General features: G+C 35.4%; 1 protein-coding gene across 4 annotated transcripts; it reads left to right on the plus strand.

Moving 5' to 3' along the window:
* The first annotated feature begins 21,174 nt into the window (after nucleotides 1-21,174).
* Nucleotides 21,175-38,659, plus strand: NUDT12 (nudix hydrolase 12). Of its 4 annotated transcripts, XR_013167045.1 has the most exons (8): nucleotides 21,200-21,318; nucleotides 23,859-24,070; nucleotides 24,555-25,135; nucleotides 27,403-27,570; nucleotides 30,295-30,408; nucleotides 32,588-32,787; nucleotides 33,775-37,651; nucleotides 38,192-38,657. XR_013167045.1 is itself a non-coding variant. In XM_077139020.1 (7 exons), exons 2-7 carry the CDS (start codon nucleotides 23,865-23,867, stop codon nucleotides 33,883-33,885), a joined length of 1,380 nt encoding a protein of 459 aa, XP_076995135.1. In that variant the 5' UTR covers nucleotides 21,175-21,252; nucleotides 23,859-23,864; the 3' UTR covers nucleotides 33,886-38,659. The 4 variants fall into 4 exon arrangements, 3 of the variants coding, with proteins under 3 accessions (XP_076995135.1, XP_076995134.1, XP_076995132.1); XM_077139020.1 differs by having other exon boundaries at nucleotides 21,175-21,252; nucleotides 33,775-38,659; XM_077139019.1 differs by having other exon boundaries at nucleotides 23,863-24,070; nucleotides 33,775-38,659.
* Nucleotides 38,660-72,089: the final 33,430 nt, after the last annotated feature.

Below are 72,089 nucleotides of genomic sequence, written 5' to 3' on the forward strand. Positions count from 1 at the left end.
ATGCATATATCTGTAAATCAACCATTTGGTTTCAGAGCACAACTGCTGCTATTAAGCACACAAGAGCACTAACCAACAGTGCAAGGACCTCTATACCTTAATAACATTTCCGGGGATAGAAAATACAATTTCACCAAGCAGAAGCCTGCCATTATACAGAATAAATGTTCCAAATTTAAAACATTCTAATAATTCCCAAGTTACAAACAAAATTTTAAAATAAAATTTTAGGTGGCCTATCTGAAAACGTAATTATCCCTAACAGCAGATAATAGCCCTTAGTAAGATCAACTCGCTGAAGATACCAGTTCATAGGTTGCCAATATGTCATTCAATTCAGTCTATCAGATGTGATAACAAGTATATATTTCAGAACATTAAGGTTCTTGCCAGTTCCAAAAATGCTTTGTCTACAGTTATACTTTCAAAGAATGTAAAACCCTGCAAGTCATTTCTCTCATAATGCAACCATCTATTTTATCTAAATATCCCTGCTAATATTTCATAGCCACTGAAAATTTTGATGTTAGATTGCCAAGAGAACACTGAAGTACCTCTTTATCACAATAATGGAAACTGACTAGCAGAATCTATTCGAAAGTATGTGTATCATTTTAAAAAGTGAATACACTTTGTTAATGGCCATTGCAAATACTCATATTAAAATGTATCCTATCCAATGGAAGTCTGACATGCAAATATGATGAAATAGAACTTACAAAATTGCTACTTTTCAGTAACAATGTATATTCAAAATATGAAAATATTAAATACAGCAGCACCAACAACCATTTAGGAAAGGGTTGATTTAAAACAGCAGCCCAGAAATCCTAGACTACTTTGCATTTTGTTAATTTAAATTGTTAGCATAATTTTAATTTTTAATTAATTTAATATTCCAGGCCCTTGTAAATCAGTCATACAACATTCCTTTCCACTTCTTCAGTATTACACCTTTGCACAACTCAGTGATTACATGTTTAACTCCCTTATATCAAGAATAATTCCCTCCTTTCCCTTAGTATATCGCTATATATTGAGATTTATCACATGGTAATATAATCTTTTTTTTAACTAGGTTTCTTTTCCAATAAACCACTCTCTAAATTCCTTTAAGACAGAAACTTGGTTGATTCTTTTCTGGGTCCCCAGCATCTAACAAGCAGAAGGTGATGAAGCAACATGATTCTGGAATCCTACTGAATTGTGGTTTAAACCAAGACTCAATATCTTAAACTCCCACTTTCCTGAAAGATGCTTATAAAGTGACTAATCCAGTGCCTGAAACATAGAAGGCTCTAATACATGTGCTCAGAAAATGTTAAGTGAGTTGATCTATGCCCATAGCTCTTTCCCTTTATACATTAACTCAAATCTTTTCAGCATTCTCAAAATATAAATCACTATCTCACTATCTTTTCTTTTTTTTTATTCTTTCATATATTATAATCTAATCAGAAACACAGGAATAAAACTTTAAAAGTTACTATGTATTCAGGCAATTTAGACATTTGAGGTCAGTAAGTTCAATTTTTTTTCCAAAATTAAAATCATGTAAAATATCCTAAGAGATGGGGTGGGTCATGGTGGCTCAGCAGGCAGAGTTCTCGCCTGCCCTGTCAGAGACCCGGGTTCAATTCCCAGCGCCTGCCTGTATAAAAAAAATAATAATAAAATGTCCTAAGAAATGGGAAATAAGTTCAGGGTGCTCATCTTATTTTCTCTTCTATTTCTCACCAAAATGGGGGGAAAATATTTCCATATTTAAAAGACTAAGAATAATGAATGTGTATAATTTTGCCTTAACATACATTTTGCCTTTTAAAATCATTTCAAGCACAATAAAAGACCAAGAACATAGACTTAATTACACAGGAAAAAAAATGCTTTAACTGCAGTGCACATTCAATAGACAAAATCCGAAGAAAGCCATCCCGCCTGAAACATTTACAGATCAATTCATTATATTGATTTGGAATGAGTTGTGATGTAATTTAAAACATAGGTTACCTCAGGCCAAACTCGATAAAAGTTCTATTTTTAAGGCACTTTGACTTGCCTATACACTTGACCTGAGAATTCTCAAGAAACAGAAATTTGCCTATCTTTAAAAAAGATACTGTATATAAGTCATAGGCTTTATTTACTATGATTAACTTCCAAAGTCCTGAAGTATGTTTGCATTAACTAATAACTTCAATAAATCATTGATATCTTATTGAAAACAGGCAACACATGTCTATTTCGAAATGATTTATCCCATATACAATGTACGGAATGTGTCCATCTCATTTCCTGTTTCTAATGTAATTCTCTAAGAAAAAATTAAGATTTAGTCCTGTTTTGCTTTTCAAGGGAAAGCTTCTCTTTAGGAAATCAGTCATGACTGCTGAGGGCTCTTTTTGTCCTACTCAAATATACTGATGACTTGCTATTTTAGCTTAATACAACTAAAATGTTCTGTCAGTTTTTTCACTCATCAATCTTAAAATGTAGAGTCAGTAATGGTTGCATCCATATCGGGTATTTCTCAGAAAGCACTGAAACTGGGGGGTTTGGAAAGACTTAAGAAATGTAATTATATAACAAGCAAAGGGGGGCATGAAGTCAACTAGTCAGTTAACTAGAGAAGGGGCCAAAGCATGTGCTTTTTGGATAAGCTCGAGTATTTGATGTTCTTCATACTAAAATAGAGGACTTAGTGAAAATACCTCCCTGAAATGCAAGATCTCCCAGAATATAAATTCATAAAATAATAATTTGTAACTGAATCGTTCCTAAGTCTGCCCGAGAAGCACGACAGTATCACAAGCACCGTCCAGCCATTAATTAAACCTCCTTCAATGAATTCTTTCTGGACCCTCAGTTTTTTCATCTGAGTAACGAGCCCATCAAACAACAATCTCTCAACTCTTTTCTAATTTTAAGTGCTCCAAGTTCTTACTAAGAACTCAATAGACAATTGAGATTTAGACAATTAGATTAATAAAAATTAATTTTCAGATTGCAGATGTCTAGAAGATACATGGACAAATAATATATGAATATTTAAAGTAAGCAATATAGAGGTCATTCAAACACATATGAACAGCTACTAAGGTCCAAGAAACATTAAGCAGTTTCTGATATACCATCTTCAAAAGTCTCATCATTTCTAGTAAAATGATAAAAAAAAATTGTGAAAATTCAAATCGAATACCTCAATGTAAACAAAAATACTTTTTTCTCCCAGCTTCCTTTTTCTGTAAAATGATAGAAGATAAATGCAATAAAATTATAGTCTATGAAACAAGCCATAATTAAAGAATGTTTTAAAAATTATTTCCACAAATGTCAAGAGCACTTTAAGCTTTCTATACCTTGCTACCCTATTGAACCATAGTAGCTTTGCTTCCTATGAGCGTTCTTGAAATTTGGCACATAATTTCAAAATAACTACATTTTCATCAATAGAAATAAATGATGTTGCTGAGGCATTTTTCCTGCAAGTATTACTAGGATTCAAACTGCCTAATCTTTCTAATTGTAAGTATTCAGATTTTTTCAGGTTATAAAGCAAGCACAAAGCAAGGATAAAACTAGGTAGCTATTCTGTTACATGGTCCCACATTTAAAACAAAATTCAGTCTCTAATAATTTAAAGTACATTTATCTTAAAATTACAGCTGATTCCTAAAATAATTCTTGAAATAAAATGAATTGGAGATAAATGCAGATCTTTATTTAGAGATTCCTTATGAACTAATTTTGTTACTCAGGCAGATTTGAAAAATGTCATCCCTTTTCCAAGCTGATTGGAAAGTCACAACCTTTGCTAGCACTGCCACCTGCTGTTCATTCTAGCCCTTTTTTTTTTTTTTTTTTAGTATTTATAAATGAAAACAAAAATAAATTGGATAGTGAGAGGAATTTAGTCTGGAAAACCAGCATCAACACAGATTTTAAAGACAATCTGCATGCAAACTACTGATAAAATTTTTCATAGCAATAGGTAAAGTTATAGCTATACTGTAGATATATGTATGTAAAGGAGAAGCTTAGTAGATAACTTTAAAGGTCCCTGAAACTTTGGTTATTCATATTTGAATGAGGTATATATATATATTTTTAATTTTTTATTAATTAAAAAAAAATTACAAGAAACACAAACATTCCCAACACGTGCTCATTCCGCTCTACACATACAACTCAGTAATTCACAATATCATCACATAGTTGCATATTCATCATCGTGATCATTTCCCAGAACATTTGTATCAATTCAGAAAAAGAAATAAAAAGACAACAGAAAAATAAAACGAAAACAGAAAAAAAAAAATTTACATACCATACCCCTTACCCCTCCCTTTCATTGATCACTAGTATTTCAAACTAAATTTATTTTAACATTTGTTCCCCCTATTATTTATTTTTATTCCATATGTTCTACTCATCTGTTGACCAGGTAGATAAAAGAAGCATCAGACACAAGGTGTTCACAATCACAAAATCACATTGTGAAAGCTGTATCATTCTACAGTCATCATCAAGAAACATGGCTACTGGAACACAGCTCTACAGAATGAGGTATATATATTTTTAACAAGAAAAATTTTTGTATGATGACAAAGAGGAAGGATACTGTACCCAAAAGAGGAAATTAATAATGCTCTTCCAGGACGAATCAAGTGGTTTTCAATTGAATAAACCATATCTCAAACATGCAGGAAGTGGTAAGCACACATGTAGAGAGATAAAGCCTGTAGGAAAAACTGATAAATCCTACTGCAGAATATATAAGTAATCATTGCTCTGTCCTTTCCACCTTTCTTAGGTTTGCAAATTTTCTAAATTAAAAGCTAGAGGAAAAAAATATAGAACACATTGATATTTTAAATCCGCTTTAACAGTACAGCTAAATTTCACCGACTTGAAAAGAACATTACAATTATATTAGGCAGATTTAATAAATATTTAGCCTGAAAGAAAGAGATTTAAATTATTTCTCTGTTTTGTTTTGTTTTTTAAAGACTATTGAGGCAGGTTTTTCCCACATTCCAGAGAAACATGGTTTTCGGCAGCCCTGGCTCTCATGGGAAACGGTGCGTTGTGTAGTTAGAGCTGTGACCTAACCCCGTCTCTGGGGTAAGAAAAGAACAAAACGTATAAAAAGACGTGAGCATACGCAGTACTTTTTCTTTTACAATTTAACAGCTTCAAAACTGTTAGTTGACCTATTAGCTGACTTTTAAATCTTATCGGTGTGCTTCAATTTCCTTGTCTACCAAACAGTAAAACATCCTGAGAATTTAAAAATAGATTCCTGAGGAATTTTATCATTATTGCAAATAACAGCATTTAAAAGCTATTTATTTTTCAAAAAAGGAATTTTATATTTGCATGACAGACAATGTTCGGATTGTCTGTCTAATCCTCTTTCTCTGAATTTCCTTTTGTTCCTCCACCCATCCGCAGAGGTTTACATTACACATGCCTGGTTCTCTGGCCGCAGCCGGTTATCTGGTGCTTTTCTCTTCTGGCAGTTCAGAATTGAGATTCAGAAAGGGTAGTTGGCTCTGATGTTTTTGGAAGTAAGGACATATAAACTGAAACTAAGGGACTGCCACTGAGTACCGTATGCATGGAAAAGCAGGAGGAAATGCCCATAGGCAAAGAGCAAAGAAGGAAACAGATACACCGAATAAAGTGGAGGATAAAAAGGCCAGAAAGGGAGGTAAGGCGTGTTGGCCCTGCTTTCCGGTCCCTCGTGAGGCCCAGCAGGAATTCACGCCCATGGGCTCCATGACACTCCCTTCTGCCCATGTGACCCCTCCTCCCCATTGGAGACATACTAACTTGCCACAGGATTCCATTTCTTGAAGCCAACAGATTTCCTGCAGTTTCTTAATACATGAAATGTGAGAAAAATTTTGATACAACAACAACTAAAAATTAGAAGCCTGGTCGATATTTTTTTAAAAATTGAAAGATTCAAATATTGCCCATGAAATCAAATTTTATAGATGAGCACTTTCTACAGAAAACTGCAGTAACTACCTTGAGCTGAGTTCAAGTCTAGGAATCACGACATGCCTGCAGAAGATTGTATGCGTTGTTCAAAGTATTCATTCCCCCCTCCCTTTCCTTATAAGACCTCATTCTCTCTCTCTCTCTTTCTCTGTCTCTCTCTCTCTCTCTTTCTGTCTCTCTCTGTCTCTTTCTCATGATCATCCCTGTGAAAGGGAGATAATCCCCAACCCCACTAACCTTAAGCTTGGCCATATGAGCACCCCAAAGTCAGCCTAAGTGGCTGCTGCTATTACCTACCAGAATCTTTATACACTGTCTTGCATTTTCACTGCAGATTTCTTTTCTTTCTGCCCACACAAGAAACACGATGTGAGGATGTGGCCTACAGCCCTCCCAGACATGATACTGACATGTAACAGGACGAAGAAATAAATCTGTATTGTTGTAAGTCACTGAAATTTAGGAGGTGATTGATACCACAGTCCAAGGGGACAAAAGCTGACTAGACCATCTCTCAAATGGGTTTTCTTTATTGTAAATAAAGCTAATGGGTAAGAAAGTACATATTTTGTCTGATGTTCATTTACCTATTGCTAATAAGCTTATATTTTAAGTAAGCCCCTTTCATTTGCAAGCTATTGATAGATTTAAGGATCGTTACACATTAAACTTAGAAAAGTTTAGGTTGACTACTCTATTGCACCTAAAAATTGTCAGCAGAATTATCAAGAAGATATATTTCTTCTTAAAATAAATTTCAAATAGATTTTAATTTTAACATCGGCACTTTACTAAAAGTTGTGACTACAATGACTTGTAAAAACAATATATCAATTGAGGAAAAGTTATCAATTGATATATTACATTGAGAATTCTTTGTTCTCCTTACATTTTATGAAAACAGTCTGATACCAAAGATTCTAATTCTCCCAAATAGCACAAACCAATGCCAACAGTTAATGCTACTACTTTTTTCTTGGTCATTTTCTAGCAACAATACCCTTGAGTCCTTATATGCTCCAGATATTAGCTTTACTCTGTTTAAGTAACTTTGTCTTAAAATAATGTCATATTTAATAGAGTTTTGGTAATTGGAAAAAGTCATCATAAAAATATAAGATTAAATATGAGGCTAAATCTATATATTCTGCCACTATGATTAGCTGGAAAGTTTATTGACCTCTATAAACCAGTGAGCCGTCATCAGAAAAATGATGATAATAATCTATGCCAACTCCAGAGAGTAAGAACCAAATAACACAACATATGTTGTAATCTGTGAAAAAGTATCACAATTACTATTACTTACATGCAAATCAACCCTAGATACCTTGGGTTGATCAGAAGTATATACACTGTGGGTTTAAATACATTGCTACAATTCATTGCTATAACTGTTCCATACCCTCAAAAAAGTCTACATGATCAAAATAGAGAGAAGAGGTAGAAGAGATGCTTTCATACAGTTTGCGTAAAACTTAGCAGGAAGGTTAAATTGTTGAAGAATCAAGTAATTTTAGAGGTTACTTGCATTTCTTCCTGGAACCCCAACATTGGCCATAATAGACTGTGCTGGTGATAAAAATTATTCATGATTTTCTTTTTACATTCTAGGTGGTCATTTGATAAAGATTCTCCATTTCAAGAAAATATAAACAATTTAGTCTAATGTCCTCAACAATAAAGAATCTGAGAAATAATCTTAATGTTTTACAATTATGTTATAAAGATTTAAATGTTTACATGCATTTACTCATTCAATCTTTATAACAATTCTATCAGGAAGTTACTACTAATCATTCCATACTTCAGATAAGAAAATTGATTAAGTAACTGAACCAAAGTCACAACTTGTAAGTAGCAGAGCCAGGCAAGTAGTACTGAAATTTCATTTCAACCAAACATTATCATATGCATATGATTGAAACAAAAAGAATTTGAGGAAGAAATGAAATACAGTTGTGTCAAGAAAACAAGAAGCTATTAATTCTTTAGTGCACATCAAATATGTCTTTTAAATAATGTCATTCATTTGAACTATTGATGTTTCATTTTGGTAGAAATCGTATGAATACACCAACTAATATACATGTCATTCATTTAAATAATTATTTCCATTGCTATAGTTTAATTTTTTCATTGTTATTGACGAATCAACTTTGAAGAGTCAATTTTTGTTTTACTAATGGGGCCAAGAAATTTTCATCTGCGAGCTAGACTGTGTGTCCTTGGTAGTGAAAATGTGCTGTTGGAAAAGCTAAGATCAGCAACAAATAAATTTATGGTAATTGTAACAGTATAAATAACAGTTATAGCATCTAAAAAGATCGTTGACCCAGCACAGTACTATGCAAGAATGCACCCCGAATGGAATATATATATATATATATATCATGTATCTATTTTGTCTTTTTATAAGAATGAATATATAAAGATGACATTGTAAAATAAGGTCCTATGAAGTGACCTATGTACATGTACAATAACTCTGTACAAGGACCTAGTGAAAGAAAGGTGTCTTGCAATGAGAGTTGAATGATCTTGACAATTTATTGCAAGCTATAATTTTTATAAAGAAGGTAGGCCATTTAAACAAAGCAGTTATAACTCATGATTTCAGAAAATATTTTTCTGAATTTGAATTGTTTTTGAGAGCTTCAAGAATAAAACCACAAAATTCAGCTTTAATTTAAATTAAAAAAACCTCAGATCTTTTAAATTTAAAGAAATAAAAGATAAAATATGCTAGCTGCAATATCAGACAAAGGTGACAAAAAATCATTACATTTGGAAGAAGATAAATCCAACTTTCAAGGAGACCATTTGACTCCTAGGAAGAACTAATTTGCCTAAAACGAGCCAGGACTTTATGATTTGCCCATCATGAAAAGAAAGCAGATCTTAAGGATAAGAAGTCAATTTTTCAAATGAGAAAATTCAGACAAATTGAATACGAAAGCAGTGTCTGCAGATTTTTATATCTAAATTTGCTCAAAGACAATTTATTACTAGAACGGAAGTTTAATTGTATTAATAATGTCACAGAATAATGCTTTACTACAGTGAGTCAAATGGATAAATGTCAATTTCTGTAAAATTTCAAAACAACTTTTTTTGGTATAGTATACTATAAAAATAAAATAAAGCAACTATCGGGAAATGCCTGCATTTGAACTTTTCAGGGGCTTGGTGAGGATCATACAATTTTCTTTTCCAAAAGATAGCTGTTGCTTTTTTCACAATATCAAATGATCCCAAGGGAGCCTCTATATACATTTCCAAGTTTGGATAATAGCCAAAGTATTAAATAAGTAATCCAGTATAATGCACTATTCCAAAATAAAGTGCTTGGCCAATATACCTCTTCAGAGAGATATTGTAATTGCTTCACTCCACTTTCAATGAACGATCTATAATGAGAGTTGCTTTTTAGGCTTAACCTAGAGCTGTGCCCTGTGGGAAAAGATTGAGTCTTTGTAAAATGTGTTACAATTTACTAATAAGAATGCAGAAGAAGCACAACTGATGAACCAGCAAATCTGCTCTGACTTATTTGGTCTTTGCTGAATGAATTTGAATATCATCAAAATACATTATCCTTACCCATAACCTGGTTCCAACGATTCATTCTATCCTCACTCTCATTTCAAAAGGAACTTTAAGCACTTCAATATTTTCATACTTGTGCTGGTCCTATGGCATTATATGAAACAGAAAATAAAATTTTCTCTAAAAGACAAAAATGAAGCTTTCAATAGAAAATGGCTGCCAGGTAACTATTTAGGACCTGGAGAAAAATAGAGAATATTACATAACGATATTTATGTTTGGTACTATTATATAATAAAACAGAATTTCTCACCTAAGAATGATTTTTAAAAGTTACCTTCCTTGAATATTTACCAATTGACCAGTAGGGAACCCATATGATGAGGATTAAAAACCTTTTACCACATGATTGGCTGTTGTACTTTGCTACACCAGTTAAAAGTCTTCCTCCTTTCTTCTGCTTCTAATTTCTTGCCCCTTCATTTCTCCCACCTTCTCTCACTTTCATCTCCCCTCCACTCCTGATTCATGCATTTGTTCATTTATTTTCTATCGAGGGTAAAATATGTGCTGGGCATTATGGTTGCTGCTAGGGATAAAAAAGACGAATGTGTGTTACTTCCCAAAGGGCTTCCTAGTTTTTAGGTAAGATAAAAACTAAACATCTATACTCTAAAATATTATGAGATAGGTTAATTTAGAATGCTCTTGGAAAGGGATATAACTCTGTTTCCCAAAGCTGGTGATGTAAGAACTTAGTCATAAAAATCAAGTAGAAATTCATCAAGAAGAAACTGTATGAGAAGAAGTGGGGTGAGAGAGGTATTTCTGACAGATCATAGCCTGTGCAAATATTCAGCCATGGTTCTTGGATAGGAAGTCAATAGAAGAGTGATGGAGTTTTCCAAATTGGGGTCCACATACCCAAGGATGAACAAAATAAACTCACAAATACAGGAGGAAAATATTAGAACTTTTTGCATTTATTCCTACCACCTCTTTTTTAAAAATCCTGTTGTACATAATATATATGTGCATATTGTTTTAATATTATGAACATAGTCATTCATATGTGCAATTTAGAAATAAATAACCATGTATTGAGCATATGTCCTCAAAAGGTTTCAATTAATAGTATTTGCAATTAAAGAAAAAGGAAAGACCTCAAATTCTATGTTATCCTAAAAGGTGGTGTATGGGCACAAAGAATCTAAGCAAAGGAACAGCAATGGGGTTTTAAACGATCGCTCTAGCTGTATTCTGGGAGATAAATTAGAAGATGAGCCTTGAGACATGTAGAGCAGGTATGAAGCCACTGTAGTGATCCTGGTGGGAAGCCTTTAAATGATGATGGTGGCACAGTGGGAATGCCAAGCAGGAAGCAGAGGCTATTTGTAAGAAACGAAAATGCTTAAAAACTTTAAATCATGTTAACTCACATCATTCATCACATTTTGGTCCGATATAATTCCACAGAGATAATTTGTACATCCTTCCAAAACCAGACTTATAAACCAAGTTATCATATACTATCCACCCTATTTCAGATCATTAAAACTCAAAGATGATGTTATAGTGTGATTTCATGATTAGGACCATTATTTGAATAGTAATATTTGAAAATCACTGTCCTAGCTATATCATTGTAATTTTTTTCAGGTAAACTAAAATCTTGATGATGAAATGTGGGTGAAAGAGAAAGGGAGGAGAGGCAATGGTGAAAGTACTGGCTAATTTAACGCTAATCTCAGAATCCAATTATCCATGTCATCATATTGGTGATGAGACACAGATCTAGTACTATTTTTCTGTTTTCCCTCTCTGTTTCACCAGATTCCATATGCCAAATACTTTTAAATAAATCTGCATTGAGTTAGATCACAGGTTCTCTTTGCCAAGAAGTCAGACACCAAGCAAAAGAGATTGGTTAGATATAATTTGGGTAAACTGTTCTTTATTCACTGAAGTTTAAATAGCAGGATTTAACAAAATTGTATACATTTTGAATAACTGATCTCCGTTAATTTTAGACTCTGGAAAAGGAAAAGACTTGATAATAGAAATTGATTAAGTTGTGCTTTGAAGTACTATTCATTATCAACATTTTAAGAACTCAGAATCTATTTTTGAATGAAGGAATGAGTAGATGCATGGATGAAAGAGTCACTGTTCAATTTTATTTCAGACCAAAATGCCTGGTCCTCAATAAGAGACATCAGCTCAATAGTCTTTTTGCCAGAAAATCTCTGTGTGATTTAAATTGGAAATGTTTTCACCCATAGCAGATAACTTTTTAACTAGAACAAAATGGAATATTATATGAGATATCCCTAGTGGCATTTTGTAACATGTAATGGTTCCTTATCCGGGTTTTCCAAGTACTTCATATGGCCTTCAGTGACAGAACTCTCTTAAATTACTGCAGCCTTCCCACAATTCTATCAGTCAGATTTATACTGGAACTGGCTAAACAGTAGAGAGGCATTAAGTGGATTCTCAAGGAATTTCCCCAAGAACTGAAAATATATCAAGCATTTTAACATTAACATTAAAAATCAGTTTTAAAAAAAATTAAAAATGAATCAGTCCTTTTGGGATGACTATATTCCAAAAAAAGAACCGAAATATTCCTGTAATTTTTCAAAATTCTAGATATTTATTGGGCTCAGATGAACAGTTCAGAGAATAAAAACAAAATGCCATCCCACAGATTCAAGAGTTTATTAATCATTCTAAATTTCATTCCTCTTTTTAATGTATTCTGAAAATATTGTAGCAATCAGCATTATATTACTGTTGAAATGATAGTTTAGAAGGCAGTAGAAATCCTCTCTGGGATTCTGAAAATCAGACAAGTTGGGGCTGCTGACAGAGCACTGTCGGAGCACTTTGTTTAGAAATAACAGGAAAGGTGCCCTCTAATCACCGTAAAGCCATCCCAGTTTTTCATTTCAAAATTCCAGATTTACTCCTGAACTAACCCTATACGGGGCTCAAAAAAACAGAATATATTCCCCACTAACGGTAAATTAACTGACATGTGAGCACATAACATATGGCTTTAAATAAAGCACTAAATTACCCGTCCTTCATAAAGAAAGAATGGACTCTGATCCATAGAGCAGGTAACAAACCCAAAGCTCTCAATCACTGCTGAAGGAATTTACGTGCACTGCAGGCATTCACTCTCGGTAGAAGGTCATCGTTTCCCAGCCTGGGAAATAATCCCTGCCAGCGGACTTGCAAAGTGCCTGAGGCATCGCTCCTGAGAGGCATAACTCCTCTTCTTTCAGGCTAGAGGTCAGAGCCATGATCACAGCTCAGTCAAATTTAAAGGAGAAAGTATCTGAGGTCAAAAATATCCTAAGGAAAAAAAATAGGAGACTGAAACTGGAAAAAAAAACACATTGTGCTCCTCTGGGCTTAGCCTGGCAGTGGAAAAACCTGTTGCAGAATATTAAATTTGATTTTTTTTTTCATCTGAAAGCTTCAAAATAACTAAACTAAAACTGAATACAGACTCTGATGGATGTCAGGCTGCAATCAGTTTTGAGGACATTTCTAAATGCTACAAATCCATTTAAATGCTCATCAGCCCAGACATTCTAAAAAAGAAAAAAAAAATCAAGTTAAGTGACTTAAACATGAAATGTGAAGAGCGGCTCAATGACTAAATTACTGCATCAATTAACTTGAGTACACAGAAAGAATACTGCTCTTTCAAGCAATGTTAATTCTGCCTGTGATCAAACTCCTCACATCATAGTGGTTGCTTCATGAAACACAACTCATACAGCAAAGGAAAAAAAAAAACTGATTGCAAATAAGAATAAACTGCTATTTGGGACTTCTTTAGAAAACGCATAAACCAAATTGATGTTTGTGTGAAAAAAAAATGCAGTTATTTCCATATACTTCCAAGAGTGAAAAATTCTGAAAATTGTTTCTGAACATCGTAAGACAGATGAAATTACCATTAAACTCAACAAAAGTGGCTTGGTAAACATAAAAAAAATAATAATAATAAATGAGTGCATTTAGTGATTACAAGCATTTCTGGATGTATGTATGGCAAAGGGTAAAGTGTTTTTATATTGGTCATCTCTGCAAATTGCTTTTACATACTGTCATTTTCAGTAAGGAGAAATGTATTTGCAAAAGCAGAGTGAACACAACAGGCCTGAAATCAGACAAGTCGGGGACTGCTGACAGAGCACTGCCAGCACTCAGCCTACCAGGACCCTTGAATATCAGGATTTTATGGCATGTTTTTCTGACATATCTAGCAGTAGACTCTACTCCCTCCTTAGTCTTTGGAGTATGAACCTACTTTTATCTCCAAGCTTGTTCCTTTCCTTTTTAAGGGGCCAGGTTCTACCTGGCAAGAAGGAAAGGAAGAGCCCCTGACAAACAGATTTCACTTTGTTATTGTTTTTGGCCCTTCAAAACTCAGTTCAGAGGCCCTTCAAAACTCAGTTCAGTGGAACACCTTCTCACTGTGTTCCAATTTACTCAGAATAGACCAGGGTATGATGACATAACAGCTTAACTCCAAAATCTCAGTGGCTTGATGACAAAGGTGTATTTCTCACTCATACAAAGCTCCTTGCAGAACTGGCAGCTCTTCAGGGCAGCTTCCTCCTAAAGGTGACTGCCAGGCCTATCTGCTTATAAGTCCCTCATTATAAGATATGCTTCCATATTGCATAACAGGGAAATAATGATCTGCAGGGTGATGGATTGCTTTTTAAATGATCTGTCCACAGTGCATTAGCCAGAACAAGTCACATGGCCATACGTAGCTGCAAGGGGACTGGTCGTGTCATCTTTCCAGAAGTTCTGGAAGGAGAGAAGAATCAGACATGGGTGAGCACTTTAAGTTTCCATTACATCTTTCCTGAGCTAGCCTCAAAAATATAGTTCAGTAACCAACTTTGTCCTCTTCACTTTACCTTCACTGTATCCTAGTACATATAATTGTTTACCATTTATTTTACTTCATTAGGTAATGAGCCCCTTGAGGGCAGCAACCAGATCCTATTTTTCTGCATAAATTCCATAAACAAGCAAATAAACATAGCCACAGAAAATCAGAAGCATTCCTGCTTAATGTTGAGAAATAAGTTGAGACAGCAGCATTAACAATATATTTGACTCTAGAATTTAATGAAAATGACCATTCATCCACCGTTCAACAAATATTGACTGAAGACTTCCCATATGTCAAGCAGAATTTCACGTCCTGGGAAGGCAGCAGTGAACAAGATGGATGAGGACCTTTCATGTAGTTTGCAATCTAATGGTGAAACACAATGAATAAACATCACGAACCAAAAATATCAAATACAAGAACACTAGAAATAAGAGGATTTCAGTAGAAGAGCTACTGTTAGTTGGTGATCAGGGAAGCTCTCTAAGGAGGTAGCATTGGAGCTGAGGCATGAATGGCAAAAAGGATCCCACCATTTGAAAATCTAGCACAAGAGTATTTCAAGAGGAGGAAATAATTAATGCAAAGGTCCTAAGTCCAGAACAAACTGAGTGTATTCCAGAATGTAGACTATGTGTATTATGTTCATAAATCAGAAACTCCTTATCTGTAATTACATGTGAAACTATCTTATATCAAGGACCTTGTGTGGAGTTCAAGTAACCCTCACATTTGCTGAACTCTCCTCTAAGTTGTATAGAGTTAAAGTGTAGTTCTCGCATATCTCATTGCTGTCAACCAGACTTTTATTAACTGCCTTATATGTGAAAGAAAAACATCTATTTCTGTAAAGACTATTTTTTTTTCAGATTTTCTGCACTAAAAGAAATTACAGCCTATTAGAGAAAAAAAGTAAAAACATACAAAGTGTCAATTAACACAAATATTAAAAAGCACTACAGGGTGGTGCAATGGTGGCTCAGAGGCAGAATTCTCACCTGCCATGCTAGAGACCCCAGCTTTGATTCCCGGAGCCCATCCATGCAAAAGGGGGAAAAAAAAAAGCAATATATGTTAAAAATAGGACATATCTCCAGATAGTATAAGGTTAATTACAAAATTAAATTATTTACATAAACTTTTGTGTATATTCTGCCCATAAAATCAAGTTTCTTTCTGGTTGAAGGAAAAAGACTGGATGGATTTTCACTAAATTTGCAGGATTTGGTTGGCATATTTTGTCTTAAGAAATAGGCTACATGTTATACACAACACTCATTTGCAGGGCACACACAAAAAAGCAAGGAGCCCCTTTCCAGAGCAGCTAGAACTAAATACAAAAACGGTCCCTGTGGTGTTAGAAGGTTGCCAATAATGAGAAACAAGCCATTTTGTAAAAATATCCCATGGGCAGAGAAAATAAACAGTGGTTTCAAATTTGAACTCCAAATTATTTGTCTCAAGGGCAATCAATCCAAATTTCATGCACTGATTTGCAATGACACTGAGCTCATACAGGCAACAGAAAACAGTATGTTCCAGAAGGAAAGGGAACAAGAATTTATTTATGTAATGATGTTGAATGATTCTCCCAAGCAAGGCAGGGGAAACTAACTAGTACGTAATAGAGGCTTTGGGTTGAGTGGAGGAAAAGATCCTTCTCTTAGTCTAGGGTTACCCAGAAGTAGACCCTAGACCAGAATTTGAATGCAAATGGTTATCTAGAAGGAAACAATGGTAAGAGTGTGGGAAAGTGAGAGAAGGAAGGGAAGGCAACCAATAACGTTGGCTATCAAGCAAGTTTCCATTATAGATAAAGAAAAGCTATCCCCTCTGGGGAAATCTGAAAGCCAATGTAGAACATTTGCCTCTGAGTTAACTCACATATTGGTCATGAGCTGAGGATTGCTTGCAGTCCATATTAATTTTACAGCATTGCTGGTCTGCTGAACAGCAGTGAGCTCTGGTAATCAGAAAAAGCACTCAGACAAATAAGGACAGATGCTGGCAGTTGTTTGAAGAGCCGCTAAGATCATTTGTGCACCTCAGAAAAGGCCATGTTATTTTAATCCATTCCTGTGGGCCAGACCTATTGTAGGTGGGACCTTTTGATTAGGTTGTTTCATTTGAGAAGTGACCCGCCTCATTTGAGGTAGGCTTTAATTACCTTACTGTGGTTCCTTATAAGAGATGAAATAAAGAGAACTCATAGAGAAAAGCCCTGGAGAAGCTGAGAGACGACCTACAGAAGCTCAGAGAGAAAGCCACGAAAGCCAGAAGCTGAAAGTAACAAAAACCAGGAGCAAAGGACTAGCAGAAGCCAGTCACGTACATTCCTATGTGACAGAGGTGTCCCAGATGCCAGTGGCCTGTTTTCAGAGTCCAGCATTGTCTTGTTGATGCTGTAAGTTGGACATTTTCATGGTCTAAGAGCTGTAAATTGTAAATCTGATAAATTTCCATTGTAAAAGCCAACCCATTTCTGGTAATTGCATTCTGGCAGCTTTAGCAAATAAAAACAGCCAGCATGCACTGATATGGTAAGAGCAAGAGGTTATGGTGGCAAACTGTTAATCCTGTGGGCAGGAATAATCTAGAAGAACCAATAGAAGAGGAACTTGAACTGGGAAAAAATTAGTAGGATTTGGATAAGGAAAAGCATTTAAGTCAAGAAAAGCCACATGATTAAAAGCAGTGAGAAATAAATAAATAAATAAATAAATAAATAAAAGTAATGAGGTAGAAAAGCATAAGAGATTCCCCAGGCTGGCAGATAAGACAGTGTGGCAAAATCAGAAAAACTATGTAGGAAATTTGGGGGGAAATATGGCTAAAATCATACAGTGGGTCCTAATTTTTTCTTGTAGGAATTGAGGAGCATTTAGTTTTATAATAAGAAAGTAATAAAAATGAAAAACAGCATTTTATGCCATTAGTATATCTATGCTGGCTCCATTGTTGTTCTTGGAATGCAATTATTGTAAAAATTCTAGTTCTGTTCAACTTCTCTAGGAGATAATCACATGCAAAGAAGTATTCAGTCATCCATTAGCAATGCCTATATTGAGTATGAAAATCGTGGTATCTAAATACCATTTCTCACCAAAAGGAAGCAAAGCTTGTTGGAGAAATGGCTGATTTCAGGTTTGGAGCAAAATGTTTACAAGATGAGCTTTAAAAATTTTGTTGTACCAGAAAGAAACGAAGCTATCAAACATATAGGAGCCCACTCTGAGAGAGTCCACATCAAAATAATAAATATTATAAAATATTTTAAAGTAAGATCCATAATGAAAAAAAAACCACATAAAATGTTAGCATTCATGAGTACATGAATACACTTAAAACCTTGGAGGATTTGAGGGAACTAATTCATTATTCTGAAAAATAAGAAATAAAGAAGAAAATCATGCATTTATCCTAGACTTCCTATACAAACTGTGCAGACAGTTAGTGAGGTAAAGTTTTTATTACCACAGCATTTTGGTTAGTAAATATAGAATGAATGAACAAATTGGAATTTTGTTCATTCAAAATTCAATTTTGAGTGAAATGCAATTTTTACTCAAAATTGCAGAATCACCATTTTGCAATTACTAATGAAATAGTGAGTCTAGATAATAATCATTAATGGTTGCTAGAAGATGAAAAGTTGATGGGAGGATTTATGATATTTATCATAAATTTTATGAAATTGACTGTATCTGACTAAAACTGATCAATTATAACATGACAATAAGAGAGGCAACCAGACATAGCATAACCCTCTTTTTAAGTGTATGTGTGTGAATTGGTTTTTAATTGAGGTGTGGGGGATGGATTGGGGCGTAGCCCCCAGGGAATATCCATTCTGATCTTCCTGGGAGAGTTTTTGCATTTTTTTTTTTCTTTTTCTTGGAGCTGGTCTTAGTGCTGACGGCGTCAGGTCCACTGCTGATGGGCTCCTCCTTGGAGAGTTTCTTCTTTTTCTTGGAACTCCTGCTGTCGGCTGCCCCTTTAGGATCGCTTACTGGTTCCTCTTTGGTGAAAGGCTTCTTCCTCTTGGGAAAACTTGTACTGACAAATTGTGCTGTCTCTTCAAGAGCACTACTAATTAACTCCTCCTTGGATTTTTTCTTCTTAGGTTTGGAGTAAGAGCCAGCCTTCCATTCCATTCTTCTGAGGCATCTCCTGGAGCTTTTGCTTTTTCTTTTTTTTTTGGTCCCTCACTTTGTCTCCTCACACTCTTCCAGAGTACTACTGTTGTTTTCTTAAGACATGACAGCAATTGAAAGAAAAGTTGCTTCTTTTCTTTCTTCAAGCATTTCTTCTCTTGTTTGTCCAGCTTCCTGGCAATCTCCACAGCAGCTTCCTCTGGCTGAATGATCACCTTCTTCATGACATCCAAAATCTTGCATGGAATTTCTCTTGTCTCATAGAAAGACAGTTACTCCTCGACCTATTCTCAGTTTTTCCTTACATACTAGTGGGCACCTCAGAGAAGCAATCAATTCCTGAGGCAAATGTTGCATTTGTTTGCCAGGTATTGCGAGATGCAGCCTTTATTCTTGGCAACTGCTCGACCAAAGAAAGTGGAGTGGAAAATGAGTCCATATTTGGGGGTATGTCCTCTTTTCTTCAGGGCTCTAGAAGCTTGGTCCCTTTTGGCCTAGGAATCTCTCAGACAATTGTGTAAAACTCTTGACAGAATATAATAGAACATAAGTTATAACACCTATTGAGCTTTCTTGCAAAAAAAAAAAATCAAATCTGAATCTGAATAACCCTTTAGATTTAACTACCAGTTTACAAGAAATACAGGTAAAAAGGACACCACAGGGATTCAATCAGCAAATTTAGAATATGGAAAATTCTACGGGACAAATTATCTCTATTGTATGAGAAATAACTGCAAGGAAAAAATAACAATAGTATGAACCTATAGATTTAAGGACATCAAAGGTAATGGGGAAAGCTTGGTTAGGTCCTAATCTGAACAAATCAATTCTAAAATACATAAAACAAAATTTATGGTACAATTTAGGAAATTTGAATATTGAAGGTCTCTTTTGAATTTAAAGAATTATTGTTAAAATTGTAGTTGCATTAATATTTTAGTTATATTCTTTTAAAAGCCCTTATCCTAAATAAATAAAATTTATTCTTACTATTTATGAATGTAATAAATAATATGGTCTCTGGAATTTGCTTCAAAAGAATCCAAAGGGGGCCATATATTGGTAAAATTGTTGATGCTGGATGTCCACTATACATGAGTGTAGTGGATTGAATAGTGTCCCCCCCTCAAAAAAAATTATTTTCCCCCTGGAACTCCAGAATGTCACCTTACTTGAAAACAGGAGCTTTGTAGATTTAATCAGTTAAAAATTTCATGATGAGATCATCTGGATTTAATAAAATGGGCACTAAATCCAATGACAGGTGTCCTTAGAAGAAGAGGAAAGGACACAAAGAGCCACAGGAAGGAGGAAATGTGAAAACAGAAGCAGGGAATGCAGTTTTGCTGCCATAATCCATAGACCACAAAGGCTGGACAAGACAAGGAAGGATTCTCCCCCTAGAGCCTTCAGCGAGACTCGGACATCATGCCTACACATTAGGGCTTACTTGTCTCCAGAACTCTGAGAGTATAAATAACGATTGCTTTACGCCCCCAAATTGGTGGTAGTTTGTAACAGTACCCCAGGAAACTGATAGGATGAGGGTTCATTATGTTAATATATCTGCTTTAATTTTGTTTGAATACGAAGATTGGGTTTTCCAAGCAAGTTAAACAAAAACGGTATTTCTGACCCTCCATCTATCATTGAAATCATTAAGAACCAACTACTCACAGATAGGCGCATTAACTAAAGTTAACAAAGCAGTTATGAAACTACAATGTGATAGGTGTATACAACTGCACTGTGAGAAGTGGAGCTTCCAGTGTAAAATCCTGGTAGGAAGTAGTGATCAATTCTTAAGAAACTCCTGTACTCTCTCTGATGGCCCTAGGCTTTTTGGTAAAGGAAAAATTCCTGGTATGGGAGTTAGAAGACTGCCAACAGATAGCTATGTAGTAACTTCTACAGGCTTTGGAATATGAGGAAACAAGAAATGAAATAAAAAGCAATAATATTAATGGTGGTGTGAGTGCACTGCACACTCCCCTAAGAGTTTTGCATGCATTATCCTATTTTAAAAACTCACAACAACTCAAGGAGGTGTTATGAGCTCTAGATACATGTTTTATTTTTTATTTTTTTACTTTTTAAAGGACATTGAATGAAATGAGCATTAATATACGGTACCGTGCTTCACATGAGGAGATTGATGCTTACACAGATCAGTAACTTACTTAGGGTCATGCACGTAAGAAACTTGGCCCAGTCAATATACTATGTTTATTTAACACCTAAGGACGCTTTAAACTCTCCATTGATTTGTACTGTATTGCAAAGGAGATTGGGAAGCTGGGTGAGAAATATCGGAAAACTTAAAACTGTTTTCAGAGACCTAATTTCCCATTGTCCGCATCGCACTTCACTGATTTAGTCTTGATGAAGGAAATCAACCCTTCACCCATCACCTCGTTGCCCGTCTTCCGGCCCTGGACGGCCCCACCCCCACCCTCAGCGCCCCTCCCTGGAGGGCCTCCTCGCGAGTCCCAGCCCTCCGCGGAGCGCTCAAAGCCTATCGCCCTTAAACTACAACTCCCACAAACCCGTGCGAGGACACTGGACCTCTGCAGGAAGTCAGAGGGGCTCCATCCGGCGCCGGGAAAAGTGAGAGTGGGATTTTTCCCTGTCCTTCAACTACATCCTAACCAGCCTCTACTCTGGTCACATTGGGTTAGTAGCAGCAGCGGCGAGTTAGTCGGCCCTGTTTTCCCCTCCGGAGCCGGTGGCCAGTTCTCCGGACCCTTCGGTCACCGCGCTGCCTGGCCGCCCCTGCAGAGTCCTGTGGCGCAGCGTCGCGCTGGGGCGACGGGCGGAGGGGCCGGCGACCAGCCCGATGTCCCGGGGAGGGCGGTGGCCGCACCTGGTTCAGTAGCTGGTGTTGATTCTAATTTAAGCTTTGGGGGGGGCAAAGGAAGCATTGCTCCCTTCGCTTGTGGTTTCACGCTAAGAGAACGAATTTCAAAGCAGTGGCAAGAAAGCAAAATATTTTAAGGCAGTGTATCCTTTGGAGAGAACGTGCACGGATGGCGCTGGATTGGTTAAATAGATTTGTTAATGCCCATTGAGTGTAATTCGTTACGTGGTGGTCGGTGACTTCAGTGACAGAGGCAAAAATTTTGAATTTGCGCCCTGTTGCTCTCCGGTCTGCTGACCCTGGGCAAGTCATGCGCCTCGGGTTACTCACCCATTAAAGTAGGTGTTGATTTGGTTAATAGTCTAAGACCTTTCAAACCTAAAATGCTTAATTACCCCCATCAGAGTAGTCTGTACTCTTCTGGGGAAGCAAGGACAGCATTAAGCTGATTGAATCACCTCATCCTGCCTTCAAATCCTTACCTCTTGGAAGACCTGTCAATGAAAAATGAAAAAGCCAATCAAGCAGTGGAGCTGAATCTCAGACTTGCTGTGTTTTTCTTTGATAGGAGCAAGGTTAACATTTCTAGATGGCTTTTCTGAGAAAGCTAAACTGGAAGTGTACATTTTCCATTTCCCTTTTAAAAATGCTATGTGCTTAAGCAGTATTTCAGTGGGGCAGTGAATGGCACCGTGTTTATGCAGAAAAATTTTGCAGACACTTGAGTTGGACTGTGGGCAAGGTGGGGAGTGACGCTGATCTCAGAATATCAGTCAGTGAAATATGTTCAAAGTAAACTTAATTGAAGAAACTCTGTGATGTGATTTTATGGAAAGAAAATAAATTTAAGGAAAAAGCAACCTGGGAGGGAGACCATACATGAATCAGTGTATAGCTGTGCCTCAGACTATAAGCCCTGAAAAGTTGTAGCTTTTGCTATTCATAATATTTTAATAGCGTTGAGAAATCTCAATGTGAAAGGAACATGGCGCTAAATTAAAGAGTTAAAAGAACTTTTAAAAATTGTTTTCTAACATAGAAGCCAGTCCTAGTTTAAGTTTTAAGCAGATTTTCAATATTAAGTTTTATTCTAACATTTCCACTTCCTCTGAGTTATTTTGACCAGTTTATAGTAGTAGAGACACAAGTAAACAGCAAATCATGCCCCCCTCTTTTTTTTTTCTTTTAAACTTTGTTCTTACTGCTCCTACTACAAAATTGATCAGCCAGATTGGTGGCTCAGAACCCAGGGTGCAACTTCTAAAAATTATGGGTTATGACCTTCCTTTTTAGCCTATATAACTTACAACTAGAGTAGTAAAAGACTAGTTAGAATCCCAAATGTTTACTTAGTACCAGGAAGTTTTCATAGAATCACATTTTAGCTGAGAATTTTCATAGGAAAATATTTATACCTTTAAAAATAACTTTGACAATTTCATAGTCCTGAAACATAAATCATTTCCACAAAGTTAGCTCACTTTCTGCCCTATGACATTGAATCCATACTGGGTAACTTTTATTAAGTGGGGCAATCCTCTCCTATGTTTTTTACTGAAACAACAGACTGAGAAAATATAAAGAATGTTAATGATTAAAATGGCTTCTATGATTCGAGGATGGGTAAAGTCCAATGAACAATGTCCAATAATAGATCCAAAATTGTCTGGTCACCTGGTTTTTGACTCATAGCAATGCAATTCAGTGTGATAAAGATGGTGAGTTCAAGAATGGGGCTGAATCAGGTTGATAGTACATTGGAATAAGAAAAGTATCTCAACCCCTACCTCACACCATGCACAAAAATCAGTCCCAAGTGGATTTCATAATTAATTGTGCAAGGTAAGGCAAAAAATTGCTTTCATGTGAAGCTTAGAAAGTTTTTTTTTTTAATTATTAGCTATAGGATCATTTTTGCCCTGAGGGCATGGATCTCTATCTGGTACAGTAGAATCTAACACAATACTATCTGTCATCTGCTAAAAACCTCCATTTTCACTTCTATTTGCTTTTATGCTTCTTCTGCCCAACTCCATAATGAAATCTTTCTGGTTTACCTCAAATATTCTCTCTCTATAAATTTGTTACCCTATATCTTTACATTTCCCCCTCCAAGGATAAGGTCCCTTCATCTGTACCACCAGGACCCTTTATACATAATACATTATTTTATACACCCCCATGTGGAATTATGTTTATAATTCTCAACTGATAACAACTTTGCTAATTACCTTTTGAAGAGTATTGCTTTGAAAATCATTATTATTCTTCTGACTATGAATACTTAGATAATGTTCATCCATTATTTAAAAAGCAATTACAAAGGAGTATTATTTTCTATTTTTATGTTTTAAAGGTAGAAATGTCTTCTGTAAAAACAAATCCAAAGCAAGAAATGATTTCCCAGTTTCACTCTTCAGCTGCTGAAGGAGATATTGCCAAATTAGCAGTAATATTCAGTCATTCTCCATCTCTTCTCAATGAAACGTCTGAAAATGGTTGGACTGCTTTAATGTATGCAGCAAGGAATGGGCATCCAGATGTTGTCCAGTTTCTCCTTGAGAAAGGGTAAACATTTTAGGCTGTACGAAGTCCAGGGGTAAGGGAAGTAGAATATGAATAGATGTCTTTTAATTTCTGTTTCATATTTCCTTTTAATTTTTTTCTTATAGCCATATCCTTTAGCTAGTTAATAACTAATTGATTTTGTTATATAAAAATTAGCATAGTTCTAACTAAAAGCAGATTTATCAGTTAGTCTAATCTTTTACCCCACATTGAAAAATGTTAATCTACCCACCATGACTACAAAGGATACCTTGTAAAATTTTGGTGTTTCCGTATAGATAAAACTTCCTGCTTCTTTTAGTTTATAAATAGTTATTCAGAAAGTTTAAATATCCACTGTCTCTAACTTTTTTCTGTATAAGTATTATATAGAAATATAATAGACGGACTATTATGCATCTGGAAATGTTTTATTGAAATAAATATTGAAGAAAATTCTTACTTCCTATTTTATTTTCCTCCCTCATTTTTCTTCTGTCTATAGGTGTGACAGGTCCATTGTCAATAAATCAAGGCAGACTGCACTGGATATTGCTAAATTTTGGGGTTATAAACATATAGCTAATTTACTAGCTAATGCTAAAGGTGGGAAGAAGCCTTGGTTCCTAACCAATGAAGTGGAAGAATGTGAAAATTATTTTAGCAAGACATTACTGGACCGGAAAAGTGAAAAAAGAAATAATTCTGACTGGCTACTAGCTAAAAAAAGCCACTCAACCACAGTTTATATCCTTTTTTCAGATTTAAATCCCTTGGTTACTCTAGGTGGCAATAAAGAAAGTTCCCAGCAACCAGAAGTCAGACTTTGTCGCCTGAACCACACAGATATAAAAGAGTATTTGGCTCAGCCTGAGAAGATCACTTTGGTTTTCCTTGGAGTAGAACTTGAAATGAAAAAAGAATTACTTAATAATGCTGAGAAAGAAGAGGAAGATGGGTTGGTTGCCTGGTTTGCTCTTGGTATAGATCCAGTTGCCGCCGAAGAATTTAAACAAAGACATGAAAATTGTTATTTTCTTCATCCTCCAATGCCAGCACTTCTACAATTGAAAGAAAAAGAAGCTGGTAAGAGGTGAACACTTCTTACTTCTATTGGTAATAATCTGGTTTTTCAGACTTTTGGAGTTGTATGTATCTGCAGCTTCCAGGAGGCTTACTTTTTTCTAGTAGTAGTGAAATGAAGCCATCTTTCCTATAGATTTACCAAAGTTTTGATCCTGGAGACTCTTCTCTTGGGCAGGTACTGCCATTTTAATAAGCCAAGATTAGCTTCCCTAGAATTAACCCTAGCATGCTGGTTTCATTCTACAATGAATAATTACTAAGCGCCTACTATATCCTGAGCCTGAGAGCAAAGGCTCTGGCTGTTTTGTTTTCTGTTGCAGGGTATGCCAGTTCACGTGGGGTCTTGTAGGCCAGCGTAAGACATTTTATTCTAAATGTGATTTAAATGTTGTAACATGATCTGATGTACATTTGAGCAAACAGACAAACAAAAGTCTCACACTGGCTACTCTGTAGAGCATGAGTTGTAGGTAATTAAGTGTGGAAGTCCAGAGTGTTGTTAAAAGGGGTTTGAGAATTCTAGTAGCCTAGGTAAGGGATTGTAGTGGCTTGGAATGGCAGTGGAGATGGAGAAACAGGGAGCATGTGAAGTGTGTTAGAGTTACTGAGAGAGATGATGGTAACCTGGACTAAGTGGTAACAGTAGAGATGGAGAAAGCGGGGCATATTCAAAATATATTTTGAAGATAAATTGACACTACTTGCTGGTGAATTGGATATAAGGTGAGGACGAAGGAAAAGATCAAGAATGACTGCCTGGTTTGAGTCTTAAGTAATTTGGTAGATAGTGATCACATTTCTTAATAAAAGAATATAGGGTGATGTATGGTGTGTAGCAAGTAGGACAGCTTTGGGATAAATAAATCAGGAGGTGAGCTTTGGAAATGATAAGTTTTAGAGAAGAATATTAGAATTTGGAACTCAGAGGAGAGGTCTGTACTGGAGTTTTTACATATGGGACTCATCATCACAAAGGTGATATTTAAATCTCAGGAGACTACAGAGGTTACTTAGATTGTTGAGTGTAAGAAGGAAAGAGCTGCAGAATCAGGCCAGGATACTTCTAATTTAGAGTACAAGTTGCAGCACAGGGGCTATCAAAGGAGATGGAGACAATGTAGCCATAATGTAAGAGGAAAGGAGAGTATGTATTTGTGGGAACCAAGAGAGCAGTGTGTTTCAAGGAGGGAGTGGTCAAATGTTTTGAATGCTTCTAAGAATCTGAGTAATAAATTTGAATAAAATAGGGATAAAGATTTAAAGAAAAAAGGGTCTTTGGTTTGGATATTGTAAAGTGCTAGACACATAATAAGTGTTCAGTAAATGTTAGCTTTTCTTATTGGGATGTTGCTGAAATAATGTAGATACCCTGGGGTAAATTACGTATTACAAGGTAACTTGGCAGGCAAATACTGAATGTTACCTATGGATCATTGAATTTCAGCATCATATTTGTATTTACTTATGGATTATTAGTTTACATTTTTCCCAATTTGAAGTTGCTTTTGAGTATTATTTAATTTCAAAAATCTTTCCACTAAATAGTGTAATTCAGGGAGAGCAAATTTGTCATGCATTTGAAATGTTGCATTTGTAATCATATTACTTCAGTTATCATATTTCTGATCAGGCATATTAAGAGTATTGAAATGCCAAGGTAAAGGCTATAGCTAAGCAATTTTTTCATAAACAGAGTAAACCACAAGCCTTGTAAATGTAATATTTTTTATACCATATGCAGTATCCATTTGTAAACAAGATATGTTCTATGATGACATGGACTAGGAGTGGGTTAGTCACCAAGGAGAAGAATGGAAGGTGATTCCTACAGTTTTCCAGTAATATTTCCTTTGGAGGGAAATACAGAAGTCTATATCCAAGTTAGGAACGGCCTTTGTAGTATGATATTTTAAAAAAATTACTATTAGAATCATACATACTGCAAATATAGCAAATCATCTATAATAAAGCCTTTGTCAAATAATGTGGAAGATAGATATCAGTATATCTACCTTACATAAGCATTGTATTTTATTAGTTGAAAATAAAATTAAATCTAATTTTCATCTGTCACCTGGGAAATTAAGCCTTTTCCTTTAAAAAAAAGTAAGCATCATAAAATAGAATTATTAAAACCCTTGATCACACAGCTATTCAGAAAACACAGTGTACATTCTCATTGTAACTTAAAAACATTGTCCCTACTTTGTTGTTTTTTTTTTTACAGTTTATCACAGAACTAAAACTTTTTTTGTTGTCTCTTAAAGGGGTTGTAGCTCAAGCAAGATCTGTTCTTGCCTGGCACAGTCGATATAAGTTCTGCCCAACCTGTGGAAGTGCCACTAAAATTGAAGAAGGCGGCTATAAAAGAGTATGTTTAAAAGAAGACTGTCCTAGCCTCCATGGCGTTCACAATACATCATATCCAAGAGTTGGTAAGCTTTTCTTTTACAGTGAAATCTCAGCCATCTGGAATCTCAAGGAATAAGGCATATTCTGGAAAGAAAAGTTTTTTAAGCATCTGAGGAGTTTACCTTTTTATTAAAGTCATATTTGGTTTAACCATAAGATTATAAATATTAGAGTATTAGTTGCATGGCTTTGTAAGTAAAAGACATTGTGTAGCAGACAGGTTTCTCAGTAGGCGGGCCTCTCCACCCTTCTTTTTTTCTTGTTCATCTGCATTCTCTGTGGAAAATCCCCAAATCCCCTCTCCTAACCTCCAGGAATGGGTGAAACTGCAGGCGCGCGAGATAAGACACATTGCTGGGATAGAGACCCCTTCTCCTAGTCTCCAGGAATGGGTGAAACTGCAGGCAGGCGAGATAAGACACGTTCCTGGGAGAGGGACCCCTCCCCTAACAGTTCATCTGTTTCTGTAACCCGCTCAGTACCTTAAACTAACCAATTGTTTCTCCTTTAATGTTGCCGGTCGCCAAAACCTTATCTCTAGCATGTAGTACAGTCTATAAAAAATGAGGCTGCCTTTTGTTCGGGGCTCAGACTTTCAAGGTGACTCAGCTGAGCCCCGTGCGCACGAGCTAATAAATCACTTGCTTCCCAAAACTACGGACCTTGGTCTCGTCCTGTTTTAGTTTAGCAGAAAGTTCCTGGAGGTCCGGCCTCCTCCATGGTTTTTGAGCTACATTTCGACATAATTAGCCATTTCTTAACTCCGAATAATCATTACGAATTTCAAATATTAAGATACATGATTTCAAAATATCTTGGTCCATTTATTGGGAGGCAAAAAAAAAAAACAAAAAAAAAACACCAATTACTGCCTGTTTGAGGTATCCCTAAAGCATGGCATTCTGGAGCTAGCTTCTCATTACTGTGGTGTCTACATGTACCTTTTCTCTTTCTAATTGTTGTTTTGAGTCTGCTGTGGGTTTGAAAATCCGATAACCACCCCTTTAAAACTGTGCGAAAGGAGACTAGAGAGACTTAGCAACACCTGAGGAGATCTCCAGGGAATAAAGTGCATGGCTTAGTGACATCTTTTTCTGTTGCTCAGAAGCCTTTAAACATTTCCTTTCCGATTCTCAGTCTTGATCCACTGGGGAGAATTTGCTGGTTTAGAGACTTGTAAAGAGATGAACCATTACTTAATTTAAATTTTATTTGTAATGGCTGAAACAAACTTAATCATAGTGCCACATTTGCATTTTTAAAAATTTGTGGTAACATATATAACATAAAATTTCCCACCTCAACCATTTCAGTGGTTATCAATTAAATTGCAACGATCATGCTACTATTACCACTATCTGTTACCAAGACTTTAACTCCAAACAGAAACTTGGTAATTATTAAGCAATATTTCTCTGTTCATCCCTCTCTCCTTCCTGTCATAGCTTCTGATTACTTTCTTTCTCTACTGATTTGCTTGTTTTTGATGATTTATATAAATGTAATTATAGAGTATTTGTCTTTTAAGTCTGGCCTGTTTCATTCAGCATGATATGTCTTCAGGGTTTATCCATATTGTAGCATGTGTCATTCCTTTTTACTATTGAATACTATTTCATTATATGTATATACCACATTTTGTTTATCTGTTCGTCTGTCAGTGGACACTTGGGTTGTTTCCGTCTTTTGACAATTGTGAACAATGCTGCTGTGAACACTGGTGCACGAAGATCTGTTCGAATCCCCATTTTCAATTATTTGGATATATATCTAGAAGTGTAATTGCTGGATAATATGGTAAATCTGTGTCTTATTTTCTGAGAAACTGCTGAATGGTTTTCCACAGCGGCTGCAGTATTTTACATTCCCACCAACAATGTACAAGAGTTTCCATTTCTTTGCCTTCTCACCAATACTTGTTAATTTCTTTTTTTAAATAATAGGCACCCTAGAGGATGTGAAATAGATTCTCATTGTGGTTGTGATTTGCAGTTCCCTGATTTGAGCATCTTTTCAAGTGCTAATTGGCCATTTGTATGTTTCCTTTGGAGAAATGTCTGTTCAAGTCTTTTGCCCATTTTTTAATTGGGTTGTTTGTTATTTTGTGGTTGAATTGTAGTAGTTCTTTATATTTTGAATATTAAGCCTTATCAGCTATATGATTTCCAAATATTTGTCTGAGTCTGTAGCTTGTCTTTTCACTTTCCTAATAAAATCCTTTGATGCACAAAAGTTCTTAATTTTGATGAAATTCATTTGATCTATATTTTTTCTCTTTGCTCTTGCTTTTGGTGTCATATATCAGAAGTTATTGCCGAATCTAAGATCATGAAGGTTTTCCCCTATTTTTTCTCCCAAAAACATTTTGTTAAGATGGAATGGACAGCAGATGGAAATTCACCATATATAGTAAGATAAAATATTCAAATTACAGAATTTGAACTTTCTCCATGTTCACCTAAATTTTATAATTTAATACCATAAGCACACAATAAATGTTGCTGTTAAGATGAAGGAAGGAGAGCAAAAATAGTCTTTCTTTACCTTATGACAGTATTCCATGTAGTTTCTTTCAGATATTCTGTCATCAATTACATTATAACAGAAAAAAAACAATTTTATTTAAGAAGACAGAAGTCCTGTTCCTACAGGAAATACACTTTTATATTATCCTATCAGACTAAACTTTGCACAATGAGTCAGTTATTTTTTCCTGTCATTCATATATCTGATTATTTTTTTAACAGATCCTGTAGTAATCATGCAAGTTGTTCATCCAGATGGGACTAAATGTCTTTTAGGCAGGCAAAAAAGATTTCCCCCAGGCATGTTTACTTGCCTTGCTGGATTTATTGAACCTGGTAAGCTTTTTTTATGATTTTTATAATAATTTTCATTTTATTTATAATTTCCAAACAAAAGTTTTGACAGAATTTGAGAAGTAATCTCTGATAAGTTATGTTATAAAATTTCTATAAAAGCAAATTTTAAATAATTTAGATTTTGTTTTTATTTATAGGATGATTTTATGTTTCATTAAAAATTCAGTATTTGCTATTTCATATAGATTTCATATATTGCTTTTGTCCCAGGTATCTTTATGGTTTATACCTCATTTCCTTCTATACTAGACGCAACAGTTACCTTCTTAAATAACAAGTATAATTAAGGTGACTGCCTTAAATACACTAGTTAGTCCCCACACCATGTACTCACAATCCCTTTCAGCCTGCGTCATTTATTTTTATTCCTACAGTACCATAACCACTTGACATGTTATATATTTATTTGTTTGTTATCTGCTCTACTATATTGTAAAGTTCCATAAAGGTAGGGACATTGTTTTAGTCATCGCTGTATTCCATACCTTTAGAACAGTGCCTGATATATATAGTAGGAGCTCAGTAAATACTTGTGGAATAAATAAATGATTATATCTAATTAAGAAATGAAAGTTTACCTCAACTTCCAATATTAATTTGCTTTGCCAGATAATAATTGTAATAAATAAATATAGTGCCAGGCTGTGTTCTGAATGCTTTATCGATGTTAAATCTATAATCTTCATACAATCTTATAAAGCAGGTACTATTAAAGGAATTTTGCATATGGAGAACTGTGGCACAGGGGCTTACTAACTTGTCCAGGATCCCTCAGCTGTCCCCCACAGCCAGGATTCAAACCCATGTTCTTGATTACTATACTGCTTCTATTGGTTCTAGGTCATAATTAACTGCTGTGGAGTATTACATTTCATGAATATTCTACAATTCATTATCTATTCTGCTGATGGAAATTTATTTTAGGGTTCTTGCTATTGCAAGCAGTGCTGCAGTGAATATTCTTATACATTTCCTTGTGTACATTTGCAAGTTATCTAGAGTATAAACATAAGAGTAGAATTGATAGCTCATAAGATGTGAGCATTTTAACCTTTTCTGGATATTGCCAGCTTGCTCTCAGAAGTGTTCCTGTCAATTTATTCCTACCAATAATAAATGAAATGGTCTATTATTCCATATATTCACCAAGTTAGGATTTTCAGATGTTTTAATTTGCCAATCTGATCAATATGAAATAGTATGTCATAGTTTTCATTTTCATTCCCCTGCTGATGGAGAGTCTTTTTCAGATGTGTCATAGACATCCGATTTTTTCTTTTCTGAAATTGACCTTTTATATCTTTTGCCTGTTTTTCTGTTGGCTGTTCCTCTTTTTTTCTTATAGATTTTAGGAGTTCTTTATATGTATTATATGCTAGTGTTTTCTTAGTTATAACCTTGTAGATTCTGAAGCTAGTCTATGGCTTATCTTTGTACTATGATAAACAAAGGTTCTTAATTTTTATGTAGGAAATTTATCAATCTATTTGAAATAAAAAGCCATATTTAAATAATAAAATATTTCTAAACTTCCAGGTAAACTTAACACAGAAACTGTTCCTCCTATTCTAATTCTCAAGTTCAGTAAATCAGAAAGTATATTTTAAGCATTATTTTATCAAGATTAAGTCAGTAATCAAGTCAGTAATCATCTTGAGGAAAATTGTAGTTTAGGTAAGTATTGTGTGAATTTCAAATTTTCAGTGTCTTGAAGAGTTTTCTGCACTAATCATTTTACAAAATAACGAAAAAAGTTTTAACACTTTTGTGGGGAAAGAATTAACCACTGTAAATTCATGCAGTTGTAATTTAAACTGCTCAGTGATAATGCATAAATGAGATAATATATAAAGTGCTTGGATAGTTCTTAGCCAGCGGTAGGTGCTAGATAGTTGTAGATGTTGGAATTATTGTTTTTAAAATACAAATGACAAACTTGGATCTTTAGGAAATGAGAAGTTTTTTATTGGCATTTTGATATCCTTTGTATGGTCATACACCTTAAAAATAATATTTGTTTGAACTCCAATCTAGTTTTAGTCTTCTGCTTTCTGACTGTTTGAATTGAGTTCCTGTCCAAAGAGATTTCCAAACGTTTGAACCTTTTAGAGTCTAGGGCATGTTCATCAGCTGCTTGTTCTTTTCCCCATTTGATTAGGGGAGACAATAGAAGATGCTGTTCGGAGAGAAGTAGAAGAGGAAAGTGGAGTCAAAGTTGGCCATGTTCAGTATGTCTCTTGTCAACCATGGCCAATGCCCTCCTCCTTAATGATTGGTTGCTTAGCTGTGGCAGTGTCTACAGAAATTAAAGTTGACAAGAATGAAATAGAGGATGCCCGCTGGTTCACTAGAGACCAGGTAAAGTTCAATTTAATTTCCTTCTTCTATTGATTGTTCTCTGACTGTATCAGATTGGGCATGCAGTAAGGATGCAAACTTTTAGCAAGTAGTATTAATGGTTATGGTCCTTTCATCTTGCATGGATTACAGTGTAATTGTTAATGTCATGTTGTCACTATAAAGACCAGTGTGTTCAAATTAACTTATTCTGTGAGATTCTTCTGATAATGATTCTGTGCCATTTTTTAATCCCGAAGTACCATTCCTTTAGATCAATGATAATATTTTTCAATGGACTTCAAATAAACGTTGTCTCAGTGATGAGAAACAGGAATATTAGAGATTTTATATTTTAGTTTATTGCTGTAAAACAAACAAGTAGCTCCCAAAAAAATGCTTAAACTTTTTCAAATATTCTTATTCATTTTGAAATATATTTAAGGACAAGAGTGATGTAACTGTGTAACAAAAGTATACTAACAAGAACTTTTTAAAATGTCATCCATAAATAATATAATGAAAGATAAATATATGGCTTTTCTGCATGACCCAGAGCTTTCGTATAGAAAGCAAATGGGTAAATTTCACAATAATAAGAACCTAAAATCCTTTCTAACTTTGTCTAAATAAAAATTATTTTATGTCCAACTCCTAAAAGTAGAAAGTAGATTTTTTTTTTGATTTTCTATAGCAGAAAATCAGTCCCCAAAATTGTATTTCAGTTTGAAATTAAGTGTTTATTTTTTATTTTGCATTCTCGTGACCTCATTTTCATAAGGGACAGTCTCTTTCTGGATCATTTTAAAAATTGAAACACTAATTCACTGAAGCAATTTTAAAATGTTGTATAAATTTTTCATGCCAAATATATATCTTGCCACTTTCCACTGTTGTTATTCACTATAAAAATCATAGCATTTTATATTAACTCTGTATAGGGATGGAGATAGTGTGTAAACATGACAATGTTGAAATCCTAATACATTTTATTATGTTGTATTTTAGGTTGTGGATGTTCTGACCAAAGGGAAGCAACAGGCATTCTTTGTGCCACCAAGCCGAGCTATTGCACATCAGTTAATCAAACACTGGATTGGAATGAACCCCAATCTCTAAATTAAGAACAGGTCTTTGTTTTAGTATTATTTGATTTCTAATTACCACTTATTCCTCAAGTGAGATTAGAAATATTCAGTGCTCTTCAGAATGTCACAACTCAAAATCGCATATTGGGTTTTCAAAATGTTTTCCATCTTGACCACACAATTCAGATTTTTATAAATTACGTTACTTCAGATTTTGTTAGATCTGAAACAGCTTTTTCTGAACATTATTTTTGGCTGTGCTTCACCATTGTATTTCACAAAATTAATTTCCAGTAAGAGATAACATATCGTGAACAAATACGTTCTAAAAATGTGAATGAACCTAAATTTTGATCAGTTATCTTAGTATCTCTTGTAAGCATTAGATTGATCATTAACGTGCCTAATATGAGAAATGAAACAGCATAATTTTAATAACTGAGTTTGTATTGATTTCTAATCTTTTACTTACTATAAATTTCCTTTAAGTTGTTCATAGCTGATTTCTGTTCCTCTTTACATTGTAATCCCACAGATCCTGATTCCATTGTTTTGAGCAGTGGTGCTATTAATAGTGTTGCTACTGGTCTCATTTGAGAATTTTCTGTTTTAAAAACTAACTCCACGAATCATCTCAGAATATCATGTCCTCGTGTAGGGAGAATTTAAGTGACAACTTACCAGTGTGTCTGTGACCTCCTCTTAAACCTAAAATTAATGAATATATCTATTTACCTCTAAGTTTTACCCAAAGTTGTTAAGACAAGTCAAGATTCTCTGTTTTAGCCCACTGAAATCAAGTGTATTTGAAAGGAATTTTTCACAAACATCAGATACTAAATAAATTCCAGATAGGTTTACATATGTAATAAAAACACTGGCTTTATGTCATTATGTGATGAGAGATGTATCTTCAGTAGCAAAAAATTATATAATCTCTAGCAACAATATTTATTATAATCAATTACCGTCTCTTGGTTTTTTACTTTATTTCAACACATTTGAAAAAGCCTTTATAAAATAAGTGTATTTACTGACTTTATTAGTAAGACTCCAGAGAAAGTAATTTGTAGTGCTTCGCAATTTTGTAACAGAGAAACTGTCATGTTTTATAAGGCTGTGTTGAAATTGTTTTAAAAGGAAATTTATAAATGTTACAAATTTACATAATTTGGATCTTTGTATGTTAAAACTGGAAGAGATCTTAGGGACAATGTATGAAGTTTACTCTCCTCATGTTATATATAAGAAATAGGAAGTTCCGAAAGGTGAATTTAATTAATTGGTGAAGGTTACACACCTAATTAATTAACAACAGTGTATACTGTATAAACCAGTTCCAGGATTTTCCCTCCTATAGGATTTAGAAATTATTACTAAGAATATATGTAGAATATATTAAAAGAAGAGCTGATGAGAATAAATTTCACTCAACAAATATTGTTAAAATTAGAGAAACTTAAAATGTATTTAACTTAAGATAATTTGCTCAGATAAAACTTTATTTTACTGGGTGGGTCCCCGTGGCTCAGCAGGCAGAGTTCTTGCCTGCCATGCCAGAGACCCAGGTTTGATTTATGGTGCCTGCCCATGCAAAACAAAACAAAACAAAACAAAACTTTATTTTACTGATGAGCAGTGATTTTAGTAATTGATGAATACTTATTGATATCAAGACTTTAAATCAAATAAAGACTTAGATATGGTATTTAGATGCTTAATAAAATTTGAACTACATTAGTACATGGTAAATGATGTATCTTGATTATAAAGTAAAATGGCTTGATGTTCATTTTCAATCCAACTGTACTTTTAGTACTTGTACATTCTAAGGTTACATGTTAAAGTCCAGGTTTCACTAGAAAAAGGAAGTAAAATATGAAGCTGCAACAAAATGTAATTATAAATTTAGTTCAGGATATTTAATCCTGTGCTCAGGGAAAACCAGTATCTAAGTAAATTATTGTATTAATAATTATTCTTAAATTTCTAACCTCTAAGAGGTGAAACCTGCATGTGAATAGAATAGCCACTTCTAGAAATGATAGACGTACAAATGCCATGAAGGTATTCTCATAGAAATGAAGACAACAATAGATTAAAATATGTATCTATCTGTTTTCTCTTTTGTGTACTGTGTGGTTTTTTAATATACTTTCATAAATTTCTTTTGAAAATGGAAGAAGCCCAATTTTAAGCATTATTCCCTGATTAGAATTAATGAGGTATAGAAAAAACTAAAAAAACCTTGAAAAAGAAAGTTTCCACATTTAGAAGAATTACAGTTTTCATTTGGAGCTTAAGTTTTATAGTTTGGGATCAAATACACACACACATACGTGAGAATAATTTTTATCTTTGAATTTAAAGTTATATATCTAGTATAATGTGTGCTTTTATTGTCTAATATTTTTCTAATCTTTGCATTTTTAAATTTTCATTGGTTTACTGTTTATGGTAGGACAAAGAAGGAATAGAAGCCCACATATTTCGTTTAGTAGGAAAAATTATTAGGTCTTTCAGAGAATCAGGGATTTGGATGAAGGCAGAAAAGAATGGAAAAACAAAAGATAAGACCATGAGATGGAAAGAAGTGTAAGTTTGTCAGTAGCCAATAAAACTACCGTAAATCTCACATAACACACAACAGTAAATGGCTGGTCTCAGAACTGTGTTGCTGATGTAGAAACAGCAAAATAATAGATGGAAACATTTTTTTGTTTACATGGGCAGGGACCGGGAATCGAACCCGTCCTCTGGCATCACAGGCAAGCATTCCTGCCTGCTGAGCCACTGTGGCCCGGCCAGTAGTTGGAAACATTTTATAAAACAAATCCACTGATAATTTATTTAGGATAAAATGTCCCAATGCATATTTTATTAAGGCTTAAGAACCAGCTATCAGGCTCTAAATAGTGTTCTGGGTGTGGGTGGTCAGTTTCCAGTGAAATATATGTGTTTGTTAAGCTTAAAAAGGGTAATTTTCTCTAGTAGAAAAATATCTAGGGTAACACAAATTCAAAGCACAAAAATAGGAGTTTATCTATAAATATAAGAGGTCTAGGTCTTATGGTAAACCAGAACCCTGGCTAAAGGACTGGGAAAGGAGAGCATGCAAGTTTGACAGTCAGTACAGACAGGGTAAGATGCTAGATAAAGGAGCCTGGGAACACTGACTAATTGGGAGTGGATGTTCTATCTAGAGAGGGTGGTATTACTGATCCCCTGCATCCTCAAAAAGAGTCTCACTGGTTAGAATCTAACTGTAGAGGTTTTTGATGTGAAAACTTACTAAATGCTACAAATGATTTTTTTGTCTACACTATACCTCATTCTCTTTCCTCCTAGGACACTTGAGGATTGCAAAGTTAATAATCATGTATGATAGACCTTAAAATAATTTTGTTTGTTTGTCTGATGTAGAAATGTTGAAAAGGAAAATCACTGGAGTAATAAAGATGGTATGGGAAAAATGAGAAATTATCAACATGATGGCATAAATTCTTTTACTTGTTAGGAAAAAAGATTAACTATTAAATTAGCATTTGAGCATATTAATTGAAATAACAGGCAAATTCTTCATTCTGTTTTTGGTGAAGGGTAACCAAATTTAATTGGTGAAAGTACTACTTTTAACTTTTCCTTTTTATTCCTTCAAGAAGACTATTTCTCTTTTATTGTAAGCAGACAAATCCATAGTATAGAAAATGGATATCTTCTTTTCACAATTCCCATTATAATGATGCTTTCAAGAATATTGGGAACTGCTGTGAAGTTTTAAACAGATTTCAAGTTAGGTAAGTCTGATAATGGAAACATTTTTCTTTCTAACTAGAAGTCTGATAAGAGACAAAGTACAGCATAAAGAATGAAAAAAAAAGTGGCCTGGCTGTCCGTTCCTGGTCTCACGGGAACTGTACTTGAACACACTCCTTGTTTCACCCCCTGATAGATTATGAAAATTGTAACCACTTGTGAGTTGGTTTCATTTTGACTAATATGCAAGTTCCACCCCTGGGCAGAAATTGCAAATGGTACTCTTATCTGACTCTTTTAGAATAGAACAAGTAGACTAGTGATATAGTCTGAAGTTTCTTTTTGTTTCCTTTTCATCTTGCCCCTTTTACTGTAGCCTGAAATTGTAGTCTATTGGATCAGTGAGATGATATAAACAGCTCAGTAGAGAAGAAAACCTTGTAACTATTACTGCTTTCAAATGGCCTTAAGCTGAAATCACCTCTATCAGTGAGGGTAAAAATAATATAAAGTGACATTTACCCAATAGCGTTACTCTAAGAGTTATTTTGCTTTTTTGCTGGATTCATTTGTGATTATAGAACACATTTGAATATTCTACTGCCAACCAGTTTATTTGGAAGATTTGGAATCCCAGTGAGAAATTGCTTCAAGGATGTGCACAAGTTCAAAATTCGGGGGCTTTGTTTGTCCCGACTCTCTTCCTTCCAGCATAGAGAGAACTTCAGTGGGAAAGTATCTTTGGGTGGGAGGCGAGTAGGAGCTCCATGGATTCTGAGAGAGTTTTTCAAGAATGACAGAAGAAAATACGCGTGTATTTGTGTGAACCTCAGGTTTTCATGGCTGTAGGGGGCTGTGCTATCTAATAATGACTATTTTAGAAAAATATCCATAATTTATTTTGTACAAGTTACTAGATTTGTTCATACCAATCTTTTTCTTTAGTTTCTAGCCACTTTCTGTACTCCCTCACAAATAATAAATATACCTTTCATTCTATTATGATGCTGTTTTTATCATGTAAGTAGTGTATGCATTCTCCTTGTACAATGTGTTTTATGTCAGTAGTAATAAATAGTGAATTTTTAAATTCTTCAAATTCATGTTTCTGGACATTTTAGAAGTTATTTTGTATCTGTTATTTCCAATGTATTTCTAAGAACTACTTATGAATCCTTGTTTGCAACAAGCTCCTAAGAAGACATAACCTTCTAGTGAGTATTCTTATAATACTAATAATATTTACAAAGGACTTTGCCTATAGCATGTTAACAATTGTTACATCATTTTATCCTTTACACAAACCCTTTCATATTTCTACTTACCAGAGTTATCTTAAAGAAATTTCTTAATAATACTGCTTTGATAAAAGCACTTCCTGTCTCATTTTCCATTGTCAATCCCTTAAATGTTAGTGATTTTTCAGGTTGGAACTTGCAAACACTTATTCTTCTACACTGTTTTGTAGGGCCTTAACTGCTCATTTCTCCTCAAATGTCTGTCTCTAACTGTGGGTTAGACCTATCTGCTTGGCTGATAATGCAGTCCTAAAATTAAATTCTCTTTTCTCCCAAGCATGTTCCTGCTTCTGTATCCCTGTTTCATCAGTCTTGTCCAACATGGACCTCTGGGTATTGTTAGCTTTAACTATTCTACTTCATCCCTCATCTCCACCTACTTCCCAACCAATCTCGAAATTCTGTCCCTTTTACTTATCAATCTCTCTTTCTCTCCCACTTTCTCTCTCTCCCGTCTCTCTTTTTTCCCTCCCTCTTTTCCCACCTCTCTCTCTTTCTCTCAAGGATCCTACTTCACCATCCTACTTCAAGCTACTCACCAGGGTTTCTACATTTTAGTTGGTCTACCTAATTGGTCTCCCGACTTCCAGTTTTACTCCCAATCCATTCTTCACCCTGTAGGCAAAGAGATCTTTCTAAGGGGCAGATCTGATCTTAAAACTCTTACTTAAAACTCTTCAAAAAGATGCCTCTTCATTTTATAAGGAATAAAATTTGATTTCCTTAGCTTAGCAAATTACCTCTCCAATTTCACTTCTCATCACTTATGTTTTTCCCAACCCTGCATATATACTGTAGTCTGTGTCCTTGAAAAGAGTCATAGACACACCTTCTAAATTTTTATTGTGCATTAATAAGATTCATTAAGAATCCCCTGAATAATTTATGGGCGATATCATTTGCTGTTCGTTTAAATAAAAATAACATTTCATTTATTTATAGATTCCAAACTGTACTTCTAAACTGTATTTTCATTTACATATTTCATGGGATTTAAAAAATTCTAAATCAAGGCCAGTATTGCTTATCCCAGTTTAATAAATGAGAACAGTGAGTCTAAGAGAAGTCAAGGTCAACATAAGATCTGAAAATGGGAATCAAATTTAAATCTTCTGAATTGAAGTCTAGCCACCACATTGTAAGCAATACTTCTGTCTCTGTACCTACTACACAAACAGAAATTACCTGATGATTAACCCAACCAGTGAAAATTGCCAAATTAGATCATTTGTTTTTGTATTTATCTGAGTTTTTTCCACTTCGTCTGCACCCTGTGAACTTCATGACTGTGTTTCATTATGACCCTATCAAAATCCTAAGCTACGAAAGCACACAGAGCCCCACTGTTCACTAAAAATAGATTCGAAAAATAAACAGACTGTTAGGAATGGTAAAGAGATAATAATAGACTGATTAAAGGATGGTAGATCATCCCTGACCCTGCATAAGATTAAGTATGCTTATCAGATTTTAGATTTAGAGAGCCAAGATAAATCCGAAGTAGAACAGGACAAGATACTCAAATCATTACTTCATTTTCTTGCCTTTCAAAATACATATTTGCATTTTATCCATGTCTCCTGAAAAACTGAGCAATTTATGAAGACTACCCAGGTAAGCTGATTATATTTGGCATTTTTGAATGAACTACTCTCTATTTCAGTCCTTGCTGTACTAAATTAATTGTTTGGAAAAGGATAAAAGCAAAGGGGAAATTATATGAATGTTATATATGAAGACAGTCTGACAACATATTTCTTTCCAGTCACAAAAGAATCGAACAGCTGCTTGTAACTTCCTCCATTACCAAATAAAGATGAATTCATCCAAAAAATTCTAAATAATCTATGTGTTTAGGCATCTTTTATTTATGCTAAGAAAGACATCATATGCACATTTGAATAGCCATCATCCATATCCTAATTTGGTTATTTGGAATAAATTGTGCATTTGGAAAGCAAGGAAAATGCAATTGACAAGCGAGGCTTCTAAACATAATTGAAATTCATTCTGAATTCAGGGAGGGTCAGTTTCATTTCAGGGCTGTAGTCCCTGTTTTGAATCCTTACATTCTGCTTTGATTTCATTGCAGCATTACATTTACTAATCAACAAAATGATTTTATCAACTGATTGAGGTAGTAGAATTATTCTTCATTAATTTTATATTCAATTTACTTATATAAATTTTTGCAGTGTTAATCACCTGAAACATTATGGTCTGATCTCAAGAAAGAAAACATTAAGAACGTTAGATTTTTTTTTTCAATAATTGCAATTACTCTTGAAATTTAAGCCAATTTTATAGGCAAAATATTCAGGCTGATATCATTTGGGTAAATAATCCTAAATCAAATTGTGCAAAATAATCTATTTGCAGTCTCACTGTCAGTTGCTCTTTAAATGATGTGTCCAAAGATTTTGATCTATATATCCACAGAGATTCCTTTCAGCATGAAGGATTCAGCCAATCCTTTATCTTACCTTCTTCATGCCTACTCAAAATTTAAAGAGTATATAGTTCTTAATCCTCTTTTCTTCTTCCAGAATTTCAACTTTGTTCTTTTATCCTAGTGTCAGTTTACTTTTTATTGGATAAGTATCTTAAAATCCTTTATTTGGAAAATAAACAAACCTCCATTGTGTACTTTTTAAATATAAATAGTCCCATAGTTTCTAGCCATTCATATTTTATCTGAAGTTCTTTAACTTCTCAAAAAAAAAAATCTGAAGTTTTCATTGACAGCCTCTTTCAACATGAAAAAATTAGAATGACCATAACCCAAATATCCCTAAAGAGTGGGAGAGAAAGATCAAAGGTGATGGTGGAGTTATACAGAGAAGGTAGGGTTTAACAAACAAATATGATTGCTGAATCATTAAACTGATATTTCTTTTAGTTTCCAGTGTCTTAGAGCAGCTAGAAGTAAAAACCTAAAATTGTGGAATTGTAACCCATACCAAACTCAGAAATCTGTTCTACAACTAATTGTTGTACTGGGCTTTGAAATTTATTGCTTGTTTGTATATATGTTATTTATCATACACACAAAAAAGTCATTTGTAATGATAAAAAAAAATTTATTCCTTCTAGCCTCCTATATTCTGGAGCAGCTAGAAGGAAAATTCTGAAAGGATGGTATAGTAGCCCATGGCAAACTCTGGGATCTGTCCTGTTATTGAAGAATGCTCTGAAAGTTACTGCTTTTTCCTTTCTTTGCATTGTATACGTGTTATATTATACAATAAAAAAGTTTTAAAAAACCTATAGCAACCATGTGATGAAGGTACAATTAGGTTGTTCAGATAAGCTTGGTGTCTTCTCGCCAGGGGGGAAACATCCAAAGAACAAGTTTTCAAATAAGGCATTTAAAGTGACACACCAGGAATTTAATCGTAATGCATCAGGTTCTCAACTCTCTCAGAAACTATACTGCATCTTTCACAGACTGGTTCCTGGTTATTTTTGCAAGAAACAGGATAAACATTCTTAATGGGATCTGATTTGTGAAAGATAAACTCACTCATACATACACACACTACATGAAATGCATCAATGTTGTATCATTCTTATCACTTGAAACTTTGACTACCCAGACCTTGGTGAATCTGAGAGTTGGAATGTAATGTCAGCACTGATTATCTGCCCATTATAAACCCAAAGATAAAGTGATTGATTTAGCCTTACAGATTAATTCTAAGCATAATTTCTTATTCTTCATTATTGGCCAGACTGCAGTTTACACACTGCATGACAGTGGACAAAAATTACAGCACAGTCAGTAAGCTCAAGCTATGTGAAAAAGGAAGGTCAGCAAAAAGTATCAAGCATGAATAAATGTCTTTTTATTCCTTTCAAAACATGCATAAGTTTGAATTAAGCTACAGAAATTTATTAACTTTAGTGAACAGGTTAAGTAAGGATAAACGTATTTAAAAGGAGTAATTATTTTTTTGTATGCTGTATGGCGGGGTCACATTTCATTATTTTTCCATGTGATTATCCTGTTTTTGCAGCACCATTTGTTGAATTTTTGTTTGTTTGATGTATTTTGTTTGTTTATTTTGCTTGTTTGTTTTTTGGGGGGAAGTGAACCAGGAATCGAATCCAGGTCTCCTGCAGACAGGCAAGAATTCTACCACTAAAATACCCTTGCCCCCCGAAAAGGGGTAATTTTTGAATGACTAGAAAATAATTTTCCTGTAACTCTTTTGATTTAGAGCTTCTTTGAAGCCCTTGTATCTTGTTTACATTAATATTTATGTGAAATTACTTTTTCAAAGGTAAATAACTTCAGAGGTAATTTATCTTTAATATGAATTCTAAAAAATAAAGATTTAATATTGTACAAAATATCCTAAAAATTACTAAGAATAAAAAGTTAGCTCCTAATAAAAAATCTCACAATGGTAACGGTTCCAATTAAACATTTTAGAGAACACATGCATTACTTTCTTTTCAATGATTTGATGAATTAGGAATAACCTACAGCCATTTTTTAGGCTAATCTGAGCAAAGCACAGTTTTGCTTAAGGGATAAAAGAACTATTTTGAGTGTATATTTTTAATACTTACTTGAGATTGTTCTCACTCTTCAGAATTTAGCAGTGTGGTTCTAAAATTGTTCTCACTCTTCAGAATTTAGCAGTGTGGTTCTACAATGGTTTTTCTTGGTTCTATAAAGAAAAGCAATGGAGATATTATGTGGGTTCTGATTTGAACCATCCATAATTCTCTGGTGTCAAGAGAATTGATGAGATCTGCCCTTAGGGAATAAGGCACAAACCTCCCTGAAGGAGTTACAGGAATTTCATGTTTTGGAGGAATTCCACCATAATTTTCTTATGAACATAGACACACTGTATTTTCAAAGCCTATTTCAAACTGAGGTTCAAAATTAAGTATTTTAAAATTGAGGGGGTGTGATTTAAACCCAGCAAGACTTGGTAATTAGCAATTATTAAGCCTTCAGAGAAGCATAGCTCTTCTATAACAGTTATCAAAGTAGATCTGGCTCCATTCAGCGAGAAAGTAAAAGAGACAGCATTCCTTTTCAGAGAATTGATAGGTAGGGAAAGTCTCAAGCAGAACTAAAAAAAAAAATCTCAGAGCTATTCAATCAGCCTTTTGTATCCTTTTGCTAAAAGGTATCTACTGATATATATAAATGCAAGTACATGCTTTATTTTTCCTCTTCATCTGAATGAAAATACACCTTTTAAGTACATTTTTAAGTTAATATTTAAATGTTGAAATGAAATCATCACCACTTGTTACAGAAATATAATTAGCCAAAGAGGAATAATGTGGGCTCTCATGTGGGGCTGAGTGAATGGAAACAGGTTTCTCAGGATAGATTCTGAAAGTTCCTATGCTGGTCAAGGTCAGAGTAGGGGAAAACCATAATTGCAAATTTCTCAGACATTGCAATTAAAAAAAAAATTAGAGTAGTGAGGTTTCTAACTGTAATTGAATAGTGTAATTCCTCTTCATACAGTGCTGTTTAATTCCTGCATTATTCTGCACATGGAATTAGCTATACTTGCAGTCTAATAGTCATTCTAAATCCAGGAAAGAAATGAAGGAAAGCAAAATATACTTCTTCTGGGATTTTTTTGACTGATAATATCATGACAGTACAGATGGAAGAAGACTAAATCTCCCAAAGTAAGTCACATATATCACTGTTGTTATAAAAATGATCTTGGGTGGTACATATAAAGATATATTCTTTTTATTATTTGTTTGTTTTCAGTCTAATGTGTGTCCAATATAAACCAGAATTTTACACATTACATTGCTTAATAAGAAGCTAAAGTAAAAATCTTAATGAGTCAATTAAAAATATATTAATAACAGCCCAGGTATTTCATGGATATAGTAAAAATCATGAAGATCATACACAAATAGAGCAACCTGCATTCCTTCATTCATTGAACAAATATTTTTTGACCCCCGTGTCTCACACATATGGAGTAGGAACATATTAAAGTAAGATAGATAAGGTCATTGCCTGTGTGGACTCTACATTTGGCCCACACCGGTAGTGATTCCTCAGAAGACCGTAATACTCTAAGGCTGGGTACACTAGGTATTTTGCCTACTTGTGCTAGACCCTAGAAGTAAAATTCCTCTGAAACTCAATTGGCTCAAGTCAGGTTAACTGTTGAGCAGCCAAGGGTCTGCTTCAATCCCAGAGAAAAGATTCTATCAATAGAGCGGCTTCATAAAGAACCATGCCCTGCCAAATGCTAGATCCCTCAAGAGATGATTTGGTGGATGCTCCATAGTAAATATTTAATTCACACATAGCCAATGCTACCAAGAAGTCAGTTTGGCTTTTATGATCTCCAGGGATTATTGCTTTTTCACATTAAATCCAGCTCAGCACCTTGAGATCATAGCATAGAGCATCAAATTCTTAAGGCTACCTCTGTTTCTAAGTACGATGGATTTTCCCAGTTATAATTCAACACCTTTCACTATAATCATTCTATAAAGATAATGACAGAGGAAAGGGAGAATCATGTGAGAAAGAGCCTCTACCCTTAACACAGTAATGCAATTAAAAGCTTTCAAAAATCTGAATTAAAGTTTTTCACCTTCAGCATCTTACCATGGCAGAAAGAGTAGTGAAACAGCATCTCAGTCCCACATTTCCTTAGGCAATCCAGCATCTCTCTCACCTTCCTCCAGCGAGAAATTAGGAATTTGGGTAGAGGATCTCTAGAGACCCTTTTACCACAGATCCTTAGGCAACCACAGAAAGTAAAAACGCTCTGGAGCAGTAAGAAATTTTCATTAATAGTTATCCCCTCCTTTATTGGTTTTCTTCCTTAACGTACCAAAATACTAAGTTCGTTTTTCTTTTGATTTCCCAATAAACATTTATCGTACCAAGTTTTAAAAAAAGCTAACAATAATAACAACAATTATTATAAATTCCACGTAACACGAGTCTGTTTTCTACCTACATTTTATTTCCTCTTTTAAGTCATTTCATCTAGCTCCTTCAGAGAGAAATTCTTCTTTTATTCTTTTAAATATAAGCCTAAACTTTCCAGTGAACTCATGTATCTTCATTGATGCTGCTTTTAGCAAAATTTCAAGGCGGGGCTTCTCAACTTGGGCTGCATATTAGAATCATCTGTAGATCTTTAAAAAAAAAAATGCCGTTGGCCAGACCCCACCAGAGATCTGATTTAATTTGTATAGGAGGGGCTTCTTGTCTCTCCAAGGATTAGCCTCACCCACTAGTCATGTTTGATCAATCATGGGTCAAATAGAGTGATGGCTTTCCAGCAAAGCTTATGTTTAAAGATAATTTTTTTAGTATGGAGTTTCTTTTATTTCTATTCTTCTGGACTCAAGACCTGAGTTAGGTTCCTGTAATCTCCAGGGGTCTCTTTTGCCGACAGACATAAATATTCCCCATGAGCCTCACCCATAACCCACTGTGTGTATAGGGAAAGGAAAAATTGGTTCTACTAAATGTCAGATTTGGATGTTTCTATAAAATATTTATGGAATAGAATTAACCTTGGGGATTATATATATATAATCATATATATATGAGTAAAACATAATAAATATATATATTTTTTTTACTCATATATATATGAGTAAAACATAATAAATATAAACTCATTTATTTCTCAGTGTTTTTAAACAGAAGAAAGTAAAAGTGTAAAGAATAACTTGCATTAGTACTGAAACAGCCTTAAATGATTTTAATTAATTTCTAAAACCAGCACACTATTCACTGAGAATTATCTGCCGGGTCTCAGGTTTGTAAAGCTTTCTCTTTGCAGTTCTGTAGAAGCTGAGGGCAAGTCTGAAGTGACACATAGGTATTATTGAAGCAGATGTTTTTCAATATAATTGTTCTTATCCTAGTGTGTAACAACTTTTTTTCCTTCCAAAAAAAAAAGATGAAAAGAATAGCATGGAAGGCTTAAAATCCATGCTATTCAAAATCAGGTATGATAGTAAAAGATAACTTTGTACAGTTTAAACATACTTTCAAAAAGAAATGGAAATTTTAGAATATTCTTTTCTTCAAATATTTTTAAGACTTGAACTTTCAGAACATGTTTGATATGTATAGATTTATTTTAAAATACTAGTGCAAGAACATATGCTTGTGTTACATTCAAGAAAACGAAGTAGCATGAGAGACCCTTATTTTTTCAGAATCTATAGAAAACTGAAACCAATGTGCATTACAAAGAGTCCTAGACAATGTCCTACCCTGGAAGTTAAGCATTTAACCTACTGAATTTATTTTATATTATGTCTCCTTCTAGAATTTTAATAGGTGGTAATTATCTACCCTTTTGTGAATCTTTCTCTTTTTCTTTGCAATTGTGTGCTCTTCTTCAGTTTCCCAAGGAAAACATTTCAGTTTAGCAATACAATAGAGAATTTTAAGTAATTTGTCAGAAAAGGGACACCATTAAAAGTATTTTCAACAATACCTCTCAAAAAAACATCCTTACCATCCAACAGTTTTCTCAGAATAATGGTGTCACTATGTATTTCTGCGGTAGAAAGAAATTGTTAGTATTTTCTGTTTATAGTTTTCCTTATTCTTCCATGAATTATAGGAGTGAGTCAAAGCCCAATTGGAAAAAAAACCTATAAAATTCAATATAAAGGTTTCAGAATGTGATAGGATTGTTCTGATATATAATAGCAATCATGGTAACTTTCCTTCACTTTATTGCCTATTTTACACAGAACAAATAAACACTTATGAAAAATATAAATCTAGGATAACTGTAGTGGAATGGCTTCCTTAATGTATATCCAAAGGTCTAGATGGTGATATATTTTACTTATGGATAAAATTATATTTTATGCATATGTGTAAAAAAGTAAGGTTTTGAATTTTTTTAGAAGTGGAATGAGGAGCTATTAGAATGAGTTAAGCAGGAGGATGACATGATTTAATTCAAGTTTTAAAAAGATCAGTCTGGCTACTGTGTAACAGATTGAAGGATGTTAATGCTGAAGCAAGAAAACCAGTTAGAAGGCTATTGCAGTAGTCCAGTTTTTAAAAAGAAAGGGAAAAAAATATGATGGTGGCTTGGGTTGGTGATAACAATGAAGAAGAAAATAAATGGACACATTAGGGATAAGATATTTTAAGAACAGATTAAGGCAAACTTGCTCTTGGATTGGATGAGAAATCGAGGCTAAAGGCAAGAGTTAAGGATGCATCTAGTATTTATGGATGGTGATGCTATTGACCAAGAATGGAAAGACTAGGAGAAGGGATGAATTCGAGAAGGAGGGGTGGAATCAAGAGCTCAGTTTTGGACTTGATGTGTTAGAGATTCCAAATAGATAGCCAAGTAGACATGTCAATTTAGCAGGTGCATATTTAAGCCTGGACTTCATAAGGTGGGCAGGAGTGAAACCATAAATTTTTTCATCATCAAAATAGATTGTTTTAAAGCCATAAGAATGATTTAGTTTTCCATGGGAATGAATGAAGAAGGAAAAAGGACTCTGAAGATGTCAAATATTAGAGACTGAGCAAGGGAAAGATAGCAAAAGAGTCAGAGGAAACAGCCAGCACATAGGTCAAGGACAGGAAAGTGTAGCACCATGGAATCTACACACAGGAATAGATTCAACAAGAATGGAATGATCCTGTGTGTCAAATCCTGCTGAACATGTGAATAAAATGACAGAGAAGTGACTGTGGACTTTGTCAGTATGAATGTCACTGATGACCTGGACGAAAGCAGTGTCAGTGGATCAGTAAGGATAACAGCCTGCTTGGAGTGGATTTGGGAAAGAATGCAAAGAGGAAAAATGGAGTTAGAGTTACAAATAATTCCCTCAAGATGTTTTGCTGCAAATGTTTTACAGAGGTCTGTGGCAGTATGGGGAATGGTCAAGAAATGTTTGCACACTGAAATGAGAATGATGCCATGGAGACAGAAATTGATTTCAGGAACAGTAGAGAATAATTACAGGAAAATGATCCAAGGAGCACTTACTTCATCCATAAAATAAAAGGAAGGTGTTAGAGTGGTAAACAAATGCAAAGAAGTTGGTAGATAAAGCTTTGGAAAATGGAAAGAGTGTGGGTCAGCTTCTGTCTCCTAGGATGTGTGTGTACCACGGTCATCACAGAGAGGATAGGAAGAAAGGAGGGATAGGAGGTTGGAGAAAAAAATGTAAAATACTTGTTTTAAATAAGTATGGTATCCCCCATGTGAAATAAAAATTTTAAATTCTAAAATATCACGTGTTTGAGGAAATCCAATGATATTCTGACTTTTACAATATTGACAATTTTGAAATTTTGATATATTAAATATTAAATTGTTTTAATTTTTAAAATCTTTCTTTGGTGCCTTGCTCTACTGGTGTTCTAAGCACCTTTTTTATGGGCAGGTTTACTAGGTGGACCTAGTTAACTTGTTCAGAAGGTGAAGAGGTTGGAGAGAACGTAAAGTAATAGACCATTTGGGGGAAGAGGGTCCCACATAAGGGACAGAAACAGGACATTAGATGCCAAGGAACACATCTATGACTCCTCAGTTGGCTTAGGATCACTTGAGATGCAATTCTGTGTGGCTGTAGCAGTGCTGAGTTTAATAGGCAAATAAGGAGAAATGTATGCTGCTATTCAACTCAGGAAGAACTGATAGTATCAGGGTTGTATGCCAGTATTATGGGGTGCTGTCACAAGCTGATTCTGGTGCTTCTTATGGAACTACAAAGAAAAAGAGACAACTAATAGGGAACAATAATTTACTTGTTTAAAAAACTCAACCTTTAATAACTGTCAACAAATTAATTGAATACATAGTGAAAGAAAAGAATACATACAGAAACACGAGAGGACATATTACTTAAAATATAATTAGGTCCAGATCAATGCTGTCCATCTAATTCATTTACGTATTCATCTATATTTATTGGGTGCCTATTATATTTCAGGCACTGTTCTAGACACTGGGCACATATTCTATGGTACAGTCAATTTCCTGGAACAAAACTGCTGTGTTCACTCAAAGATAAAGAGCAAACTAACCATCAACTTTGCTCTGTATGATCAAAAGCAATCTCAAGACATATACCAGCAGGTATATCTGAACCTGTTGGAAATGAGAGCTTACCTTACCTTTAATAGCCTGCTTTCTAATCCTGCTGTGCCACTATTACTGTGATACAGGTAGCAAGAACTGTCTGGGTCTCAGTTTTTCACCTGTAAAATGAGAGTTTTGCATGAAGTGATCTTGAAAACTTCTAGCAGTCTAGGTTGGAAAAGTTTATGGTTTGGCCAGTCTTAGCCGGCTAGCTAAGTATCACACTCACCTGCAGTGCTGAAATAATGGACAGTCACCCAATATCAACCACGCCTCAATTCTACATAGGATTGTGATAAATATGTGTATTTATTCTAATAAAAGGATAGGACAATAGCTACTATTTGTATGGAACCGTTTACAATATATCTTCAGTTGTTTCATCATTTGAATCTCGAGACCACTCTGTGAGGTAGAATTTGTTACCATTTCCATCTTAAAGGTGAGGGAAACTCACCCTCAGGGTTGTTACATGACTTGCTGAGGAAGGAGCAGAGCCAGGACACAAGCCCAGAGATTCCAAATCAAGGTGCAGCACGCTACATTTTGCTAGTCAAACTATATTGAACCATAGAGTAAAAAACGATAACTTCAGTCAAGTGCTTTAGAAGTATTTTTTTTGTTGTTAGAAAACCTAATATGCATAACACAGGGATGAAACAAAATTATGTGTTCACAATCCTCTCCCCAACCCAGTCCTCACACTGGCCTTCTAATAAGAATCATTGCTTGCATTGTCAGCCGTAGGAATTTAGCTGTGCCTATTGGGGAGAGAGGAGAAAGGATAATTAAAAGATGGCAAAAGAGCATCAATTGTTCTAAATAAAAAAGGTGGCCTAAGGAAAAAGAATTTTCAAAAGATTACGAGACTTGAAATAAATAAATAGATAGATACTATGATGTGGGGGATTTTTAGGAGAGATGAGTCCATAGGACTATCCATAAAACAGCCCCATTTTATTGGAGTTACATATAAAATAGATAAAAGCAGAGCTTCTCGAGCTACTAGCCTGGGAGATCCAAAGGCACAGCCTGCCTAAATACTCTGAAAAAAATCTGCTTTGTTAGGATGATGTTTCTCTTACATCTCTATAGATAGCTTAATCCTTTAAAAGTAAAACAATTAGGGTCTGGTTTAGCTTTAAGCACAGGTAGGTGATTACTTGTGGTGATACATGGGAACTTGGGCGGCTGCCTTCCCCCAAATAGTGAAGACATAATCAATGAGAAAATAACCAGCTATTTCACAATGAAGAATTAATTTGATCTTTTACAAGGAACTGCCCACTGTGTCAATTTGTTTGTGTCTGTCTGAGCTCAATCTTATAATATTTAAATATAGTGCTTATGATGCCGATGACAGGACAGAAAACCACCTCCTTACTTCCACTTAATTTATCATGGCTACAAACTTGACAATATTTATTAGGTCAACTTCACAAAAATTAGATGTTTCTATTAGAGTAAGACGAACATGGAGCATAAAAATAATCAAATTAAGCAGAATGTGATTTTACAACTTGCAACTAAAGGGTCTACAAATAAGAAAAATAAATACATATTTGAATGTACATGTCATTTATAAATATGCTCATTCGTTGGAATGAAATTAAAAAGAAATGGGAGGGCAGTGCGACCGTGGCTCAGTGGCAGAGTTCTTGCCTGCCATGCCAGAGACCAGGTTTGATTCCCGGTGCCTGCCCATGCAAAAAAGAAATGGGAAAAAATACAACTAAGCACTAAAATTTATTCAAAGGCAAACCCTATGGGAATACCATAGAAGAATACTATGCCATCTAGTTGGTAAATGAGTTGGGTTAGTCTGTAATTAGATTAAACCTAAATTGAGTGGAAAATAATTTCAAATTTAATATTTTCAAAGGACAGTGGAATCTGAAGACCCACAACTTCTTCAAATGAAGAGGAAAAGAAGAAGACCTTATAAAAATTGGAAAATCTTGAATGCCACAATATGTAAGTTCAAAGAAATTATTTTATAAATGCATGAGGTGAAGAAGTGCTCGGCTTATGTATTTTGTTCTTTGCCATAAAATGTCTATGAAAGTGAGAAGATCAATGCAAAAACATCTTATAAAAAGATTTTTGAGTTTGATTTACTGTTATTATGTATACACTTTTGCATTAATTATTAATAAGTATTGTGACTAATCAAAATTTAAATAAAAATATTTACTTTTTCAGGTATAGGCTAATAAAACCCCTATTCTTGGAAGCTCTTAGTGATGAGTTATTATGCTATTATCTCAGTTCTGTTTTCCTATTTACAGATTTTGAAGTATAGACAATTAAAAGGGGCTATAGACTGTAAAATTACAAAATTGGAAGGTGCTATAAACTGAACTGTTCATGGCATGAAGTGTTATTTTAAGAATAAACTGAAGTCTGCATTCTGGAAGACAGTCTATAAACTTTTATCCTCTAATGCTCTATTGTAAAAGGTCTTCAGAGAAATATGTTTCCACATCTTTTCTACCACACTGCCCACATGGCAAACCCTCAAATTGCAACCAGGCCCAGGGGAAACTGTTTCAGGATGTGCCGAGGCAAAAAGCTTTTCCTTAAGACTGGAAGGGAGGCAAATGGGAATGGTTAGACTCTCCAAGTAACATCAGTATGCTTGAGAATCTGTATCAAGAGAAGCCTCCATACCTCTTCTAAGGTTAGAAAGTATTGATTCCTAAACTTGGGATTTTTTATTTGATTCTGAAGCAATAAGCATTCTGTCTTTTTCTACAACCCACCCCTGTACCCCACATAGGCCAAAGTTTGGTGGGATGCTTTTTCTTTTTCCTATTGAAAATAATTTATTTACTGATAGGTTTATATAAATTAAAGACATTTAAAATAAATTTACAAATAATCCCTTCCGATTTATAGTATCCTCAACTCTTTAAAAAATATCCATGTGGACACTTGACACAGGTTTCCGTGACACCATTATTTACTTCATTCTTTTCTTTCACAAATAGCAATCTCTTTAAGTGCTTTAAAACATAATCTGAAGGGTGCTCGGGTGGTTCAATGGTAGAATGCTCATCCTCCATGCAGGATACCGGGTTCGATTAGAAGATCATGTACCTAAAAATAAATAAATAAATAATAAAATATTCAAAACCTCTGGTACTTAAAACCTCCAGATTATTCCTATACCAGATAAGCCCTGAAACCGAGAGACCCTAGTCTCTCCCAGAACAACCACCATTGGATTTCCCTCCCCCATAATGTCAACGACCCTTTTCAGCATGAAGAAGCTAGAATGGTCATTGCCCAAATATCCCTGAAGATTGAGAGAATGATCAAATGAGAGGGAGAAGTTGTAACAGAGAAGTTAGGGTTTAACAACAAAGGATTATGCCTTCTGAGTCATCATATAGATATTTCTTTTTATTATTTTGTGTATTAGAATAGCTAAAAGGAATTTGTGGAACTGTAACCCATACTGTACTTTGAAATTTGCTCTATAGCTACTTGTTAAACTGTACTTGGAAATTTATCACTTTTTTGCATATGTATTATATTTCACAATAAGAAAAATGTTTAAAAAAAACATAAATGAGCTTTTCATGTTTCAACCACTGCTCCTTACTCAAGATTTGGTGCCTCGTGCTCAAGTTTACAAAGTTCTCCCAGTAAAATATCATTTCAAAGCAGGGGAGCAGAGGTTGCAAGCTGGCAGTTATTGGACCAAAGCTGGGCCCCCAATTTTTTTTTTTTTTTTATCTTAAATGTAACCTGCAGAGGCACTGTTTTTTTTGCCTGCAATGTGGCCTCACTTTTGCTGGCTCTGCTGCTCATTAAAGTTCAATCTGAGGGCAGGCAACAATGGCTCAGTGGCAGAGTCTAGCCTGCCATGCTAGCGGCTGGGGTTCAGTTCCCGGTGCCTGCCCATGTTAAAAAAAAAAAAAGTTCAATCTGAAAGCTAGATGGTCCCTAGAATTTTGACCTTCACCTATAGGAGTTTGTTTATTTATTTATTTTTTAAATTTGAGCCAATCCTAGAAATTAGGAGATTTGACAATACGGGATACCCAGACTCCAACTGTTTCCTAGAAAATCAGAGGATCTGATAGCATTAGAATATCTTCTCATGTGGCAACAATTAGCAGAGGATGTATTCTAAGTCTGCTTCACTTGTTTGTGTTATCTGCCACAGGTATTTGAATTGAAGCCAATTCCAGGCAAAGGGAACTATTGGTCCCTGTTTAAAAGACTGTCTAGAAACCTCCCTAAATCCCTTCCATCCTTTTTAACCACATCTTTATTGATAACATTATCTCAAATTAGATCAAGCTTGATTTTACCTGGAGTATTGTCATGCCATGGTCAAATACCTGGAAATGAGAACTTGTTCTTTATCAAGGAGTCTCATTTAAAATTTATTTGCACAGATTTGCTCTGAAAATTTAATATCACACACTTTTAGAAGTAGCTGTTTTAGAGAAAGACAATTAAATTATTCCTAAAAGAATACCAGATAATATACTATGTTCTAAGAGAATTGATTTAAAATGAGATATTTGTTAGAAATAATATTTTGTGGGGAATACCTTGACACACTAGACATGAATGAAAAATTTTACCCCAAATTTTTACAAAGGGTATGTATTGCACGTTAGAATTTGGAACATCTGTTGGACCCAGAAACCTCTTTTTTTTCTTTTGCTTCCTTTTTAGGTGAACCTCAACCTGCTGGGCAAGCATGCCAAAAGAATATAAAAGATCTTGAAACAGAAGTCAAAGGAGACACCTTGGAGGCTGCGTTTCATCAGACTTGGGGATTAGGGACATCTAAGAAAAATGTAGATGACCATATGTCTGCTTCTATGAAAGGAAAGCAGTCTTCCTCTTTTCATCCTAAAGATTCTGCAGAATCAATATCAGGAAAAATCACACTGAACGATCTCCCAAGCATAGTAGAAGACTTTAAACCAACAAAAGGTAAAATTGCTACAGAGGAGAGACGTCATGCTTTCAATGTGCAAGTGGTAATCAAGAAAAGCTTTTTCAGGAAAACAGGAGCCCATCAGTTTCCAACAAAAAAGAGATGTCCAAAATGTCACCAGGGTTACTCTGTTAGACACATTCAGAGATGCTACACTTTTTTTCGTAGATCCAAGACTATATTGGTGGAAGAACTGAATACTGTGGCACCATCTAAATACCAAGCAGAAGTTGCCAGAACCGAGAGACCTTCACTGAAAGTAAGCATTGTAGGAAAAGAAATTAAAGTTAAATATGTGAGTAAGAGACAGAACATATTAATTAATATAACTCATTGTAAAAGAAGGGGAGGAATAGCTAAATACAGAAACATCTCCTACAACCTCACTACCAAAGAACGTTCCAAGTCTCCTTTGCCATCTGACATTAACCACCCTGAAAAGTGGCAACTTGGAAACCTGCATCAGAGTTCAGATTGTTTGCATGTCTCTTCTCCAATTGCATTTGCTGTACAGGAGGAACATTTTGGTGACAGTTGTGGTCTCTGTGTCCTTGATCTCAGAGAGGGAGAAGAAGCCTGACGCCCTAGCTTCAGTCTTAGATGACTGTGAGGTAGAATCTACCATCTTTCAGCCAAAGGATTTTAAAATTAGTCAGATCATCCCAGAAAAGAAATATTTCTCTAAGCCTGTGACGCCTTTCAAAAACATTCTTCCTACTTCATGTGATGCTATAAAGGTCACAAATTTAAGTGATACAGACATAAGTAAAATGTCTTTCAGTGATCCTAAGATAGTGAATAAAGAGAGAAAAATCAACTTTGATCATGTAGAAAATACCACATCAGACTCACATTTACAGCAAACTATGGAAGGAATAAATTATTTGCCAGATACCATTACTAACATCTTTCCTGGTCAAGATGTCAAAGACTTTAAGTTTTGTTCTTTGTCTTCTCTGAGTGTGCAACTCGTGGAAAAAAAAGCCTGCCAACATCTATTGCAAAAGCCATGAAATTCCACCTGCAGAAAGCTGTGAGAATTTGGGCTCAGTATCTTTCCCTTCCAGTGATCTGAAGTCTTCCACCTCAATGAGACCATCCCACTGGGTCACTAGACATTCAAAATCTAAAGAGACCCCTGGGGATATATTTTTTAAAAATCACTGTCCTAAGTTTGCAATAGACTGGGAGGAAAAGCATGTTTATGAGACTGACAGAGACTTGAATAAAGCTGCTTTAGACAGTGACTCTCATGCAAAAGCTCAACTATTGGATATGAAGGATAAACAAGGTCCAGCTCTGAGCCCTGCATCCTCCAGTAGCCTAGCTGCTGAGAGCTCACTCCACAGTTTTAGCAACTCTGAGGAATGTGACCGAGAGTCCCAGGCATGTCATCCAGAGACCATGGCCCCCAGGAAAACAAAAGTATCTGTCATGACCTTAATAAGTGGTGATTTCGAACAAAGGCTATTTATTCAAAATGATAGAAAAGGCAAAGCTGATTTTAATTGTCCCATGGAAAAGGAAAACCCTCAAGAGTCACCCAGCTTTCTGGGAAATGTTGAAAGAGAAAAATTCCAGATAATGCCAGCAGTAAAAAAAACATATCACAGAGATTTTCAAGACCTATTAAATGAGAAGCATGATGAAGTCAATTTTCAAATGGATTTTCCACAACCCGCTCCGGGGTCCAACTGGTCAGTTTGTACTACAGAATATCTGTTTCTTATTCAGAAAACAGTGACCAGTGATGCAGACAAATATGGCTCCCTGCATGAAGCAAGCTTTGGATTAACCCAAAACAATTTTAAACAGGAGCCAGGAGAGTACCAAATGATTGCAGTAACAAGGCCAAACTCTGAAGGAGATGAGAACAAAAGTGACCGAGAGGAAAATTAGCATCACCAGATTGATATATTGCTGTCACCGCAGAAGCAGAAAGCTTTGAAAGGTACAGCGGGCTATACAAAATCTTTAATTTTCATTATTTTTCACATGTTTGAGCTTTATAAAGAGTTAGGGTGAGGGCTTTTATATTTCTTGGGATTTTTTTTTTATTGCTTAAGATAGATTGAGAATTTTAGAATTAGTTGAATATGGGCAAATATCTGTCATTGTTTCTTTACATTATCACCCACTCCACCTGTAAATAGTGCATAGCAAAATGACCAAGGTTGCAGTTTAATATAAAGTAAAAAAAAAAAAAAAAAATCAATTTCTCTTTAAAGGTTTGATATAGTGCCAAATCAATTTTGTAGGAAACGTTAACCTTTTGCCACTCTTAAATAATCCACCATTTCTTTCCTTCTTGCAAGCTAAGCATCTTCAGAATAGAAAGACTACATCTATAAAAAAGAAAAAATGTGTTTTTAAACCTCGTTGTGGTATTGCAGAAGCATGGTGGACATGTCTCTGGAGGCCATATGGAATAGTAATTAAAGCAAAGGACAAAAAACAGAAACAGTTGCACCAAGTCCTGTCTGAGCTGTCCGCGAGGCCTCTCACCTCAAGCAAACCTCTGACCTCGCTTGTGCATTGGTTTGCTCTGCTCAAACCATCAACAGAGCCCAGAAGCCCTCCAGATGCGAAAAGGACTAAGATGTAGCGCTTTCCTAAATACATAACACTCCTGTCTGCTTTCCATCTTGCTTCACCACTGTATCATTTTGGTCACTTCCCTAAAAGGACCTTTTTGTTTGTTTGTTTTTTCCCAATGAGTCCATGTCATTCTATATTTAATTTTAACATTATTTCCAATAAGTAAAAACTTCCTTCCAACATGCCCAGAAATTTAAGATTTAGAATGCCGAAACTTAATAGCGATTTCTTTTCTTTGTTGCTATACCCTTAAATTTTTTAAAACCGAAGTAATAAAATATGGGAGTAGAAATAAACACTAAATGCATAATCGATTATATGAATGTTGGGATAAAATATAAAATTTTCTCTCTAGACAGTAAATGTCCTGAAACAACCCAAAAACTATGCAGTCACCTGCTGGATAAGAAAGTCCTGAGGCAATGCTGTGTCAGTCACAGCGACTGCCTCCCAGTGCCAACAGTTAAACATTTTTACACCTTCAGCTATTGTGATCAGTGTCATTAATCCCAGCCCTTGCAGGCCTGCAATAAGAGTCCTGTGTCTTCCTAAAGCAGACTTTGTTCTACTGCACTGAATAATCCTCCCAGGTTGGTTCTCCTGGGGCATGTCACTCTCTGTGCTTCCTCTCCTAACAGGGCACATTTCCTTAAAAGTGTGAGTCCTCCCAGTGCTGCCATGGCTCTTCAATAAAACTTTGAAATGTCACATTTGGAGAACAAGTCCTACGATTGGTTTTCTGGGCTATTATAGCTCATCCAAAGACTGGTAGATGTGAACTCTCATCTTGAGGTTTTGTCTCACCTTCACACATGCTGTGGTTTAATCTAGACTGGAATTTGGAAATAAATGACCTCCGCAAGTTATCCCAGGAGTTGAATCCAAGAAGTGGAAGGGCCAGCGATGGTTCCCAGGAAGAAGCCATAGACCAGTGGGCCAGGAGAAGGCAGCAATTCAGAGGGCAAATGAGGCAGCTCAGCAGGAGGGAGCTCATTTGCCAGCAACATCACAGGAGGATCTAGTGAGTAGAGCATCAGCTTCTTTTCTAAAACCACAGCAACAACTTTAAATCTTTACCAGACCCGCTCCCTTTGATCTCTGGAACATAAACCCTGTTGTTTGAACATGGCAGTGTGCTGATTATATGCTTTTATATAGATGATATTTTTGGAATAATCATCCCTTTATTATCCATTAAGCAATCCCTACTTGGTAAATTACCTCCTTCAAAATGTACAACTGTGTCCTAAGGCTGCTTCTCTCTTCAGATCCTGAAATAACTAACTATAGGGTTCTTTCTTGAATTAAATGAATACCCAACTTCAAAGAAGTTGAAATGGCTTATAAGATATGAGTAATGTGAAAAGATAAGAAAATATCTTTGATTATAAGAACTAATTTTTTTCTTCTCACTTGGAAATTTCAGAAATGAGTGTGTCTTTAAATTGATGTTTACTTTAGCGACCGCCTCTCTCTATTGAAAGGCTGTTAAACCAGCATTTCTCCCCAGTCCCGTTATCAGTGACAACTGAGAATTGCCATCATGGAGGAAACTCAAGTAAAGGGAAAATATGGAGGAGAAAAAAAACCCACAACAGAACAGAAGTAGGAGAGGGATTAATATATTTAGCATATACCACCACTAATCTGGCTCTAAGATTCTAACAGCTAAAACAGTTAAAAGATGCTTAACCAATTAGGAGACATTCATTATTTGCATATTATTTACTAAAACTAACCAGTTGTTCAGGAAAAACACCAGTACTGAAACCTGAGAACATTTCATTAAAAAAAAGAAAAAAAAAAAAGGACATCACTATGACACAGAGTGTCCTGTCTTTTACCATGGACAACAGTGAGAGTCTGGTTTGGGTCTACACACAGCTGATGGAATGACACAAGCACAATTCATAAAGGCAATAGTATAATTTATCCAGAGTGAGTCAGAGAGCTGGAACAGGTTAAGGATGGCCTGTAACTGCAAATGTGTGAACAAGGATTGTCCGTTTAATGATTGAATACATTATTGTATTATTCCCATCACAGCTTTTTTAATGTCCATGTCGACAGCAGTGAATCCAACTTAAATGCTCTACTTTGTCCAGACAGTTTTCTTTCTTGTCCCCTGACCAATGTGTAATTCCTTCAATTGCTTTTTCATGTTTGGCAGAGAGGACCCAGGATCTGAAACCTTAGATTTCATTCTCATGTATACTACTGTATAGTGTTATTCTGTTTTCGCTTATTGTTTATAGACCCTTGAATACCTCCCATGGAAGACCTTTCTATATTAAGCTTCCAATAAAATACTTCGTATTTTGCTTGAACATTCATTTCCTTACACTCCTTGTTCTAGTTTGCTAGCTGCCGGAATGCAGCAAACCAGAAACAGAATGGCTTTTAAAAAGGGGAATTTAATAAGTTGCTAGTTTACAGTTCAAAGGTCAAGAAAATGTCCCAATTAAAACAAGTCTATCGAAATGTCCAATCTAAGGTATCCAGGGAAAAATACCTTGGTTCAAGAAGGCCAATGAAGTTCAGGGTTTCTTTCTCAAGTGGAAGGGCACATGGCGAAAATTTTGGAGTGTCTCTTTCATCTGGAAAGGTTCATGACGAGCACAGTCAGGGTTTCTCTCTCACCTGGAAGGGCACATGGTGAACACGACATCATCTGCTAGCTTGCTCTCTAGCTCCCTGGGAGGCATTTTCTTTCTTCATCTCCCAAAGTTTCTGGCTGGTGGATTCTCTGCTTCATGGTGCTATGGCATCCTCTGCTCGCTCTGATTCTCAAGCTTTATCTAAAATGTTTCCTCTTTTATAGGGTTCCAGTAAACTAATCAAGACCCACCCGAATGGGTGGAGACATGTCTCCACCTAATCCAGTTTAACAACCACTCTTGATTGAGTCACATCTCCAGGGAGATGGTCTAATTACTGTTTCAAACATACAGTACTGAATAGGGATTAGAAGAAATGGCTGCCTTTACAAAATGGGATTAGGATTAAAACATGGCTTTTCTAAAGTACATGCATCCTTTCAAATCAGCACACTTCTATTCTGCCTTCTTGTTTCAACTGCTAATTTGATATACTTTAGAATTTTTTATCCAAATTCTTTAAAAAATTTTAGCAATTGACATTTAATATGTTTCATTATTTTTTTCTCATCATTGCTTTTTTGCACCAATTTCTTCCAATGGAACTTACTGTTTTTCTTGCTATGGTAATCCTCTATAACGTTTTTCACAGAGATTCTGTAGGAGGTAAACTTTTTGAATCCTTATGTTTCTAAAAATGTATTCATATCTTCTTTAATTCTGATTAATAATTTGGCATAGTTAGATAGAATTCATAAATAGAATTCTAGGTTTAAATTAGCTTAAAGAAACTTGCCCATTGTCTTCTCATGAGCAACTAATGTTGCTCTTGAGAACTCTGAGTTTAATCTGATTTTCATGACTTTTGCAATTAATGCAACTTTTGTCTCTGGTAGCTTTTAGGAGTTTCTCTTTATCAGTCTTCTGAAATTTTTGATGATTCATATTTGTCTTCAGCTCTCAAATTCATAGATATTATTTCTTCAATATTGTTTTCATTCTCCTTCTATATTTTTCTTTTGCTAGCACTCCATTTAAATACATATTTACAGATCCCACTGAAATAAAAAGGACAATAAGAGAATACTGTGAATAACTGGAATAATTGTGTGCCAACAAATTAGATAACCCAGATAAAATGGACAAATTCCTAGAAAAACACAAACTAAAGTAGCTAATCAAAATCTATCATGATATTGAGAAATCACATACCATGTAGTCATCCAAATTGTACAAAATTTTTGGAGGTCCTGCTTTTGCAGGGCTAATAAAATGGATAAAAAAGAAAGAGTGAAAGTATTTGAAGAAACCTGTTTTTCTTACAAAATTGCTACTAGTAGAAAGCTATTATAATTTTAAATATTTTCATATTTTAGAATAAATTCCAGATATTAAAAAAAAATCATGATCAGTGATGGGCCTATGTCCATACCGGATCTTAGGGAAGTGGATTTTCACAATCTTTGTGACACCAGCAAACTATGGCAGGGGCTGGGCCACACTGCTGCCAGCGAGTGGTAACTGCAAGAGAGCAATTTACTGGTATTTGCTGTAATTTACCCCTCTCTTGCTCTTCCCTGGATGCCGTGCAGTGCTCTACCAGACTCCTGAGTTTTGAAATAATTATTAATAATTGTTCTGATGGACGAACTGATTCCCGGAGTTTCCTGCTACACCATCTTCCCACAATCCTCCTACTCTATTCTCTCCCCCTCCCCAACCCCCGCATGGGCAGGCACCGGGAATCGAACCCTGGTCTCCGGTATGGCAGGCGAGAACTCTGCCACTGAGCCACCTTTGTACCGCCCCCTTCTCTATTTATTTAATGAAGAGAAATTCAACTGCAGCCCAACCTCTAAATCTTTGTGATCAAGTTATCAAGGATTTGACAATAAACAGATCTTACAGTAATTAAGATCTTATGGAGGATCTTCTTTAAAAAACTAAGAAGGAAGAGACTCAGAGCAGAATAACAACTCAGTTATAAATAAGACAAACAGAAATAAATTTTTACAAAAATATAAGTTTTTACATATAATAATAGCTTCCACTATATTAGCTAGAATGATTTGTGATGCACCTGAACTAAGAAATTAGATTGAATGATGACTTTGTTTAGTCTCTTTAAGTACAGATGATCTTAATGTATTAAGGAGAATGGGACCAGTTCTAGTTTTCACTGCCTTTCAGTTCAGTGGACTTTTATAGGAAGGTCTATTTCATCCACTGTCGTATGGACAAATCCTCCACTACTTGTGCTTTTAGATATTCACATATGCTCTGCATTTCTTGAGAAAAAGAAATTATCAGAGGTATGCCGCAAGCTGGCTCAGAGCAACTTGCAAAAGCAGAATTAACTCTGCATTTCAATGGAATCAGGTTGGTAACCTGAAATTGGCCATGCTGAGAATATTTACACAATGGAAACGGACAAGCACTACAAATCAGGTTTTTTTTTTCCTGTTAGAAAGTCAGTTGTCAAACATTTGTCAATAACCCCTTTGAAACAACGCAAGTATCTCTTGTCTAATTAAACAAATTCAAATTTCATGCCACAATAGCAATCAAATTTTAGTTGAAATAATGATTGTGGTTACTTTTCCGGTGAATTCTATTTTAAGTGAAAACTTTTGTTAACTATGTTTTTCACATTAGACAGGAGAGAACTGAACTGTCTGCCATTTCTGTTTATCAGTTTATGCAAGCCACAGCCTCTCCGAAGGCATGTTGTATTTTTTTGGAAACTTTTCAGTAGAGATTGCAATTCACTAAGAGCTATTGGGGCTAGCATTGTTTAATGGGTGGTTTAAATTTTATCTCACTTATTGAGTCAGGATATGCTACTAATCCATGACTTAAAACCTGACAGCTTTATCGAGCATCATTACAGCTGGTGTTTTTCACTCTGTTAATCTCACTCATCTCTGACTTCCTACATAATAACTGGAAAAGACATTAGGAATGACATATTTATGTATGTGGACACAGTTGATCAATCCACCCAGGCTGTGGGGAATGCTGACTAAGGCACATCAGGTAAATAACTTGAAGGCTGTAAACTGAGGTTGGAAGGGCCTGCGAAATGGAGCTCTGATTTTTATAATCTCGAATAGCTCCTGTATCACAAACAGATGTGGCAAGAATTTAGGTCTAATTGCATGAGGACACTTGATAGCAGTTTCCTTATGTCATTCAGCTATAAAAATTATGGAAATGTATTCCTAAAATATTGGCTTGCATGGGAAGAAAGAAAAAAAGGAGAGAGAGGAAGGAATGGAGGGGAAGATAGAGGAAGGGAAAAGGACACTGCTTCCTGATAATAACAGCAGACAATTACATCATGTGCTTACTATATGCCAGGGACTATTCCAAGTGCTTTATAATATATTAGCTTATAAATCCTCCCAACACTGTCTATAGATACCTGGAACTGAGCCAATTATTTTATATTTCTTATTCCAAAGACAAAAAAAAAGGAAGTATTAGAATTTTTCAGGGACAAAAGAGTGCAGATGGAATCTCATTAATAACAAGCATATTTCAGAATTCATTCTGCTTTACAGTTTCATTTATTAAAAGGTTCATCTAACAAACCAAATTTTGGTGCCAGACTAAGTGAGAGACACATTAGGATTTGTTTTCTATTTGGTTCAAAGTTCCACAGGGGTAGCTGTTGAGAAATCTAGCAGCTCTAAGTTGTAGCAGGTGTGTGGCTTGCTGCCTCATTGAATTTTAACACAAATTTTATGTCTCCGTTTATGTAAGAGTATGTTGATTAGCTCTGTCTTTGTAACTGAATGAACAGAGAACTGCTCATCCACATAATCGAATCTGTTCATAAATAAGAGAGCTGTTTTAACAGTCTTGTGTGTGCTGATATAAACAAATATCACTATGATTTAAAGGCCCACCCTCCCACCTATACATGATAGGAAAATGATTACATACTCAATATGGTCGGCCACAGCTCAGGAAAAAAAAGAATAAAGATAATCAGTGGGCCCTGAAATCTGTGTGTTATATACATAAATATTAAAATGTAACTGAATTTTTAAGGTAGAATTTATAGGAAATAAATCAAGCAAGGGAAAGTCCAAGTCAAATAAACACGTGAGTTGGAAACCTATTGTTGCATTTATCTATGTGTCAGCACAATAACAAACATTCACTCTCTTCAGCCCGGTCTGAGGAAAGCAGAGGTGTGAATGTAGGGCAAGAACAAGAACCATTTGGAAGATTCTCCAGGGAAAAACATGAGAGCAACGAAATCCATCCTTCCCCCAGGTTTTATATAGCACAAGCCCAGCTGGTTACTGCTGGACAGGATATGGGGAGGAAGGAAACATTTTTTCCTGCGATGTTAAAGATAAAGTCATGGATGCATGCGAAGGAATGGAAAGAAAAGAGAAGAATAAAAAGAGGGTGGTGGTGGGTTTAAGAAGCTTTGCCCTGGTCTTCAAACCCCACCGTCTTTGTGGTGTTTGAGAAATGCAAGTAAGAGTCTTAGTTTTATTCTTGAAATCATGTTTTGCTTGTGAAATGATGCTTTTTGACTCTGCCCACTTGAAAGACTAAAAATCATGGACCCTGCCTCAAAAGGGCCATAAAAGAAACACATGAAAATTAATATAGAAAGGCAATTTCATTTTCTTAATTGGCACAGCCTTCCAAACTGTCCAAGAGTCTCCCAAATGCAATGGGATCCTACGTTACTGTGAAAGAAACTGTCAGATGAAATTTTCTGTGGTTCCCTACATGCTTTATTCTACATGCAAGACAACAGTAAGTTTTCTAGGAATGTGTGTCTGTTTTTGCAGCTTCCTCTTTGAAGCGTTCAAAGACAGTGATTTTTTTTTTTTTTTTTTTGCTCATGATTATCCTTTTCCTTATATTTGTCGTTTTGAAAGGGATTCCAAAGCCAACTAGTCTTACATGGGATTCCAAAATTAATTCCAAAATTAATTCCTAGCCAAACAGCTTGACCTCTAGAAATTAATATATGAACCTTAAAAACAATTAATTTTCCATATTTATCCTCCATGAAATAATTCATAATGCTGCCTCGAGTGAAACAGACTCCTACAACACAGGCCACCGAACAACACCGGTTTTGATTTATATTTTTAGGACTAAGTTCTTCCCAGGAAAAAAGCTCCGTGTTTTCCAGGAGGACTCTTCTCATTTAGTATAGTTTTCCCACCCCTAGCCCCTCGGTCCGGTGTTTTCCCTCCTTGACCGTGCGTGTGCATCGTCTTTCTTCTCCGAGCATGACTCCTGAATTTACCTTCTTTTCTCCTCAGTCATCTCAGAAGACGGTTACTCTGTGGATCTTGGCTCTCGAGTTGCTATCGAGGACAAAGGATTCTACACGGGGAATTTTCACTCGGCAGCATGGGTGTTCCGAGGGGACGGTGGGCATCCCGACGACAGCCCCAGATGTCTTAGCAGAAGTCCCCGATGCGGAGCCGGTAAGGACGAGTGTGGTATAAACCCAATGCCGCTGGTCTTGGAACCTGGAACCGGGCTCCGGGCTGCTCAGCGAAGGTCGCAGACTTGCAGGCTGGTGGAGTGGCTGGAGACTAGCAGGAGCCGGAGGCCGTGAGACGTGTCCTACTACCACCAGCCGCCGGTTCCCAGACCCTTCGCGCTCCCACGCTCCCTTCACCCCTTCCTCCTGAGTCCTGCTCTTCATTTCAGGGGGGTTTTACATACGGGACGTTATGGCACTGAAATCTCACAGCTCCAGAAAAATTGCTGACCCAGAGTCGTGGATGAAGTCAAGGAGGATTTATCCAGCAGCGCCCAGTAATCCTCAGAATAGAAAGCTAAATGCAATGCCGGAAGTATTTTAATGAGAAGTTTTTGTTTTTCTAATATTTTAATATTTCTATAAAGTTTTTTGTGTTGTATATTATCTTCAGCCATGTGTTATAACTTTCTTTGACAGCATGTGACCAAACTGGCCGGTATACTTTAATAATGTATACATTTATATTGTGCAGTAATTTACTCAGAAGCTATTAAAATAAAATCAGTCTTGAAAGTTCATTCAAACACAGAATGGTCATTCAAACGACTGAATAAAGATTAACGTATGCAGAGTCAAGACTTTGCTTTTTTACATTGTAAGGATTAAAAGTATTCATTAGTTTTTGAAAGAATATACTGGAGAATATAAAGAACTACCAAATTATCATTTATTATCCCAACACCTAAATATAACCATTTTAAGTATCTGCATCAAAACTTTATATTATGGAGAGTCCTAGTTCTCTTTTTATATGTATTTGAGATACCCATTTGACATTATCATGTGCAAATTTTTATATAATTTTTTTTTTACATGAGCAGGTACAAGGAACTGAAGGTCTCCAGCATGCCATGCGAGAACTCTGCCACTGAGCCACCATTGCCTGCCTGATATAAATTATTTTATAGTCTGCTTTTTACTCCTAATTTAATAATAAACATCATTCCGTGTGTTCTGCAGACTTTGCCAATATTCTAATAGTTTCATAATACTTTATGAGAGTAATGTTTAATAAACTAAAAATTAATTTCTATGTATATTTCCCTATTGAAATAAGTTTATTATTTTTTTAAAACAACTCATACCTGAATTTAAAGTTTCAGCATGTAAAATTATTATTTGAGTCAAAGCTTTGCTGCAAAGATTTGAACTCTTGTAAGCTTCTGAATTACTGATATAAATAAATGCCTCTCTGGCAAGCAAAGATTCAGGTTGAAACTTAGTATTTAAATTAATTATTCAATCATACATTCAGCATAAACTATGCCTCCTACCATGTTCAGGCAAAGTTACTGACCATATGCAAAGAGAGATGACAAGTTCTACTGGCCTATAACATTCTCTGTACATGTGCCCAGTTTCATTTTTCTTTATTTTTTTAATTTTTAATTTCTTAAATTTTTTCCATTTTCATTTTAACCCTAATATTATGTAGAAAAGATATTTTAAATATAGTATCATCTATTTTCTCTGTACAATAAAATAGGCTTGCTTCATTTTTATAAAAATATTAAATTCAACACTGAAGGATTTTACTGAAGAAAACTTGCAAAACAGAATACTGAGTTTATATTTTTTCATGTTTAGAATATTTATATATTTTCCTACCATAATATTAGTGACTTAAGCTTAACCATTCACTGAAAAGTAAGCATAGCATACAACTATGAATCCATAACTTACAGAATTCAGAGTAGAATTTGTGAAAATCAGGGTAGGTGATGAGAATCTAGGAATAGCCATAAAAAAGTGAAATTTCCTATAATTGAATTTTGCTTGAACCACAATTTATTATAGGGAAAGGACATTAAGCTGGAAGGACATCACCTTGGGGTTAGGATTTCTGGTCTATTTGCTCATTGATATATTCCCAGCACTTAGAAAAATGCCTGCTCCATTTTTAGGAGGCTAATTGATACTGTTGAATGAATTAATAAAATACCTGGGCTGCAGTTATATGACCTTTAAAAAGTCATTTGTGGTTCTAGTTTGCTAGCTGCAGGAATGTGTTATACCAGAAACAGAATGACTTTTAAACGTGAGAATTTATTAAGTTGCAAGTTTACAGTTCTAAGGCTGTGAAAATGGCCAAATTAAGGCAAGTCTATAAAAATGTCCTAATTAAGGCATCCAGGGAAAGAAACCTTGGTTCAAAAAGGCGGGTGATGTTCAGAATTTTGGTCTCAGCTGGAAAGGCACATGATGACGCCTGTTACTTTCTCTCCAGGCTTCCTCAAGGGCTTCCCTAGAGGCATTTTCTTTCTTTATCTCCAATGGTCTCTGGTTACATGGGCTCTGTTGGCTCTAGTGTTTCTAAAGCTTTTCCAAAATGCTTCCCTCTTAAAGGGCTCCAGTAAGCAACCCCACCTTGAATGGGTAGAGACACATCTCCATGGAAATGATCTAATCAGAAGTTACCACCAAAGGTGGGTCACATCTCCATGGAAATAATCAAAAGGTCCCACCCAGGAATATTGAATGAGGATTAAAGGACATGGTTTTTGGGGGTACATAGTAGTTTCAAACAGGCACATTCCATCCTTTGGACTCTGAAAATTACATGTTCTTCCCAAATGCAAAGTACATTCATTCCATCACAATATCACAAAGCCTTAAACCATTTCAGTAACAATACAAATACAATACAAAGTCAGAAACAGTACAAAATTTTATCAAAATCAGCTAAAGACATGGTCTGTCCTATGGCAGAATTCTCCTCTGCCTCTGGACCTGTAAAATTCAGAACAAGTTACCTGCTGTCAATATACAAAGGAGAGATAGTCTTAGGATACAATTTCCATAGGGAGAAATTGAAAGGAACACAGAGGTCACAGGACCCAAACAGTTCTGGAAATCTGCAGGGCAAACACCATTAGATTTCAAAGTCTGAGAATCATTTATCCTTGGGGTTTTGGAAAGTGGCAGCTCAGCCCTTTCCAAGGGTCTTTGCAGTGGTCCATCTCTCTTCAAATGCAACCCTGGTGGACATTCGGAAGACCACCTTTTTCTTGGCTCACCCTCTTCAAATATTGGGCCTGCACCCAGGGTCTCTGCCATCTCTGGGCACACTCTCAACCCCTCCAGAACAGTGGAGTGGCAGCCAGGCTCTCCCCATCCCCAAGGATTGTGCTCCATCCTCTCCAAGGCCTGAGGTGACAGAACTCTTTCTGAGCAAAGAGGTAGAAGGCCTACCCTTAGCCTTTGGGATAAGCTCACGCTTTCCAAGTGCTTGGGTAGATCTGCTCTCCTGGCTAGAGGTTCCCTGGCTTCAGACCTTAGCTTCCACGGTTCACCTCCAAAGTTATTTTTCCTTCAATTTGTCCCTTTTCTGTCCCTTTTAATCCAGACTGGCAATGGTTCTGTTATACAGATCTCACAATACTCTTATTGGTTTTATATGTAGTAGGCAGGGATCATAACCATCAGACTATAGGACTTTCCACAAATCCTTCCTGGATAACTCCATCTCCAATTCTGAAATGGCTAATTGGTTCTATATTTGGTTAAATCCTCAAGTGGGGCACTATTCTCTGGAGTCTCCCCTTCTGGAAGCCCAGAATTTTCCAGACCATCAATTTCTTGTTTCTTCATATCCAAGAGTTCAGTTTTCAACTTATCTCTTTCCTGTTGCATTTTACTACATACTGCAAGGAGAAACCAGCTGCATTTTTCACATTTAACTTGGAAATCTCTTCTGCTAAATATCCAAATTCATGGTTTGCAAAGTCTGCCTTCCATCCAGAGCCAGTCAATTTAGCCAGATTCTTTGCCACTTTTAAACAAGAATCAGCTTCCTTACAGTTTGTAATAACACATACATCATTTCTGCCTAAGGCCTCAGAAATATCTTCAGCATCCACATTTCTACCAACAGTCTCTTCAAAGCATTCTAGGACTTCTCTATCAAGCTCCTCACAACCTTCCAGAATCTTCCCCATATCCACTTAAAAAACTGTTCCAACATATTTGGTATTTGCAAAGTGCAGCAGCAGCACCCCACTCCTGGTACAAAAACCTCTTAAAGGGCTCCCATAAGCAACCCTACCTTGAATGGGTGGAGACACACTTCCATGGAAACCATCTAATCAAAAGTTACTAACCACAATTGGGTGGGCCACATCTCTATGGAAACAATTAAAAAGGTCCCACCCAGCAATACTGAATGAGGATTAAAGGACATGGCTTTTCTAGGGTACATAATAGCGTCACACCAGCACACTTGTCTACTGTTATTACTCCTCTGCTTGACTTACAGTGTTATAAAAAGTTAAATGAAATCATATATGTGAAAATTATAAAATGCTGTTTCTATCTCCCACTTTTATTTTTCATAATTTTAATGAGAATTTCAGCTGAATATTTAAATAGATGTGGTATTCACATATATATATCTGTGTGTATCTGTACATTTATAAATAAATTAAACATAATTTATATTCCATAATAGATTTTTGGTAGGCACCTGAGGACATAAAGATGAATAAAATACAATTCGTACACACACAAGTTTCTTGGCTAAAGCCTAATGCCTAATGTCCTTAAGTGTAACCATCACATTTCTGTTACTGTTTATGATCATCAAAGATCAAGCATTTTGGCCAACTCATTATTATTTTCTTTTGCAAAATAAAACAAATGATATTTTGCTTGATTTTTGCCCAAATACTTCATATATACTTATGCATACACATACATACAAAAAAAGAGATATTTTTAAATTTTGCAGGTGGAGTTTCATGACGCTATTGAACTGAAACCTAGTTTAAGGATATGCTACTTGTTTTCCTATTGTTACTAAGACGCCAAGTTACATACCAGAGGCATGTGCACTTTTAACTGTATCATATTAAGAGATCAGTAGGAGAAGGTGCAGAATTAGAGGGATGGTGGGTTGGAGGCAAATGAATAACTTTTAAGCTGAAAAATATTGTCAAAAGACAAATGAAGGTTGAGTTTACAGAGTATAGCATTTTACTGGGGACACCAGAAGTTTTGCTGCCACAAGGAAGCTGGATCACTTGCAAAAACAGAAGCAGCTTCCACCTTCCGAGCAGAAAAAGTTAGTTAGCGTGAATCCTATTGATTGGACAAGGGTTTGTCCATCTTGTAAGGGCAGGCTTAGGGCAGGTAGGTTTTATTTTGTAGTGGGTCAAATGTAACTAACCAGAGGCTTGATAGGGTATACGGACCAGGGCTATATTGGTGGGGATTCTAAATTTCAAAAGATTTCAAGAGGAAACTCAAGAGGGAGTCCAAAGAGGAAGTAGGGCATGGGGTTTTTTAATTGGTTTGGGGCTCTGAAGGATCCTCGGGGCTTTCTTTACATAATTTTATCAATATTTTTATTAACCTAATGACATTTTAAATATTTTGGTATGCTAATTAATGCCTATTACTATATATTTTGTGAGAATACACTTTTTTAAAATTCAACCCTTAATATCCTAAAAGAGCTCTTTAAATTAGAAACAGGCAAACAAAGATTCATGTCACTGAAAAATTATAGGAAAAGTTTAGGATATTTTCAGCGTAAGAGCTGTGCTATATTTATGGAAATGTTTACCATTCATTTGAACTTTGCATTTAACAAGATGATTCCAAGGAAGTATTATTTGGTGGGTGGGGGCAGAAGGGATAAATTACATGATGATGTGCCCCCACAGTCTCTGAAAAGACAATGACACTTCGTTTGTGGCTTCTCAGCAGCTGTGTGACTTATAGACTATCCACCAGACAGTGACAAGGGAAACCAGAACTATAAATCTTAAAATATGAGAAAATTGTCTTCAAAACGGGAGGGAAACATGTTGCAGAACATTTTAATTGTCTCTTCTCCCACAGGAGAGCCTACAGTTGAGCTCACTATTTAAAGACTTTATTGAGTTGTTTATACTTTCACATACACTGTTGACATTCAATTTGCCTGATAGAAAAAAAAAATACGCATACAACCTTGAAAGTAATAGCCAACTTAACAATCTCAGGCAATATAAAAACAAAACAGCAAGCATAATTTTATTTGAATCAGCATAGTAAAAATACTCCATTAAACAAATATCTGTTGGGTAACCAATTTGTCAAAAGCAGAAGACAGAGTCAAGAAGGTAATCTAGAGGGATCTTGAAGCTTTGACAAGTGGGGATGTTTGAAATTATTTCAACAGAGATAGAAATAAGAGTTTCTGATTTTCTTTCTGCCTTGATTAGCTACCAGCCTGTTGCAGACTGCTAAAATATTCATTTCTGTGCCCTTGAATTCTCCAGTTCTGTCCCTTAAATTATACTGAGATCCAGTAAGGGAAATTCTAAACAGTCATAAAATGATGGCCAAAAGGAATTGTATTAACAAGTAGTAGTGATCTTCCCAGAAGCAATAAAATAGCACA

This window comes from Tamandua tetradactyla, chromosome 21 (genome assembly GCF_023851605.1).
Source record: "Tamandua tetradactyla isolate mTamTet1 chromosome 21, mTamTet1.pri, whole genome shotgun sequence".
In the NCBI taxonomy this organism is placed as follows: domain Eukaryota; kingdom Metazoa; phylum Chordata; class Mammalia; order Pilosa; family Myrmecophagidae; genus Tamandua; species Tamandua tetradactyla.

What these genes read in the sequence shown, in the direction of transcription:
- NUDT12 (XM_077139020.1), top strand. Translation starts at nt 23,865, where the DNA reads ATGTCTTCTGTAAAAACAAATCCAAAGCAAGAAATGATTTCCCAGTTT. An exon ending in ATTGAAAGAAAAAGAAGCTG is followed by an intron (nt 25,136 to 27,402) that starts GTAAGAGGTGAA and finishes TGTCTCTTAAAG; the next exon opens with GGGTTGTAGCTCAAGCAAGA. An exon ending in TACATCATATCCAAGAGTTG is followed by an intron (nt 27,571 to 30,294) that starts GTAAGCTTTTCT and finishes TTTTTTTAACAG; the next exon opens with ATCCTGTAGTAATCATGCAA.